We start from the raw sequence: 72089 nt of genomic DNA, 5'->3' as shown, positions 1-72089 counted from the left end.
TGGCATCCGTTGTCCATTGTTGTCGTCAATTAACTTTGTTAAATCTTCTTAGAACTCAGAAATTCCAGTTTAAAATTAATTCAGACTTGGTCATATAGAGGTATCTAAACTACAAAAATGTGTCAGATGACCCAGCATGTCAACCATGATGGCCAGCATAGGTAGAAATGGAATTTATGGGGTGAAATGCAAGCTTTGTCTATTATCTTGAAATTTGATATGAAGAGAAATAATCTGACAGTGGCAGGAATGTTCAACTCAACCAACTGTTCATTTACATCATTACGGTCAGACAATTTCTTATAGGAGTAATTGCCCTTAATTTTATATTAAATCATGTTTTTTCATTTTTGTCTAAATTTTTAAACTTCCAAAGATACAGAGAAATTTAGACTAGGTAAAATGATTAGCAAGACCAGATTAACTTATTACTCTGCCTGGCTGAAATCATCAGATGTCTACTAATGGAGTACTTGTTCTTTAAGGTAGTTCAAGGGTATAGAAAAAAATGACAGCATTTTCTTCTACTTTGCCAAAATGGAAGATTTTACTATGTTTTTTTTTCTTCTAAAAAATGATAAAAAGTAGGGGTCATCACGCTAGTTTTCAAGGTACGAGTCGTTCAAAATTGCCAAAATTTGCTTAGATTGTTCATGCAAAAACACATTTTTGTACATAAAAAGAAATCTATGCGACAGAATTTTGAAATAAAATATGAGAAGATAGGTTTTATGATATATTTTCAGGTCAAGGAACAATAATTGGACTATGTCGTAGACCCTATCTTTATTTTGCACCGTTAAAACGGAAATTTATGTATCAACAACAACATAGTTTTTTAAGAAAAATCTATGGAGTAGAATTAGAGATTAGATGATTTGAAGACAAATTTTAGAAGGTTTTTAGCCGATTGTATGTGCTTTCTATACAAATGTTCACTCATTTTGAAAGAATTCAATCTGTATATTTCGAATGATAAATTAGATAAATGCATCATTTTTTCGATTTCAGTTGTGATTCATCGAGCCAAAGTTGTATGCAAAATTTTTCTGAAACCTGTGACTAGCCCATGTACTGTAACTTGACCTTAAGAAAATAAAAATAAAAAATGGTGTCACCGAACTTGTTTTCTTACTTCAAGTATAAAATGAAAATTCCCCCACATGTCCAGTATAAAATTGTACTAAAGTGTTATCTCCCCTTAAATGGCTTATTTGAAAAATTAATCCTAAAAGCACAAATATTTGGTATTTGTTAAAACATTTTCGATAATACAATGAATAACAAAGTTTTCTATATATAAATTAACAGTGTAACCAATAAATTGCAAATCTGTCTCCAAATTTGCAGATTTTGACGAAGAACTAGACCGATTATTTACTCTGATTATACAATTCAAGATGGCGGTATACCCCTAAACTACCTGTTTAGCTCACCGCGTCCGAAGGGCCAAGTGAGCTTTTCTCATCACTTGGCAAAACTTTTACAAAAATCTTCTCCACTACTAGGCCAAATTTAACCAAACTTGGCCACAATCATCATTGGGGTATCTAGTTTAAAAAACATGTTCGATGACCCAGCCAACCAACCAAGATGACCGCCATGGCTAAAAATGGAACATAGGGGGTAAATGTAGATTTTGGCTTATATCTCTGTAACAAAAGTATTTAGAGCAAATATGACGGGGTAAAATTGTTTATCAGGTCAAGATCTATCTGCCCTGACATTTTCAGATTAATCGGACAACCCGTTGTTGGGTTGCTGCCCCTGAATTGATAATTTTAAGGAAATTTTGCCGTTTTTGGTTATTATCTTGATTATTATTAGATAGAGATAAACTGTAAACAGCAATAATGTTCAGCAAAGTAAGATCTACAAATAAGTCAACATGACCAAAATGGTCAGTTGACCCCTTAAGGAGTTATTGCCCTTTATAGTCAATTTTTAACAATTTTTCGTAAATGTTTACAAAAATCTTCTCTGAAACTACCAAGACAAATTTAACCTAACTTGTCCATAATTATCATTAGGGTATGTAGTTTAAAAAATGTGTCCTATGGCCCTGCTCGTGAACCAAGATAGCCGACATGGCTTAAAATAGTACATAGTGTAAAATGCAGTTTTTGACTCATATATCTGAAACCAAAGCATTTTGAGCAAATCTGACTGGATCAAAATGGTCAATTATCCTCTTAAGGAGTTATTGCCCTTTATAGTAAATTTTTAACAATTTTCATAAATTTTGTATATTTTGGTAAATTTTTACAAAATATTTTCCACTGTAACTACTGGGCCAATTTCATTATAGATAGAAAAATTGTAAGCAGCGAGAATGTTCAGTAAGTTAAAATCTACAAACACATCACCATCACCAAAACACAATTTTGTCATGAATCTGTCTGTGTCTTTTGTTTAATATGCACATAGACCAAGGTGAGCGACACAGGCTCTTTACAGCCTCTAGTTGTGTTTTGTAGTATATGTTAGAAACTATAATAGACAGAAAAAAATTTGAAAGCCAAATAATCAACAAGTCAACATCTACAAATAAGTCAACTTGACCAAAAACTTTTGTTGACTCCTTATTAAATTTATTGCCCTATGCTGCCATTTTGCTACTTCTTTTTTTTTTGCCATTTTTGATTTTTATATTGCAAAATGTAATAAAAAATTGATCAGAAAGATAACATTTAAATATATGTCAGCATGACTGAAATTGTCACTTAACTCTTTAAAGAGTTGTTGCCGTTTATTGGTGATTTTTATGAACAAATGACTATTGTTGAGGATACAGCTAAGTGTCACAGGCTCTTTAGAGCCTCTAGCTTATCTCTGCCAGATAAGTAATAGTCAGAGAACTTTGTACAGTAAGCTCTAATACTTGCCAGTAGAATTGTTTAACATCTGACATGAATAGTGGATTGTATATTATGTTCAGTCATATTAATTCCACTATATTTGCAAATAGGTAAATTGAAGCAATGAGAAATTATGAAGTTGCACAACAGAACCATAGGCTACATTGTAAACAAAATTTCCTAGTCATTATAAATTTCATGTTTATATTCTTGCTAACATGTACTCTTAAATTTTACATGTCACAATGCATTTGTTTTTTCTCTCTCACAGACAGATCTCAGCTTAAAAAAATTGTAACTAAAATGCAGACAAGAAAGGTGATTTGTTTACCTAGTTCTTTGTTTTATTTTATTAAAATTGAATTAGATGAATGTTTTAGTCAAAAAGTTTCTAGGTTTTAATTGTTTGTTCTAGAACATAAATCAAATTGGTGTTTATCCATCATTTGGAGACTTCTTTCTAATGGAATCAAATGAGGTATAATAATTCTTTTTTGAACCTAGCTACAAAGAAATTTGACTGTAATTTCCCTAGCAAATTGCAAAAATTGTGATGTGTTTGATGAATGTTTCAGGTATTTGTGGTTTAATTTAATTGCTTACAAGGCATTGTGATAGAATAAAATGTGACACATGCCAGTAAGGTGCTTTGTAGATTCGAATGTAGTCATGTGGGATGGAACAAAAGTTATTTATGAAAATAATACAGGTGATTTAATTGGGATTTATGTTCTTGGATATTTTATATGTGTTTAAATATCATGAATCATATGGTCTGTTGGAATACCATACTATACATGAAGAAAGAAAAGGAAAACATATTTATATATTATTTGAACAATGCATGGATTACAATTTTTGTTTTCATATTATTATTAATACTATTACTTTACCTCTACAAGTGTTGGTTCTTAACATAGAAAGTATGTTTTCTGAATATGTTCTGTATACAGACAGATATTCAGTACTGAGATTTATGAGTTTTACTTGGACATGCATCTTATTATACCTTCACCTTATTTACCATTATCTTATTAAGTCATACCTTAAACATTTGCTAGATATGAAATAATCATCTTCTTTCATGATAATGTAACAATCAGAGTTTCTTTTAATGACGTCACAACCTAATTTGATTTTTCTTGAAATTCAATGAAACAGGTTTTTCCATTTGTTTATAGAACAGGAAATATGCAGTGCATACATTGATAAAAAAGATTGACATTATGTTTGTTCAAACAATAATATGATAAAGAGCAGAGGATATGTATAAGTTACAAATTTCAATTACTTTCATATATACATGTATGTTTTCAGGGGAACCACAAATTCAAATATTCAACATCTTCCAGAAGATTAGAAGACATTTGTCTGACTGATACAATGAATCAATATTTCTCTTTTAAATTCTTTTAACCTTTCTGGACCTGTTGTTTCAAGACACAATTAATCAACCTATGCTTACTGATGATTTCAATAGATAATATAAAAAGATGAATGAACATTTTTTAAGAAATTTACAACTTCATAAAAACTTTACTATGTTGAAACCTTCAGACATTGTAGTCTTTTATTGATATTTGATTCCATTTATATAGTAAATGAATTGTTTGAACATCAATTTCATAAGTAGAAGATGTATTTCATGAATGTTGAGAAACTCCCAGGTGATTTTGGTTTATCAAATATGAAAAATTTATTGATAATCATTATATAAACACATTATTACATAAATGTGCTCGAGGCTCTGACTTTGAAATTCAATAATTTAACTTTCTTGATTCACTAGATGCAATAATCCATGAATTAATAACAATGTAAGAACCTTTACAAATAATTTTTCATTTTATATCCCATATTTGTATTTGGACATCAAAATTTTACAAATTCATTGAAAAACATAAAAAAAAATAGCTTCAGTTTGTGACATAGTCATTAATATTTAGATATGAGCAAAACTTTTAGACACAAATTTAATTTATATTGAAATGTGTTTTATAAAGATGTTAATTTGTGTTAAACATCTATTTGTGTAAGGCCTTTGTTGATATTCATTTTTTAAAAGATTTATATTATTGTAAAATTTGTCCAATTCAACATGTTTACAAAATGATAGTGATATCACATGTGACCTTTCTGCATTAAAATAATTAGATTAGATAAAGGTTGCACTTCTGTAAATATAGACAATGCAATTTCACATAGGAACTCCCATTACATCTAAAACTTAAACTAGGAAGTTTCATAAAAAAGTTCTCTAATTCTAACAGGATTTATCCTTTTCCTGACGTGACATATTTCTATTTATTAACAATTTGTGTTTTTGTTGATCTCAGTTCTTCATTGGTCAAACTTTCTTGCTTTCCTCTAAAATTCCTATTGTGACATCATGAAAAAAAGGCGACCATGACTGATGATGTCACATAGAGAGAACATATGATTTTGTCAGATCTTTGGAAAAAATGATTAAGTTTGTATGCATATCTTCCAGAAATCATTAGAGAAACAAATTCCTCCACCAATTCCCAGGTCAAAGAGGACAGCAGTTCTTAAGCAGTTTATTAGCATTCACAGTTCTTACTTGACAGCTGTTCTTTAGCAGTTCATTAGCATTCACAGTTGCCAAATTCAAGGCAATGGTTAATTTGCATATAGGCATTCCAATAGCATTCCTTAGCAGTTTCTTAGCAGTTTATTTAGCCTTTACAGTTATTTAGCAGTTATTTTTGACGAAAAATTCAAATGAGATGCCCAAAAACTGCTATCTTCTCTGAATATTCATGAGGACTGCTGTAATAACAGCTATCAATAATGTATATTCATACAAACTGCTAGGTGGTACATCCTAATATGGTTTCCAAAACTGCTAATAACTGCTATGGAATGCTATTGGATCTGTCAAAAGTTGGAATACAAAGGTACATGAATATACAGGGTACAAGTTATGAATGCAGAAATATTTTACTGTAAGTCTTGTTGAAATTTCAAAAAGTTGTACTAACTTAAATTTGTAATTTGAGCAGACTAACTGCAATCAAATGACTCAATTTTAATCCAATAACAGACTTGTTAAGGGGGTGTAAATATGCTTTGTGAGAACTGTACCTGGCCTTAGATCCTTATTATTTATGTCAGTGGCAGAATAATGGGAACAGTAAAGATTCAAGTGCTTATAAAAAGTAACTAGTTCTAATTTAATCTAATTCTAAGAGTGTTTACTAGAGACTATGAATTACCTTGACTAAGTGATTTTCAGATTAAAAGTTATTTCTTTTCAATTATTATTTAATTACCAAATGTACTACTAATTTCTCTTTATATGTATAAATATTTTATGTGGACCAAAAGACAACAGTTATCTCCTCTTTCTGTTTTGATTTTAAATATTTTTCTTCCTACATGTTATATATTATGTTTCGACTTTCTGATACAAACTTAGGTTACATATATTAGCTTAATTAAATGGATTGTTTGGTCAATATTAAACAATTAGCTATTTACAGCCTAGATTTTGAAAATGATCAAATAATCTTCAACTAAAGGTTTACTATCAAGCTGAAAACACAGCCAGATCCAAGCATTTTTATAACAAAGATTAAAACCAAAACTGCTATCAAACTGCTATCGAACTGCTGTCATAACTGCTGACTAATTGACAAATTGACAGCAGTTTTAAGGTATCCAAACTGCTAAGGGTGAATGCTAAGAAATGGTGAAACAAAGCAGTTATTAAAACTGCTATTAGATGGCCTGCTAAGAACAGCTGAAAGACTGCTAAAAATATGAAGAACTGGTAAATAGCAGCTAAAACACAGCTAATAATAGCAGTTCAATTTGACTTGGAAAATCTTGTGCAATACAAGAATTTTCTACTCTCAGGAAATGATATCTGGGAATAGGCATGAAAATAAAACAAAATATCTATGAATATTATATATCTCCCCAAAAGAGGTGTGGTTTGTGAAACAGTTGTATTTACAAAGTGCAGCCTACATCACTATATCAATCTTCTCATTTTGCAATAAAATTAACCTAATTATTTAATTTTCATACAGCAAATAATGGGTCTTATCTTACATCTTCCTTTGTCATCATGAGTTCTATTCAATATCTGACCAACTAATAATTTCTTTATTAGTTTTTATTGACATCATAGAGATGGCCTCCTTACTCTTTCAGACTTATTTGGTTGTAGAGAGAGAGAGTTTACATATTTAATGCAATTACTCCAGGGTGGCCCATGACAGTTTACATGTATTTTTTTATTATTTATCTTTCTTAATAAGTTTTATGTCTTTAAGTACTCAATATATTGCGTGCAGTAGAAAAGGCCATAAAATCAATCTATAGGCAATAATCATTAAAGGTGAAAATCTTTCCCTAGCACCGCCCAAACATGCCATAGTGATATATTATAGTCAAACACACGCTAAGGGACCATGCTACATGCCTGAATCCTTACTATTTCTTAATTATGCGAACGTAAGCCAAAACAATTTTAATCGATCCCGACCCGCCATTCAGACAGCTTGACGATACCAACCCCGGATCTTTTTACCCTATGGACGGAACGGGTCATGTTATAGGTCCATACGAGTTGCCATTCGCATTGTAAAGACATTGGCTGACTTTAAGACGCATTTTCTAAATTAAGTAGGCCCGCTACATGACTAAATCCTTACTTATTCTAAATTATGCGAACGTTAGCCAAAACAATTTTAATCAACCCATACCCGCCATTCGGATAGCCAGACGCCAATATTGACCATACCAACCCCGGTTCTTTTTACCCTATGGACCGAGTGGGGCATTTTATAGGTCCTTACGAGGTGAAATTCGTATCGCAAAGGCCTAGGCTAACTATTAGACGCCTTTTCCGAATTAATTAGGCCCGTCCTAAAGCAGAAAACACGATAAACCAACCTAAAAGGTCAGAAAATCAACCTATAGCTAATAACGCATAAGAGGGAAAGTCTTCCCAAGCACCGCCTAGTCATGCCATAACGGTATATAATGCTCAAACGAACGCTAAGGATCAATGCTACATGCCTGAATCCCTACTTATTCCTAATTATGCGAACGTAAGCCAAAACCAGAATTTGCTAAAGCCGACAATGTAAGAATGTGGTGTTGTCTTATGGTTAGAAAAGAGACATCCACTAATCTGCTATCATATATTATATAATCACCTGCTATGACTAGTCAAGTTGATTGGACAGGCGAGTGTCATGAGCGAAGCAGGAACTTCTTACTAGTCTAGATCTCTCCCGATTTTTGGCGGTATTCGCCTTGCTAAAACTAAAATGTGTAGTGATTTGTTATATAAAGGCAACAGTAGTATACCGCTGTTATAGTTTGTTGTCTTTTCGTCCTCTTTTTTTCTGGTAATGGTATTGTCTGTTTTATTGTACTATTGAACCTGTATATAAAGGTCACACTTGGGTATATACATGCCACAATGGTTTCCTTTCAGCTTTGGTCAAAGATGACGTTGCAAAATGCATACGATGACCCATCAAGACTACCAAAAGAAAATGCCGAGCTGTCTATTAAACTCATGAAACAAAAATCTAAGTAAGTTTTCAGTTTACCAGTTCACATTTAACTATGACATGCATGAGAGAGAGAGAGAGAGAGAGAGAGAGAGAGAGAGAGAGAGAGAGAGAGAGAGATGCAAATGAAAAAAAAACATTTTATTTATATATATTTATAAAAAGTTAAATCACAAAAATACCGAACTCCGAGGAAAATTCAAAACAGAAAGTCCCTAATCAAATGGCAAAATCAAAAGCACAAACACATCAAACGAATGGACAATAACTGTCATATTCCTGACTTGGTACAGGCATTTTCTTATGTAGAAAATGGTGGATTGAACCTGGTTTTATAGCGCTAAACCTCTCACTTGTACGACAATCGCATCAAATTCCATTATATATATATATATCTATATATAAATATGTTAAAACGACTGCCGACAAAAACCATGTTAACATAATAATGTATGTTTTGTGATCTTGTTTACAAGTGTTGTATTTGTCGTAGTCCAAATCCCTTCCTTTATCCCAACTATGACATCATATTGCAACTTTCCATTGAATTTGCACTGGTTACTAGACATTTTGGTGTCATAACTATATATTATAATCTGAAACTTTTGTTGCTTTAAAGTCAAATGTCGTTCGAAAAAGGAGACCTCATTTTTATGTTTACAGCAGTGCATTTAACTTCTGTGCTAGAGTAGATATTCTTTATTTGGTCCTTTCCAATCCTAGATCAATTCCGTTTTGAGGTTTAAACACAGGAGTTTCGTATCTTAAATATAATAGTTTATTCTAAATGCTCATACCTCAGGGCGGAATAATTTTATACAATAACAAATATATATATTATAGAAATAAACAAGTTGACAAGTTTTGTTGAGAAGAACCACGACTCACTCCGTTTGATAGTTCAAAAGATGGAAATAAAGACAGAAGATGATCATATGGACGAGGGAGAAGTCATGACTAGAGATGAACTCCAGTGTAAAGCAGCTTGTAAGAATAATAAATGGAAGTCTGCAAACCTTCAGAAAAAATGTTAAACAAAGTATGGTTGTATCTAAATGGAAGCAGGTATCTACAGAGAAAAGAGATAATAATACAGACTGTTAAAGCTATGGTAATGTTTACAGGTTGAATCTTCTGCTTGACATGAAGTGAATCACAACAAGTACTAAGGTTGTTTTGCTTATGCTTTGAGTGACTTAAACACAATTTAGAACATTTTAAAGTGCTTTCTACCAATGAAATTGTTTGATTTTGTAGGTTTTTTTTATTGTGAAGAATTTTTTGTAAACAAATGTTCTAAGTTACAACTCTCCGAAACTTATCTGCAGCTTGACAGGGTTTGTCATTCAACTCGATTGTAAGTTGAATTTGGAAACAAATAAACAAAAATCAAAGTACGCTCTCCTTAATCATCTGGATAGTGTCAACATTAAACAAAACGGATTGAAGATACCAGAACAACAACTCATACTTTATGAAATAATAGAGACAGAAAGGAAAACGACGAAACGACAAATAGTCTACAAGCAAATAAAGATCACCATACGGCCATCAACAATGAGCAAAATCGATACTGAATAGTAAACAATACGTTTTTTAATTGTAAGCATGAATTTTAATCATTTTATTTTAAGACTTATTTTTTTATATACTGTTCAAAAATCAAAATTTCAAAAATTTTCATTCACGTCATTTGGTCTCTGGTGGACAGTTGTCTCAATGGAGATTCAACCTCATCTTCTGATTTTATATTTTACAGTACACAATTCATACCATTGCCTTGTCCTGTTATGTCATTTAATGTCTACATAATTTATTAAACTTTCCAAAATTGCGGAAATTTCCATGACCACTAAGACAAGTCCATAACCGAAAAGCTTAAAAAGAATGGCAATGAATAAATCTGTTCGTAATTCAAGATGTTAAAATTAAAGATATTTAAATACAACATGATTGGAAGATTGCCTGGATGAACGAATTCTTTCATAAACAGGTTACATTATTTTTTTATTAGTTGTTTTTTTAACAAGCTTTCAGTAACTGCGAGTACTCTCCGATCTGTACTTTTGTTTTTGTCAGGGTTTTTATGTGCTTTGTATTGATCTGATTAGTTAGGGGACCCTTTTTAACTGATTTTTATAGGTTATTCTTAAAATGTACTCTGAGGGGATGATTCTGGATACAGTGTATGGGGTATATTCCAAGGCACTTCAAATAATACTCAAATCAGCAAAACAAATAACAATTTAATGAAAAGAAAGTAAAGACATATTCAATTCAGCATTTAACACATCAAAACATCTTAATAACATTTAGACAGAAACCCTTCCAAACATTAATGCCAAAACCAGGTTAGCTTAGCCATCATGACGCCTAGAGGCTTGCATATATGCAGCTTAATTTCAGACAGGCAACCCGTCTGATCGTAGTTTGTTTTAATGTGCATCGCACTCAGACAGGCAACCCGTCTTTATGCAATTAGTCTTTATTCAAATATTCTAATTATTTCATTTAAATAACTTCTTTCAAAATGGTAAGCAAAAATAAATAACATTGCAAAATTATCGCAAACGCCAAATAAATAAAGGAACTCAAATGTCAGTCTTGCTCAATATATGAATAATAAATAGAATAAATCAAATGTAAATGAAATATATCAAGCAAATCAATTAACAGCCTGAAATAATTAAGTAATGAAAAGGGAAATAATCCATTCCTATTACAGTACTGTTACACCACTGTCCAAGGTGATGGTTTAGTACCAGCACATGTGTTAATCCCCGCCACATTCTGCATGTGCATTTCCTAAGTCAGGAGCCTGTAGTTCAGTTGTTTTTGTTTGTTGTTGTATTTCATATTTGTTTTTCGTTTGGTGATTTGTACATAAAATCACGCCGTTAGTCTTCTCGATTGAATTGTTTTACATTTGTCGTGGCCTTGTTAAGCTTAATATGCGGTTTGGGTTTAACTCATTGTTGAAGGCCGTACGGTTATCTATAGATGTTAAATTGTAATTAATTTGGTCTCTGATTGAGAGTTTGATTGACAATCATACCACATCTTCTTATGTTTTATATAGTTTCATTATTACATTTTTCAGTTTTTAAAATGTTTTATGAACATGTTTGTGATTGCTTCATGTAGCTGTAGTCAAAATCATGTTCTTTTACAAAACATTCCTTTACGCTATTTTATAACCTTGATAAGATTCTTCATAAAAACATAGTTCTACGACATGATGCATAATCAGCTTTAAAGCGATATATTTTACTGTCGATATGTGTCACAATGGTTTATCCTGTGTAAGCTTATAATAAGTCTTTAAGACATTTATAACTTTGACAAATGTAAAGGTTACAAAGATTTAATCTAAAAACTATTTCAAATGTAACACACAAATAATTTGTGCCTTGCTTAATGATGTAGCTTGTATACGCCAACTTATAAATGTATATTGTTTCGTTTTTGCTCCCTGATTGAAAAATAAAATATCTAAAAAATATATAAAATACCGCATACCTTCTTAAAAACTTAGTCAAAAGTATGTTTCTACTTTTATTATTGTTAAACAAAATGTTTGAAAAGTTTGTACCGACATATTTTAATGTATGTGTGCCTTCATTGTGTATGTTAATATATCAAGTCATTTTTCACAAGATTTGTTTGCTTGCAATGCCTTTCACATTTCCCAAACACTCCATTAAATAAAATTTTAAGGAGAGATTCCATTTTGCATTACAAACACATTTTTCCACAATTCACATGTTTTGCTTGTTGATGTCTCATTGATGTATGCGATATTTTACGCTGTTATGTTGCCATGTTGTAATAAATCTTCATTTGTTGTTATTATTGATTTACATCTATAAGCCCCGTCCACACATTATTAGTTTACATTTATAAGCCCCGTCCACACATTATTAGTTTACATCTATAAGCCCCGTCCACACATATTTGTTTACATCTATAAGTCCCGTCCACACATTATTAGTTTACATCTATAAGCCCCGTCCACACATTATTAGTTTACATCTATAAGCCCCGTCCACACATTATTAGTTTACATCTATAAGTCCCGTCCACACATTATTAGTTTACATCTATAAGTCCCGTCCACACATTATTAGTTTACATCTATAAGTCCCGTCCACACATTATTAGTTTACACCTATAAGCCCCGTCCACACATTATTTGTTTACATCTATAAGCCCCGTCCACACATTATTAGTTTACATCTATAAGCCCCGAACATACATTAGTAGTTTACATTTATAAGCCCCGTCCACACATTATTAGTTTACATCTATAAGTCCCGTCCACACATTATTAGTTTACATCTATAAGCCCCGTCCACACATTATTAGTTTACATCTATAAGTCCCGTCCACACATTATTAGTTTACATCTATAAGTCCCGTCCACACATTATTAGTTTACATCTATAAGCCCCGTCCACACATTATTAGTTTACATCTATAAGCCCCGTCCACACATTATTAGTTTACATCTATAAGTCCCGTCCACACATTATTAGTTTACATCTATAAGCCCCGTCCACACATTATTAGTTTACATCTATAAGTCCCGTCCACACATTATTAGTTTACATCTATAAGCCCCGTCCACACATTATTAGTTTACATCTATAAGCCCCGTCCACACATTATTAGTTTACATTTATAAGCCCCGAACATACATTATTAGTTTACATCCATAAGCCCCGTCCACACATTATTAGTTTACATCTATAAGTCCCGTCCACACATTATTAGTTTACATCTATAAGCCCCGTCCACACATTATTAGTTTACATCTATAAGCCCCGTCCACACAATATTAGTTTACATCTATAAGTCCCGTCCACACATTATTAGTTTACATCTATAAGTCCCGTCCACACATTATTAGTTTACATCTATAAGTCCCGTCCACACATTATTAGTTTACATCTATAAGCCCCGTCCACACATTATTAGTTTACATCTATAAGCCCCGTCCACACATTATTAGTTTACATCTATAAGCCCCGAACATACATTAGTAGTTTACATTTATAAGCCCCGTCCACACATTATAAGTTTACATCTATAAGTCCCGTCCACACATTATTAGTTTACATCTATAAGCCCCGTCCACACATTATTAGTTTACATCTATAAGTCCCGTCCACACATTATTAGTTTACATCTATAAGTCCCGTCCACACATTATTAGTTTACATCTATAAGCCCCGTCCACACATTATTAGTTTACATCTATAAGCCCCGTCCACACATTATTAGTTTACATCTATAAGTCCCGTCCACACATTATTAGTTTACATCTATAAGCCCCGTCCACACATTATTAGTTTACATCTATAAGTCCCGTCCACACATTATTAGTTTACATCTATAAGCCCCGTCCACACATTATTAGTTTACATCTATAAGTCCCGTCCACACATTATTAGTTTACATCTATAAGTCCCGTCCACATATTATTAGTTTACATTTATAAGTCCCGTCCACACATTATTAGTTTACATCTATAAGTCCCGTCCACACATTATTAGTTTATATCTATAAGCCCCGTCCACACATTATTGATTTACATCTATAAGCCCCGTCCACACATTATTAGTTTACATTTATAAGCCCCGAACATACATTATTGGCACAATATCACCGATAGACATAACCGGGAGAGTAGGAAAGTTAAAGGAGTAGGCCCAGTAAGACCCCTTTTTGGCCCCAAAATATAGCAGTTTTACAAAATTGTTAAAATGTAAATTTTTAGCTATTTTTTGGAAAGAAGAATACTTCTGTTACATAAATATGGGCTGTTTTTGACAATACAATGCACATGTATCGGCTACTAGCATCATTAAGTCATGCTAAATTACTGAAATCTTCGAAATTTAAGCATTTTGGTTAATTTTTAGACGGTTTCCGTCTGAAATGGAAGTGGCCGCATTTGTGTTCATTCTTAATATTTAAATGTTAGTTGTATTTGATGATAATACATAACATATATAAAGGTTGAAAATGAACACGGATGCGGCCACTTTCATTTTTGACAAAAACCATCTGAAAAGTGACATATTATGGCATATTTGATAGATTTTTCATATTGAAGCTTGAATTTGAGCGTCTTTAATGACTAAATCAGTTCAAATCTTTCACATTAACTAATTGAATCGACTGAAGTAGACACTTAAGTGTTTAAAAAGTGTCCAAAATCTTTCATCAGATGAACCTGAATTTTGAGGCCAAAATCGGCCCTTACCGGACCTACTCCTTTAAATGTTATTGAGTTGCTGTTTTTCTCGTTGGCGTATACCTCGCATTACCTTGTGTTCCATTGTAAAAGTGTTTCTGATATAAACTATCTGATGTATCACGACACGTGTTTTTGCTATAAACCATCAGTTGCGCCTAGACAAACCTTCCTGAAATAGATCAAAAGATTCACCACAACATGTGGTTCTGAAAATAAACCATTAGGTAAGCCAAGACAAATGTTTCGGAAATAACCATTAAGCTCGCATCACCATGTTTCGGAAATAACCATCAGTACCGCAACGACAAGTGTTTATAAACAAAACTATCAGGTGAGTCACGACAAATGTTTCTTAAATAAATCATCGGGAGCAAAACTACATGTGTTTCTTAAATAAACCATCAGCCGCACCACGACACGTGTATCTGAAATAAATCACCAGTTGCACCACGACACGTTTTTTGAACAAAAACATCAGATGAGCTGCGAAAATGTTTCTGAAGTGACCATCAGGTGCACCACGCAAAATGTTTCTAAAATAAATCATCGGATGCAAAACGATTCGTGTTTCTGAAATATACCACCAGTTGTACCATGACACGTGTTTATGAACAAATCAATAGGTGAGCGGCGAAATTTTTCTGATTTAAACCATCAGTTACGCCACGACAAGTGTTCCTTAACAAAACCATCAGGTGAGCCCCGACAAATGTTTCTGAAATAAATTATCAGTTGCACCACGACACGTGTTTCTAAAAATAACCAATTAGGTGAGCCACAAAAAAGTTCTCTGTAATAACTAATATCCCTTCGCCTCGCCACGACAAATTTTCAACTTCTGCCCTGTAAGTAACGATGGAACATATCATCTACCGTCATGTAATGTACCACTTGGAAAAACACAACATACTAGTGGACTACCAACACGGTTTCAGACAACATCGCTCCTGTGAAACTCAACTGGTGAACACCATAGAATCAGTAGCACGATCTTTAGATATGAGAGAACAAGTATATATGCTTGTCCTAGATTCCTCAAAGGCATTTGACACAGTCCCACACCAGCGGCTTTTACAGAAAATGAGTGACTACGGTATCCGAGGAGATGTTCTCAGCTGGATAAGCGCTTGGCTTACAAAACAAAATCAACGAGTGTGTGTAGATGGTGAAATGAGTGAGATGAAAGCAGTACATACCGGTGTACCTCAGGGGACGTTCCTTGGACCACTGTGTTTCCTGCTGTACATCAACGGCATAGGCGATTCTATATCGCCATGTACCAGTATTCGACTGTTTGCTGACGACTCCCTCTTGTACAGAAGCGTCCACAACTCAGAGACATGCCAGCAGCTGCAACAAGACCTTACACAACTAGTAGAATGGGCAAGACGCATGCAGATGACATTCCATCCAGCAAAATGTTTCATCCTTAGGGTGACCAGAAAACGCAACCCTGTTATTCACAACTACCATATGATGGGGCATTACCTGGAAACTGTCTAGCACTACCTATACCTCGGTTTAGAACTGTCAGAGGATATGAATTGGGACCACCATATTTCCAAAGCAACATCAAAAGCTAATCGGACACTTGGATTTTTAAGAAGGAATTTAAACAAGTGTCCAAAAGATATAAAAGAGAGCGCATACAAAACATCAGTCCGATCTCACCTTGAGTATGCATCTGCAGTATGAGACCCATACAAAAAGTGCCACATTAACCAAATCGAGATGGTACAACGAAGAGCTGCCCGATTGTAACAATAACTAATTCTCGGGAACCTGGAACTGTTACCAACATCCTACAGACACTTGGCTGGCTAACCCTAGCAACACGCAGAAAAGGAGCCAGGCTCATACTCCTGTATAAAATCTTACATGGAGAAGCTTCAGTCATCATTCCAGAATACATCAAGAGACCAACCGTAACAACCAGACAATATCACAGAGACAGGTTTTCCAGAGTCAGCACGTCAACGGATACCCATAAATACAGTTTCATCCCCAGAACAATTGTTGACTGGAACCAACTACCTGAAAATGCCATCCAAGCCCCCACAACAGACGCCTTCCGGGTCTGTGTGTGAGAGTTTCTGACGTAACTATTGATACCTGATTTTAAACCTGTACAGTTGTTGCAAACATCACAAAATTTTATTTGTTATTGTTCCTGTAAATACATGATAGTTTCTGTTTATTTTTAACTTGGCGTGTACTGGTTGACACACGCGCACAATATATCTGCGTTATGGAAATTTCGACTGCAGGTTAACCACATAGTAGGAGAAGTAGAAGTAAAAACACACATCAGTTGCACCACGACACGTCTTTCTGTACGAAACCACCTAGTGAGCAACAACAAATGTTTCACAACGCGTATTTCGAAAAAAAAAACAACCTGCCGATGTGCTCCAAAGTGCTTCAGGTTTGGGAAGCCAAATACATAAAAAACATCAAAATGAAAGAAGTCCTATGAATCAAGGGTGGGGGAAGATGCTAGCTCTTGTCTTTGAATTTTGACCTAAAAAATATGAATAAGACTTTACAAATAGTAGCATGGACTTTCAAAATCCAATTTTCCGAAAAGAAGGCAAATCATGCATGATTATACCACCAAACTTTAGAGAGTTGATTTCAATCCCTGCTACACCTCTTATGATTTGATTTACGGGAAATCTACAGTCATGTTGAGTTTACAGAAAAGATCGCGTTTCTATAGTAAGACATTGGAAATTGCTTTCATTTTCTTGAAATAAGCGTGTAAATTGTAGACACAAAAGACTAGAATAGTGTAACGTACTTGGTACGTGGCACTTCTACATATTCTGATCAAATGAATATTGATGTACGGTGATCTTTAAATTAGTTAATATTTGATGCGAATGTGTTTTCAAACTTATAGTTTAACTGTAATGACTTTATATTAAGGAAATGATTACTGCAATCGTTTTTTTAATACATCTAACTCAAAGGTCCAAGTGAGCTTTTCTCAACGCTTGTCGTGCGTCGTCGTCCGTTTACTTTTACAAAAATCTTTTCCACTGACACTACTGGGTCAAAGTTAACCAAACCTAGCCGACATGGCTACAAATAGAAAATGGAGTAAAATGCTAGTATTATCTATTATCTTGAAAACCGCTCTAAATAGAGAAAATCTGACAGAGCAGAATTTTGAGAATGTTGAAATCTACCATTTACATGAAAACTGTCATACGTCTAATTATAGGAGTTATTCCCTTTGATGCCGAAATTAACTAAATTTTTTTCCGTTTTGCGTAATTTATCTTGAAAACTATATTAGATAGATAGAAACTTTAAATAGAAAAAGTAATCAGCAAGACAAGATCTACAAATAAGACCAATTTTGATGAAATCGATAGTAGACTCTTTATAGGAGTGAAAGACAATTTTACCTTTGTTGTACATGTTTTAGGCAAAAACTAATGATGATAGATAGAAACTGTAACTAGAAAAATTATCGGCAAAGCAAGACAAAGACAAATTTGTTTAGTTGTTGTCATGAATTATATTCTAGTCTACAATGTTGGAGTGTGTACATTGTTGAAGATGCACATGGACCTAGGTTAGCGACACACACACTAAGTTTGGTCTTATGTGACGTTTAAACTGTTTTATTGCTATGAAAACTGTTCTTATAATTTAAATGTGTATGTTTTGATTTACTGTGACAGTTTTATTACGAGAATTATCAGCAAGGGCTTCCAGTGGCTCCCCTGAATATGTCTTGTTGAAAATTCAATTTGTAAAGATTGGAATGCAAATAAATACTTAAGTTATTTTTGATAAAACATGCCTTCAAAAATTAATTTAAAGCACGATACTGGACCTTTTCACGCACGGAGCCAAACTTGAAGTAGTTATTCTACCCACAAGTACTAATGAAATTTAATTTGTATAACGATTCTGTATAGAACCTGATAATAAATGTTTATAAAACATTTTTTCAGATGTGTAATCAAGTGCAAAAACAATAACAATAAAGGAAGAAGTAATTGATATTAAACGGCATCAGATATATTCATTACTTCTCCATTTGATATGAGTAATATTTGTCCGTCTTGGTATTAGCAATGATGAAGTCCGAGCACGGAATTCTGTTCCTTCTACCTCCAGGTGCCCGTTAAGTCCGTGTCGAAATGGTGGTGAATGTCTGTAAGATTCGTCCAGTGAATAGTTACTACCACTTAAACTACTAATGTCGGAGTTGGAACTTTGAAATTCGTACATACATCTTAATTGCACGATTGTTGAGCAAAGGTCTATAAATTGTTTCATGAGGGACCGGTCTAGTTCCTTCATCTGAAGCTGAAATATAAAACAGAAGAAAAATAAATAATCGATCTTGTCCTTTGTTCTGAAGTTAAAGTACAAAATAGAAAAAAAACACGGCCTTGATCCTTCATCTGAAATTAAGTGTATAGAATTGAAGAAACATTTAAGGTGGTACCCAACACCTTGACTAATATTAATTTGGCTCGTTTAATATTCCTAAAATTTTGACAAAATGTTTACTTTGACCCTTTGACAAAAATATAATTTTTTTTAAATAATTTGAACCAAACACTTTATCAGAAAAATTTCACTGGTTATATAGCAGTTTGACAAACACTAATTTTGATCATTGAGAAGCTTAATATTTCCTTAACAATACAACGTGATTAAAACGTTAAGTTGATTTTTACAGAGTTATCTCCCTGTAGTGTTAGGTACCACCTTAAGTGTTGGGTCTTGTTTGTTAAACTGAAGCTGTAGTATTTCAACAGAACAAAAGATTAGCCAGCGGCCTTGTTTCTTAGTCTGGAGTATAGATAAAAAGCAACGATAGTGAGTTCTTTGCTTACGGACTATGTGACGAAATATTGCAAACAGATAGAAATATTGGTTCTTACGTATTTAATTGAAAATCAATGTATTTATGGGTTGGTTTAAAATGAATATAAAAGAACACTCGTCTATACAGGGAGTTTCCAATGTACCTTATAAGTCGTACTTGAAGTAGTGCTTCAACATATATTTTAACTAACTTTTAATAAGTTTTAAGAGTACTATAACTATTACAATAAAGAAAATTGAATGTATATATAAAAGAGAAGATATGGTATGATTGCCAATGAGACAACTCTCCACAAATGACCAAATGACACAGAAATTAACAACTATAGGTCACCTTACAGCCTTCAACAATGAGCAAAACCCATACCGCACAGTCAGCTATAAAAGGCCCCGAATTGACAATGTAAAACAATTCAAACAAGAAAACTAACGGCATAATTTATGTACAAAAAATGAACGAAAAACAAATATGTAATACATAAACAAACGACAACCACTGAATTACAGGCTCCTGACTTAGGACAGGCACATACATACAGAATGTGGCGGGGTTAAACATGTAAGCGGGATCCCAACCCTCCCCTAACCTGGGACAGTGGTGTAACAGTACAACATAAGAACGAACTATAAAATTCAGTTGAAAGAGGCTTAACTCATCAGATGGATAAAAATACAAAGACCATTTTATTTATTCTGGCGATTTATTGAATTAAAAAAGTCCATTAATTGCTGATGTCAAGTCTTAGATCGAGTGAAATTCGACATAATATGCTAACCGTATTGTTCTTTAAGTTTTAGAAAGGATAAAACACTCCGTTTCGTTTTACGTAACCTATTCTTAAAGACGAGTATTTATATCAATATTTTAACATTTAAAGACCTTTGCATCATAAATTTGTTATATGATACGGATATCAATGTCAAATAAATACTATAAATAACTTACACAAAGTCAACACGTCATTTTAATATTAAATACTGCATATTAGGTTTTTAGGAAAAAGGTTTGATTTGCTTCATGCACCGTATAATTGTATCTCATTCACACCGTCCTTATAATAATTCATTTTTATTATATGTAGAATAGAAACAAATTACTTTATCCATGGTTTACAACATAATAATATGAAAATGAACAGAAATATTTATTTTAAAACATATCTTTGAAAGTCCTTGTTAATTAATTAAAGGGGCACTAGCTGTAAAATTAATGTTCACCGATTTGACTCAAATTCTTATATTTGATTTATAACAATGTAAAACATTTATCCAAATTATAAAAAGTCTAAAATAAACAATTTACAGGGCATGGGCTCGAGAATATGTAGCTTCGTTTCGTGTGTATTTTAGTCTAGACGCCATCTAATTAACTATCGAGTTGATCTCCGAATACCTCCGATGACCATATAAGTGATATTAACATAAATAAAGATATAAATAGATAAAGCGAACTCGTGCAATTGGGGTTTTCTAGGTCTGTTTAATTTCATCTTATAGATTAAAAATATATGTTAATCATTGTTTTTACCTGTATAAAAATGATTTTTTGTGGATCGAAGTAGTCAATTAAATGATTTACCTATGTTTCACTTTCAATGTTGAGGGGCCTCGGTGGCCGAGTGGTCTAAGTAGTTACTACTGTAATCACTATAGCCAGTCAGCACTGAGGTTGTGAGTTCGAACCCCGCTCGTGCGGGTGCACTCGACTCCAATCTTAATTGACTAGGATTGTCAGTTTTCCTATCGAAGGTCGGTGGTTTTCTCCGGGCACTACGGCTTCCTCCACCAAGAAAAACTGGCCGCCACAAAATAGCCCAAAAGCGGTGCTTAAAAGTGGCGTTAAACATCAAAAATCAAAATCAAATCAATGTTGACATTCTTTTCCTTTAAATAACTATACACACACAATCCATGCGTTATCTATCTCTAGCTAAGGGGTTAAATTGAAGTTCACATGAATACGGATTTAGTGGGGTCGAATTATTCACTTGCAAGTGAATAATACATTATCAATGTTTCTTCGCTTATTTTGACAAAATAAAACCATACTGGCTGCTAAAAGCGAATTATTTTTTTCACTATTTCACTTTCATTAATGATTAAATAAAAAAAAATCCTATTTTTGATTTTTTATATATCTCGTAGCTAGTGCCCCTTTAACTTAACTACAACTTTTGTAGAGTTCGATATTTACAGATGTGCTGTGACATAGACTAACCGTCCTTTGTAGAATGTTGTGTGCTGATCTCTCGATGTCTGTTAAACCTGTTATGTCGTTGGGTTACTGTCATTCCTCACATATTCTTTATATTTTATTTAACAGATTTTATCAGATTTTGTATATAGAAGAGTGAAAATATTATTCAGAACAATTTAACAATATAACTGAAACTCAACTCTTTCTTTTCATCACACAATTTTCGAACTCTCCACCTATTCAAACCAGCATTACGGATTGTTGTACCAAGGTACAACCGAGGAATAAAGCACAAAGGTTTTATTGTATCTCATGTTCTCTTTAAACGTATGCAATGCAATGTGCAACATCGATACATCGATGTTTTAAACTGAGTCCCATAACATATCATTGTTGATGAAATTTAATCCCAGTGCAGTTACATAGGTGGTATATTTAAATAAATTCTTGTTGCTGAGCCCTAAGAATATTGTGTATTCAGTTCCAGTATTTGTCAATGAAAAAATAGTTTAATGAATACATAAAAATCCCTGCTTTCATAATGAAAAAAAATATTCTATAAAACATTTGAAAAGAAGAAATGTGCTGTTCTGAAAGAAAATTGTATCGAATTAATTGGTACTGGAAAAATTATCTGCAAAAGAACTGCAGTCTTAAAACTCAACGAATTAACTCATTTTCTACTCAAAATACTTCAAGATATAATAATTAAAATTAACTGACAATTATCTGTTTGATCCACTTCAAAGCGGTGCTTAAATCTTTTCCCTAGAGACCAAATCGTTTTCAAAATGTCCATTTGTCATCTCGCTACTCTCGCTCGATTTTCTAAGTTTATTTGCATATCTGTCTGGAAGGCAGACTAAATCATTTTGTTTGACAACATTGGACATAGTCTCCACAGTAGATTCACGTAAACATTGAGGAATTTCTATAGTATCATATTCTTCATCCTCTGCAGTGACGCTGATTTCAATATCACATTTCATTTTGTAAGAAATCCATACAAGGAGATTGACACACATACACTTCAACCTCGGCTTTCTATATTCTTATAAAATACTAACAATATTCGAAAACGTTCCTGACTAATTCTTCTTAACAGCATTTTTGATAATTTACACACAAAAGAAGACGAATATAACAGATGTTTAAGTTCCTTATTATCTGCATTTAAATCTTCACTTTCATCAACCGTCAGTTTTAAATCCCTTCAAATAAATGACATTAAGTATTTATCTATAAAGTAGTTCCCTGACGTGCGAAAAAGACCCATTTAATTAAAAAGACTAAGACTAAATAATTTGAACCGATCATCTTCGATACCTTTTATTCGTCTGTTCATTTATGTGGAACGCCTTTTGACACAAAGAATGAAGTAACTATTCTGATTACATCAAAGTCTATTAAAATGTACACAAATAAGATGTTTTGTTACTAAAATGGACACAATTTTTGTGCTACCTTGTGTCAAGTTATTTCAACATTGTATTTTTAGTTTTACTAAGTAATTTGTAATTGTCCAATATTTACTTTATACGTAAAGTGACATAACTTATGACTAGTTATTACACGGTGTATCTCAACTGAATAGGTACGTCAAGGTAGATAGCTACCTGCAGTTTATAGGTGCATGGAAACTTTGTTATTTGTAAATATCAAAGACATGCTGACAATTAAAATAATAGCACACATATTAAACGTTTTTTTTTTATTGGTTTATTTACACTTTTACTTCCTTTAAAATTTGCGACACAAGTCGTTAGTGAGGATACAATATCATTCACTTTTCTATAATAATATGTATATTTATGCTTCTCATAATATTCTTTTTTTTTTGTTTTATCATATTTGGTTTATACAGTTATAATGACATGTGTTTGAAAGAAGTAGATGTTATAAATAACATATAAGATATGACTGTACAATCACAAAAGAATTGTATATTAATTCCTAGAACTTGTATATTTATTTCTTGGAATGATGTACTCTTGGTGCAATGTATGTTGTTATCAAGTCGTTTGATGTGTTTGAGCTTTTGATTTTGCCGTTTGATTAGGAACTTTCCGTTTTGAATTTTCCTCGGAGTTCAGTATTTTTGTGAATTTACTTTTTGCTTATTGAAATTGATATATAAAACCTCGATCATTATTCGACTGAGATAGACGTACAATTTACGTTTATTCGGTATCAATAGCAACAAAAAATTCCACTTAGAACCTTGCAGGGACTGGTGATTTGCAACCTGAAAAGGGGTGTGGTGCGATGGGAGGAGATTAAGAGGGGGAACTTGACAACTTTTTGGGAATGGAAAGGAGGTATTTTTGCAGTATTAGGTCATAATTTTAAGCTTCAAGCTTCATTTCAATGTTAAATATTTTATTCACGGTAGTCATGGCCATATTATGTTTGTATGTTGGACGTGAAGAATGACAATACAGTAGGAAACAGCGATTTGATGTCTCAGTTTTTGCAGATTTATTGCGAAGGTTTTCCATATAATAAAGACATTGATTATATTAAAAGTTGTTTCCTAGTAGAAAAAAGGGATATGGGGTATCCATCCATGACACAAAGTTAGTACATTTCCTAACATGATAAATCGCAAAACTAACGATTAAGCATATATTACAATGGTTCAAGATGGTATCTAGGATTCAAGTGCGGCATTTTATATTTTGATATATCTAAACACGAAATACTCTCCATTTATGACCTGGAGATATGGAGTCGGGCTACAAACTCCCCACACCTCCCCTTACAATAAAGAAATTATTTTTTTTGGCAGGAAATGCATACAGTTGTTTGCATCGCTCTTCTCTGCTCAATTGTTTAGGTTTCAACATGTTCTTCCAGAAAAAAATATTTTTGTCCGATGTTAATTTAGTAACTTCTTTAAGGAATGGTAGGAACAATGTGCTGAAATTGAAATTTATTTTCCTTCTTCAAGGTGGGACTTGAAAAACAATGAAGTTGCAATGTTTCCTCCCAGCCATGACCCAATAACTATACTCCATACCAGATCGAGTTTGAAAATAAATAGAATAAAAAATTTAAACTCTCTAATACATAAAAAAAATACATTACTACTACATGTATATTTCGTTTCTGAAAATGCAATTTATCTCTTATTTCAAAACAAGTTCTAATAAACCTTGGCACTGACATATTTGAATATACAGACTCACAGGATATCAATCAAATAAACTGTTCATTCTTTCCAATATAAGGGAAGTTTTTATATAGGCTTCATTAAGAATAAAATTCCTTTCCTTTTCGTATGCAGTGCATTCCATTAAAAAATGAAACTCTTCTCAATATGTCATATATATATTATAAGTATTCAGCAGTAAACGACAACCATGCACTGAAGGCCCCTGACTTTGAAGTGTACGTTTTTGTTGTCCGCTGAAAAACATTTTTTCATAGGGATGAGAGTAAATTATTTGATCCGAGTCAGGAACATCGTCAATTGCAGTCCTATTTGTGTGTTATATATCTTATTTTCTAGTATTGTTTTTTTTTTTCGTTTTCCACAACTAGTGTTATATTTCAATAAAAGGGGGGCATCGGTGGCCAAGTGGTCTAAGTAGTTCTACTACTGTAATCACTAGCCAGTCAACACTGAGGTTGTGAGTTCGAAACCCGCCCGCGTGGGTGCACTCGACTCCAATCTTAATTGACTAGGATTGTCAGTTTTCTAATCGAAGGTCGGTGGTTTTCTCCGGGCACGCCGGCTTCCTACACCAATAAAAACTGGCCGCCACGAAATAGCCCAAATGTGACGCTTAAAAGTGGCGTTACAACACCAACAATCCATCAATCAATTAATAAAAGGATTGGATATCCTGCACTTTTATGCTTTTCTATGATAAAGATCAAATTGCTGGATAGACACTGCTAAATAGTTCTTTTTTTAACATTTTTGATCTGGACATACAACTAAACAGCCAGACCGCTTGAATATCAATTTCCAATCTTCATTCAAATCCTATAAAAGTGTGCACTGAACGAGCAAGAAGAAACTTAGAAAAATTACCCTTAAATCAGGATAAGTTCATTCAAACAACGAGCGGCCAGACCACCGTTCAACTTCTTAAACCAATCAGAAAACTTTCTATCCACTAACATATTCATTCATATTAATTTACAAATTCTTAAATTAAATACTTAATATATGACCTTGGGATGTCACATATTGACAATAATTGTCTTAAAGGTATAATCAGTTACATCAAAGGTCAGACAGACTAAATAGTGATTTTGGTAACTGATACTCTGTTTACTCCAAAGATCAGACGAAAATAACAATAGATTTTCGGAACACCTCGTCAAAACGTGGGTATGTGATGAAGTATTATCTGTCATCTCTGGTCTCTCGTTTGGCTTTGAGACAAAATTTAAATATAAGGTCACAACTTTTATAATTACTTTGTATCAAATATCTCTATTAATGAGTCATTTGAGAAGGAAGAAGATAACTGTTTAGATACGTATTCTGGTATTATGTGATTTTCAATGGTTTTTAATATACACAGATGTTCATGTATCACTGTACGTAATATTGACCTTAACTTAATTATTTTGCTTGTTTTAAAATAAAGATAAATTGATAGTTAGTTGCTGTTATAATAAACTTTTGCATCTTGCTTTATTTCAGAATCTGCCATTGAAAGAAACTAGTTTGAAGAAGAAAAAAAAAGATGAAGAAATTGACTTACTTTTGTTACAATATATTTGAAATGTTACATACATTTTATTATACACTTTACAAATTTTAAAAATATATTCTGCTACCACAGACAAGAATTTTTTTGATTAATTATGCAATTTCAAGAAAAACATGCATGCATAGAAATTGGTTTGAACTTACGCTGACAGGATTGTTAAGGTGTTCTCAACTAAATAGTTTAATTTGTAAGTGCTCTTCAAAAAATCTTAAAAAAACAGAGGGTCAAAGTGCAAACTGTATAGCTGTAGATTCGTTATTGATTGAAACATCTGCACTCAGATAAAATGCTTATATGGTGCAATAGAATTGATACCATGAAAGTTTTATTTCAAACGCATAATTCACATAATGACTTATGTTTTGTTCAAGTATCCTACATGATATTTCTCAAACATATGTTAGACCACCTCGGTTAGTCTGAGAGTGCTTCAGTTGCCTTGAGTGCAGGAGGTTATTATAGGTTCAAACAGGGGCTTAGTCAATGCAGAGACTTGCAAACTGGTATTAGCTGCTTCTCCGCTAGGCAAGCAGCATTAAGAAGTAAGAGCAAAGACTTAATCCACCTGTAGTCTGAATAATGTTTCCAGGAAGGGGGACATGTCTTCCTGCGTTTTGTTACTTTGTGAGTTAGCACGTTTAAAATCTGTCTCAGCACTGTAAATCTAAGTGTTAATAAATAGAACACTGCTTGAACGCTTTTTTGTAACACTTTTTGAACGTGTAATGGTGTTCCAAATGTTTACACTAGTGTTCATCAATTGAACGTGTGGTGTTCAGTTTTTAATGCCTTTGTGTTTCATTTTTGAACACTTGATGTTAGAGTTCTTAACACTAAGTGGTCAACGATTTAACGTGTCCGAATGTTCAAAATCGTAATACGTCGACGCGTTCAACAGCCATGTAACACTTTTTGAACACATAGAACATGTTTAAAGCCAAAGTGTTAAGATTCAGAACACCAGACGTTAACTTTCAGAACAGTTGACATAAGTGTTCAAAGTAATGGTGTTCAAATGTGGAACATGTTCTATTTTCAAGCGTATATAATTTTCCATAAGTACTCAACTTAATAAACTGTTATAAAAACTATATTCAATCAGGCAAAATATAACAATAAAACATATTTTAACAAGTAATTCTTTATGTAAATAAATGATCATATTATATGTAAGAAAAGTACACCAGATACCTTATGATATCACAAGTAACAGTCAGTGAAATCACATACATAAAAAGTAAAATCCCAAAAATACTGAACTCCGAGGAAAATTCAAGCGGAAAGTCCCTAATCACATGGCAAAATCAAATGACAAAACACATCAAACGAATGGACAACAACTGTCATATTCCTGACTTGGTACAGGCATTTTCAAATGTAGAAAATGGTGGATTGAACCTGGTTTTATAGCGCTAAACCTCTCACTTGTACGACAGTCTTATCAAATTCCATTATATTTACAACGATGCTTGAACAAAACAGACATTATAAATAAAATAGTCAAAATATGGGTACAGCAGTCATCACTGTGTTACAATTTCAAAACAAACAATTATTTACAAAAAAGCACAAAAGCATAATGTTTTTAAACTGACTTAACATATATCACAAATAATGATTTTCCCCTACATGACTAGATAGTTGCAACATCATTTGTATCCTAACCAAAAAAGCATGTCAATGTGATAATTAGATAGTTTATGATATAGGTATTTGTCACAATGAAAGTTTAAAAGTTTGCAAATTCCAACAGTTCTTGTACGATCACATACAATGTACGATCCACGCACTTTTCAGTGCATCTTCACTTAAAGCTATCAACTGGGTGGCATTTTATGTGTTGTTATCAACTTCCAATGTCAAAATCCTCCACAACAAGGAATGTCTATGAGCCTATATATCCTGCAAAATAGAATTAAAAATTAATAGAAGAGAGTTTTTCATAAAGCATCAAATTATGCAATGCTTGTTATGCTTTAATGTCGATATATATACTAGTGTACAAATTGATATTCTATAGCAATGAAATGCAAGTTTTGACATTATAAATTACAAAAGTCGATTTCTTGACCTAAGGTGAACAGATAGAAATGATACACTCACATAAGCTATTAATATACATATATCGTCATACCTTTTTTCGACATCTTTCTTTTTTTCCAACACTTTATAGCATGCAGAAATGACCTTTTTGGGATTATTGGCTACCGGTTCCTAATTCAAACATTTTAATCTAACGATTCCTGCAAATAAAAAAACAAATGCATTTTCTAAGTCAAAAATGGTGTTCCAAATGTTTGCACTAGTGTTCATCAATTGAATGTGTGGTGTTCAGTTTTTAATGCCTATGTGTTTCATTTTTGAACACTTGATGTTAGAGTTCTTAACACTTAGTGTTCATCAATTGAATGTGTGGTGTTCAGTTTTTAATGCCTTTGTGTTTCATTTTTGAACACTTGATGTTAGAGTTCTTAACACTTAGTTTTCATCATATGAATGTGTGGTGTTCAGTTTTTAATGCCTTTGTGTTTCATTTTTTAACACTTGATGTTAGAGTTCTTAACACTTAGTGTTCAGCTAATGTATGTGGATGTCGAAAATCATCATTTATTCTGTATAACAGACAGACTGTTTATTCATCAGTTTAGGAAATCATCAGAACACAGCTGACAGTTATTTACATTTATATCTAAAGCCCGTTTTTTAATTCGTCTCTTATGTTGAATATTGAAAATTTTGATATAACAGTTATGAATATTTGACAAGTATATATCTGGCATGAGAAAATAACAAGGAAGCCATCGAACTACCTATGGAGATTATTCTAACTTGTTACTTACTTCTTTCGTGTTCATATGGGATAGAAGTCCCTTCTCCAGTTCTCTTTCTTGTGTGTATCCATTCTTCGTTTAACCGCCTAAATCGCCAGCCGATATCTGTTTCCGGTATTTAGTATCCTGGTATATTTTTTTTAACACGAGGTGTTCAAAATTTCGAGCGATTTGAACACTGATTGAACATGTAATGTTAATAAAATGAACGGATCATGAAATAAGATAAACATCGACATATTTTTATTACGATATTATCATAACAGGCCTCATTGATATGCATAATTATGTCACTTATAAGTAAAACTAGTATATATAAATAAATAATAAAATAAATTCATAAACTATACATAGATGCCAGCTTGGAAGTTTAATATTTCACAATTACTAAAATATTAGCCAAAAATTCACAAGATCATCATCCTGCGTATACATTCATATTTTTTATAGAATTTCTTTTTGAATTTGCCAATTGGAAGGATAGAAAATCGGACAAACGACTAACTTCTTTTTTAGATCAGAATATTTGAACACCGGTGTTAACTGCGTCTGAACACACATGTTGATATTTTTAACACAAACGTTAAAACTTTGAACACGTCTCTAAGCATGAACATATGACGTTAAAATATTGAAATTCGGTGTACAAATTTTGAACGCGTCCGGACGCGTCAGGCGTCAGGTATATTTACAGTGAGGTGTCATTCTAATACAAAGCAGACTTAGTGCGCTTTTCTACATCACCATCTCATAACCTAAATATTCATCTGACCTGCCACTGGAAGTAAAGCAACCACCATCCAAACATGTGTTTACCATACGGTTTCTTAACATGTGTTTACTATATGTTCTCAGACATATGGTTACCATGAACATGCGTTTACCATGTGTTTTCAAACGCATGTAAACTATACGTTCCCCAAACATGCGTTTTACGTACTGTGCTCCAAACATGCGTTCCTGACATGTTTAGAAGCGTACGGTAAATTCATGGTAAACATGCGTTTACATGCGTTGCATTTTTTGCTGTGTACATATCTACGGAGATCTGTTGGTCGCATATACATATAAAGGGTTGTGGTTTCAAAGTCTACCGCTGGAATGTTAAATCAAGTACTGTAGATGCAAAGCCTCCCGCTGAAACTATACAGTTTAGCGCTGTACATATACCTCAAATATAGCACTTGGTATTTAAAATCTAGCATTGGAGATATAAAGTTGAGTGTTGTAAAAGTAAAGCTAAGCACTGTAGATATAAAGTCAAGTGATGGAGATATAAAGTTCAGCACTGTCTGGAGATGTAAAATCCAGCAATGTAGATCTAATGCTCAATTATAGCGTAAGATGTAAAGCCAAGCGTTATAGATAGAAAATGCAGCACTAGAGATGTAAAGTCATACACTGTATATATATATAATGCAGCACTAGTGATGCAAAGTCCAGCGTTGAAGATGTAAGGTCCATAGCTGAATTCCAGCGATACAAATGTATATGTATTAATGTTAGGTCGCCGTAAGTATATTAAAAATATAGCGCTGGAGGTATAAAGTCTCGAGTTGGAGATGTAAAGTCAAGCGCAGTAGAATGACTTTGCACCTCCAGCACTACACTTTAGATATACAGCGCTGGTCTTTATATCTCCAGGACTTTGCATCTTTTGCGCTGAATTTTGAAGTTACAGCACTTAATTTTAAATCTACAGCGCTAGGTTTAACATCTCCAGCACTTGACTTTAGATACCACAACTCCTTATCCGTATGAAATAAACAGGGATCAGAACAAATCTATCAAATATCATCGTTCAGCTGTTTACAAATATCAATTTGTCTGACAGATATTAATATTTCTACATATGTCTTACACATTTACCTTAGGGCTTTAAATGATAAAATGATATTTTCTTAATTGAAATGTCAATACTTAAACATGTAAACTATGCAAAATATTCAAAGTCAATGAACCACGAATGAAGGTGCATGGACCAATAACCCCTGGGGAAATTAAAAATGCAAATGCTGTTAAACTACAAACCGAATACCATTGACTTTAGGTTAACATGGTCTGCTAATATAAACGTTCATTCGAAAAAAACATAAATACTATAACACCTGACAAGTACAAGTAAGTTTTGTTGTGGATATAGTGATTACTATAATACACAAATCTTATGTTCTTATTCTATATATTTGCAGTCACATTATAGTTTAATATACTTATGGTGAATACAAATGTCCATCTACTGTGTGTTCATCACGTTACAAAATAATAGTAATTTTACAAACCACACAGTATGTGCGTGTGTGTGGTGGTTTTGGGGGAAGGGGTGTTACACTTCTTAGTTTTACATATAGGATGGTTAAAATTGAGCTTATGAATGGTTTATTATACGGAATTGGTATAATTTAAATATTACAACACTCAAGCAATTGCTTTAAATTCGGTAAGTTTCAGTCATTTTTCAATTCTGAAAATTTCTGTCATTTTACTGTACTGAAAATTTCAGGCATTTTTAAGTACTGTAAATTTCAGTCATTTTTCAGTACTGAAAAGTTCAGTCATTTTACAATACTGAAAATTTCAGTCATTTTTAAATACTGAAAGTTGTAGTCATATTCAAGACCTAATTAAAAAGTTCTCGGTTCTCAAGTATCATAAGATGGTTTTGGATAAATACAAGTGTTTTCTTTTAAAACTCCATTGCTGTATGTATTCTTTCATTCATTGGAGATTCTTTTGATGAATTATATGGCCACATTCTTTATGTGCCTGTTTCAAGCCAGGACTTTTAATTTTTGATTGTCGTTGTTTGTTGTCTGTCATAAATGGTGTTATTCAATGTTTTTGACGTAGATCAGGACGTGTATTTTTTTTCTTACGATTAGTTTCACTAGTTATCAAGTAGACTTTTATAGCTTTCCATGCGCTATGATTCTTTCATTGTTGATTTGTGTGAAAAACGGAAAAGGATCAGTCATGAAGACAGTCAAATTCAGTCACATAAGCAACAAATACAAAACCAACATACAGAGGTCACCATTACAGTTCTTCAATGTTTAGCAGTCCGACCCATACAAGAAGCTCTGAATGGCTCCGACAAGAAAAATAAGAAAGGAATACTATCTAGCTGTACAGCACAATGTCAGAATATTGTTTAGTAAACTAAATATAAACTACACAAAGACATATCTATGACATGACTTTGTCCGACTTGGGACAGAGGTGCATATAAATGTGGCGGGGTTACACCGGTTTTGTCGACGTCTAACGTTAGACATTATGGTTATACCTTGTATCCTTGTTCAGTTGTTGATTGTTGGCAAGCATACCACATCTCCTTGTTTTTATAAAACAATTAAAACTATAGCTTATATATGCAGTCGTCCATATTAAAACTGTTACTGTATAAGCAACAATGCGGGGTCATAGCTATTTTTGACTAGGTACTTTTTGGACCACTTAAATTGCAATGAAGTCTGTAATATAGTTCACATGTTTCTCCTATAGATAGAAAGCTTTCTTCTGATACCACGACACTTTGTTATCGGTAATAATTTCAAAGTAATTCTAAAGAAAGTGCACACATTTCAAGATCTTTTTATAACATAAATCTTGGCTTAGTTTAATCAAGTCAGGAGCCTGTAGTTCAATGGTTGTCGTTGGTTCATTTCGGTCATATTTGTTTTTTGTAAATTGTTTTGTTATAAATTAGGCAGTTAGTTTTCTCATATGACCTTTTATAGCCGACTTTACGGTATGGATTTTTCTCATTGTTGAAGGCTGTACAGATGCCTATAATTGCTTACATCCACTTATTTGAACTTTGGTAGATACTTGTCTCATTGGCAATTATAACCACATCTCCTTATTTTTAAATTCTAATACTCCAATTTGGGAGTTTTAACTTCTTTGAATAAAAAATTCAAATACAATGCTTAAGATTACTTTGTATTTCAGAGAGCTCGCTATCGGTTTAAACAAGAAACCAGCAATATCAACAATGATATTTTTTATTCAACGGCAGGAAATTAGAACCTGAACTTTGGTGTGCTTCTTTTTGTTCTTTGTGTGGTTTTAGTATTGCATAACAATTTTGACTGAAAAGCTGAACTAATTTTTAGGGTAGTATGGCAGAATCCAGTTAAAATACATAATTTGAATAAAAGGAAATATCAGTTAAATGCCCATGAAACAGTAACCCTTCTACCCAGGATATTTAAGTCTATTACTACATATAGTCTAATTCGGTTTCTTCATCTTTAACGTCACTACTAAAAGTAAAAAAAAATCATGTGAAATTAAGTTGAATCGAGCTTTCACATGAAAAAAATTCATGTGAACTTAACACGAATCGAGCTTTCACATGAATTTACAGGACTGACTATTATTATTGAGGACCAAGAAATTTGAACAACAAGAAAGAAATATAGAATGGTAGTATGAACACATGCTCACTACCAAAAAGAAGACATATCTATTTTCTAAATTTATATATTATAAAAGAGAGAAGGTATACTAGATGAGCATTAACATTATCTAAAATATGTTCAGTTACTGTTAAATTCATGTGAAAGCTCGATTCGTGTTAAGTTCACATGAATGTTTTCATGTGAAAGCTCGATTCAACTTAATTTCACTCCAACCAAAAAAGTCTCAAATGCAACATATAAGCTGCAACAAGAATGCACACGCTGAAATGTCTCGCCTGCTTTACTATTCATGAATTATTTTATGTTGATAGTCCTAAGGATAAAGTTTTAGCACAAGTGTCATATAAACCTAGCATTATCAATGATCCATTACAATGTAGTCAAGGTCAGAAAAACCAAGCCAGAAAGACATGTATAGCTGACAATCATTACATACACCTAATACAGTTTTGCTATTGCTTATATTATACAAGAAACAGATAAAACCATGAAAATTTAATTTTGACCAATGAACCACGAAAAAATGAGGTCAAGGTGACTGGTCTGATGAACCCTGCCAGACAGACATGTACACCTTAAAATCATTTCATACACCAGATATAGTTGACCTATTGCCTATAGTAACAGACCAAAACAAAAAACTCAACATTGACCAATGAACTGTGCAAATGAGGTCAAGGTCAGATGAAACCTGTCAGACGAATATGTACACCTTACAATCATTCCATACACCAAAATATAGTTGACCTACTGCTTAAAGTATCTGAGAAATGAACCTTAAATCAGGTTTAAAATTTTATAATAGCTCGAATCCCCATATGGAATTTACTGACCCCATATATACCGTATTACGTCACAAGCACACTATGTAAGAATTTATCTTACCGACTATCTTAACGTGTGAAATTTAGACTAGTCACCTATCAACATGAGCAAGTCTTCAATACCGTTAGCATTAAAAAACTACTTCCATTGATCCTACAAAAACAAAAGCCGACAATAACAACTTGTTACGTTTAAATGTGTTTTATGAATTTATTTCAATCTTTCATCATCAATTTCTTCGTCTGTTGAAACCTTTAAGATTTTTCTCAGTACCGTTTTGTTTTTATAAAGGGACGTAACACCACTACTAACCGTGTATGAAATAAGCCCCGCCTCCCTACTAACCTAATATGGAATATACATGTACGGTCTCCACGCGGACGCTTTTAACCAATCATATTCCTAGAAATGTATAGGAGGTAAGATAAATAGATGATGTTCTCTCACTAAATAACAAAAATTTGGTGACTATGTTGAACGAATCTATCCCATCGAACTAGAGATAAAGGATACTACAAATACAGTTAAGTCTGCCTCATATCTTGACTTACATCTATAAATTGACAATGAGGGTCGGTTGAAAACAAAACTTTACGACAAAAGAGATGATTTCAGCTTCCCAATTGAGGACTTTCCATTTCTATGTAGCAACATTCCAGCAGCGCCTGCATACGGAGTATATATCTCCCAATTGATACGATATTCCCGGGCTTGTATTTCCTATCATGATTTCCTTGATAGAGGATTGCTGCTCACAAGGAAGCTATTAAACCAAGAGTTCCAAATGGTGAAGTTGAAATCATCCCTTCGTAAATTTTAACTGACGCCATCACGAGTTGGTTGACCGTTATGGAATTACCGTTTCACAGATGATATCGGATATGTTCCTTATGTCGTAACTACAATACCCTTCCCTTTTCACGAATGTGACCTACCGAATTAGACTATTTACCGGATTTGTAATAACATAAGCAACACGACGGGTGCCACATGTGGAGCAGGATCTGCTTTCCCTTCCGGAGCACCTGAGATCTACCCCAGTTTTTGGTGCTTAGACTTTAGTTTTCTATGTTGTGTCATCTGTACTATTATTTGTCTGTTTGGCTTTTTGTTTTTGGCCATGGCGTTGTCAGTTTGTTTTCGATCTGTGAGTTTGAATGTCCCTCTGGTATCTTTCGTCCCTCTTTTCCAAAGATTTTCCAATAAATTTCCAGTGGAATATTATTGTTTATATTTCAGTGGAGTTTTGATTTAATGCAAATATTCCATTGTAATTTTGGACTTAGAAATTTTAAGGAATACTTCTAATCAAAAATTTTCAAATAAGTGCATGATTATAATATAAAGGATTTAATTTGTGAATATATAATTTGCTGGCCTGATAAGAAATTAAAAAATTAAATATTATAATATATGGGATGTAATGAATATTTCATAAACCTACATATATACATGTATATGAAACATTTGTTGAAAAAAGTTACATGGTTAAATGTAATATGAAATCACTTGCCTAGCAACAAATGAAAATAATCATTTGGTCTGAAAAGACCCCCCCCCCCCCCCTCCCCATAAAATAAGTAAAAAGGTATAGCTCCTCAGATGTAGGGTGAATATAATGCATCACCATATAGCCTATGCCACATTGAAAGGATGCATTTTAACTACTAAGAAATCAAATTACATGTGCAATAATATAAATAAAATTTATTCTGTTTTGAAATAAATATTTTCTATCAAATTGGTTAAGATTCTGTTTGATTTAATGGACAAAAACAATTAAGATTCTTTTTGAAAAATGTGCATTGCCCTTAAAAGGACCGTTTTTAAACAGATATGTTGCTGAAATTATCTTCAGTCTGTACGAATTGTTAAGATAACTCCGTGTTTTTCTGCAAGTGACCGTACTGGCTGCCCTGCACTACAGTCTACATGTATACAATAATATAATTATTTCTCCTTTGACTTCATCATGTCCATGTTCTGTTACTGGTCTGCTGTTCTTTTGAAAAAAATAAAGTGAACGGCTTTCATTTTCCACATTATTCTATAAACTGTTTTGGTATCTTAACCTTGTCGGTGTGATGAATTTTTCATCATTTTCACGTCCTGAACTCAGGTCACAGTTGCCGTCGATGATGACAAAACTAGAAGTTAATCTATATAGAAACATTTCACATATTATCCAGTCCAATCAATTGTACGCCTAATGTCAGTGTTTCGGCATAATTTGAGCAGAAAATTCGTGAAACTGTAGTCTATAATGTTGTTTTTCAACACACATGTTTACATCCATGGAGGCTGCCATTTTTTTCTATCAGACTATAAATATAACCGCTGATTTGATTGGATAACTCAATTTCCGGTATTTCCGATCGGCCAATCAGATCTTCGTTATTATTAATACACGGAATGTGTTCAAATTTGAAACTAAAAATATTGTACGAGTATGTATCCTGTCCGGCTGTTACATTAATCATGTAAATAATTATTAATACCCCAGAAACATTGAAAAATAAAGAAATCGACATTGAGGGCATGACATTAGCTGTTGAACCAAGAATTTACGACGAGACGATGTGCTGATATAATGCAGACAGCAGATACAGGTAATCTTTATGAGATTTTACTTTTGACTTGTTTTGGATCATGAATATTTTTAATTAAAATTAAAAAAAAGTTTTACACCCCCTTTAGTTTCATTCATGGGCTATGTCAGTTCACTCTCTGAGGATGACCATTTTGTGTTCTGAAAAGGGGGAGGTGGAAATGTGTAATAATATAATATTATTCAATATTCAATTACATTGTGTGCCTTCACAATCAAGGAAAGATGTTTACTACACAATGTCCAGCACTTTCAACTTAATTTTGTCATGTTCTATTTTGGATGGACATGCGACACAAAACAGCCATATACACATTAAGCATGGCTAAGGTTGTGCGTTAGAAGCTTTATACTTTTAAAATGAAAGAAGTTTCTTAATTATATATGTTCATTGTATGATAAATATCGGTAATATATGATGCATACATGTCATGACCACAATTAATAAAATGTTTTTACAATTTTTTTTTAGGTTGTCCATATATTAAAAGGGATTGATCATGGTGAAGGTTTGAATATCATCAACACTATAATGATACAAAGCTGCAAAAATGACGACTGTGCATCGATCAATATCCACTCTAATAATATGACATATGCAACTATTCCAGTCATAGTTACGTTCGATAACTCTGCATGTTACTGGTTTAATAAGAATTATGTCAAATTTACTGGTTACCCGTGTGATGATTAGAAAATTGAAAAATATAGATATTTCACCTCGGTTACCATCCATTCGAGGTTTTCTTTTATTGATATGAAATAATAGCATACAATAATTTCATTAAGAATCGAACAATATTAATCTACATGTACACAGGTCTTGTCAAAACTTACATCGTGATTAGGTGCCATGTTTGTTTTCTTTGATCACGTTGATGACTTAATATCTCCTCAAGTTAATCTAGCTATGTCCTTAGGTATTCTTAAAGTGACAATAACGTGTCATACTTAATTGCAATATCAACAGTGAAATCAAATTGAATTATTTGCATTGGTAAAATTAGTGTTGAACATCGTCTACGTTTCAAAATTATTTGGTCGCCATTTTTTACGAAATTTTATCAAAAAAAAAACAGCATGTATCCACTTTAACAAAGAGAAAACATGTTTGATTCTATGCTGCTTTAAGGTAAGACAATTACTGAAAACGCATGCATCCAACATTTATTCGATTTTCATCGGCCCAAGCTGTCAATGTAAACTGCATGGTTAATGCATATAAATCTTTATTTTGAGTGCGAGAGATTATTTCTAATAAATATATGAAAGAAAAGGTGAAATAAGAAATTTCTTAAATACAATAAGACACACTTCAATATATATTTGAAATATTTCTTTTTGATTAATAACTAAATGAATATACATGTCGTGTCGTTGTTTACTTCCAACAGCGGCCGCCATTTTTAAAATATTGCTAACAAATGCCAAAATGTGAACTTTTCAATCAAATTTTGAAGCAAAAAGTTTGATACCTAAACTGATATGGTTTTCGATTTCATTTAAATGCATTTGAATATGTTGTCGATCTTTTTAGGGGTTGGGAGGATATTAGTAACATTAAATAAGTTGAGAAAATTGATTATATAAGAAGGTCCCATTGCAATTTTATCGAGTTTTAACGAAGAAGTCAACGGAGGCTGTGTGGTTATGTCACCCCAATTTTAAAACTTATTTTGAAGCAAGAAATCATATATCTGAACTGAAACTTAAAACATTTTTAATTGTAAAAATGGATATATTGTAAAACGCGGGGTTGGGAGGTAAATACACAATGTAACAAAAAAGTTATGACCGTTTAATCTATGTACCCCGTTCATTTTCATTGATAATCAATCGACCATTAATGATATACAATTGAAGTGTAAAAGTCTCGTGATGACCGCAATAGTTGGATATGAAACACGATGAACACAAACGAACCAGCAGCAGAAAAGTAATTTGAGTATAAGATTACTGAAAGGTACTTATTGAATTATTTGTTCATCCTTCCCACACTTGAAATAAAAACACATTAATCATTCACATCTACAAGCTGTAAACACATCTCAAAAACATTGATCTGATCATCATGTACAATGGCTAATCATGGCTATTGTGTGAATAAAATGAAGTGTCTGGTATGCTTCAACCAGATGGCAAACCAACAACAAACACAACACAAAAAGAAAAGATAATATGAGGCCAAATAAAAAATATATGCATGGTTCCAGTTACCCTACCTACCCTACTTTTTAGTCTTAACAATAGCCTTTCCTAAAGATTTTTTTGTCATTTTTCATTAAGCACTGTTAAAGTCAGAATGTTGCTTCCATAGACTCAATGTAAAAAAAACCCCCATTAAATAAAAAATAATCCCTACCTACCTACCCTAATGTTTTTTAGATGTAAATGGAACCACACATACTATTTTATTGGACCTGAGAGAAACACCTGATCCATAAATTATAAAAGTATATTTTGATAAAAGGAGATGTGTACGTGTTGTAAGTCTAAGAGACAGCAACCCAACAACTATAGCCAAAGATATATAGAGAACACATAGTCTTCAACAATAGACATACATGTGTCTAAATTGCCCTGAGTGTATAAATGTTGTGGCTAAATTAAACAAACACTAAAAAAATATGCCAGTAACATATATTCTTGAATAATTGCAGACCATGCAGACTGAAGCATGGTATTGTAATGTTATTTTAATTCAAAATTCTATGCATGTATGATTTTTTTTCTTTCAGATTAATCAATGAAGAATTAATGGAACAGGATTGGAATGCAGAAACTTTGGACTTAATTCATGAATTATATCAATGCATGATGAAGGAAACTGACAAAGTATTTCATATGCATGTAAACTGGACATTTTTGTTTGTGTAATGCAAGAAAAAAAAATAGAAAATTTAAACCATTTGTGAAAGATTTCAAGAGGACCAAACGTTACCATGGACTTATGAATGATTTAACCGGAAAAATGATTTACATGTACAATTAAGTAAATACATCTTTGGCTAAAAATGATAAGTTATCAACATTTATATTTCAAAGAGGTTGATCTTTTCGTTTAAAAGGTCTTAAATGTGGATAATGTATAAACTGTTGTAATTTCTTTAATTGCTGACTTGCATTAAAATGGTTATTGTATTATTTCAAGTTTTCTTATTAATTCATTCAAAAATAAGCAGTGCATGCAAAATGATATCTAACATTTCAGTGGAGTTGTCAATTTCCGTTGAAATATCACTGGTTTTCTTTGGTTGATTGTTACAATTTCCAATGGAATTACCACTGGTATCCCATTTGAAAACAATAAATGTCCAATGGGAAAACAATGGTATTCCAACGACGTTTTCACTGGTATTCCAATGGAATTTCCACTGTATTCCACTCGAGTATTCACCGGAATCCCACTGGATATTCCTTTGATATCCCAATGGAAAACAATGAGTGTCCAATGAAAATCCCGACCAAATTTCCCAGAGGTAATACAGTGGTATTCCAATGGAACTCCGATGAAACTCCACTGGTATTTTCAGTGAAATCCCATTTTACATTTTCAGAAGTGGAAGCACTTTCGTAATACACTTAGACAAAGAGCTCAATCCAGTGATATACTTTGTACTACAGGTCCTTCATGAACATCCATCGACCAAAACCATATCTCAATAACATGCCATACTACATGGTTGGATCAGAAGTCCTGAAAAAGACATGAATTTTATTATCGTATTTACCGGTTAAAACTTTCACAAATTTGTGGTAAAAACATTCAGTATCTAGCAACTATTAATCGCTTCATGCACAAATTGATATAGGTTGAGTGCCCCTGTGTCGTAAATAAGAACATACCTCCACCTAATTTTAGTTAACTGATCAAGAAACATTCATAACTATAAAATGTTATCCAAGACTTGTCAGTGTCTATTTACCATCACCACTGAATCAATAATATATGTATACATATATAAGAGTAAAATTGACATACATATATAACACTAAAACTGACATTCGGTCTTTACTCCACCTTCATTCCTCAAGTCGATGTTCAAATCTGACTTCATGATAAAATAAGATTCCATATCTACAACCAATGAAACACCCCTCTAATAGACTATAGCCGCAATGAAATCACAGTTTTCTAAAATGGTAGGTGGAACCTAAAACTCAAAATATTTTAAATGATATATTTTAAATATTGCTAATATATACATTTCATAATAATTCTTCTAAAAAAATCGCTATATTTTTCCTTATTTTGTCTTTTGTTTGAGACTATATATTGACCTCTAGATGTCTTTCAATTACATCCAGGTTGGCGTGGATTGAAGTCTGATTGTTGTACATGTAATATATCGACGTGGGATTTGTTAATATAAATAACAACAATTCCCTAAAATTCAAATAAAATGGATGGAAGAAATTGAAGGCAACCGTATGCATATCACCTTCAATAAACAGCTGCGCCATGAGCGCATGATACCCTCGTCACATTTACAAAGAATAAGGTTCAATTACTTCTCAATGTCATATTAGATTGAAATTTATGAAAATCAAAAAGGGAGCTTACATCAATAGATATAAACAATTCACCAAAGTTTAATGAGAATTGCTGAAAACATTATCCGAAACTAGGAAATCCCCCCTTTTTAATATATAAAACCCCATAACTTGAAAATGTGAAATTTATAAAATTCTAAAGGCAGCAGCTTACATCACTAGATATAAACAGTTCACCAATGTTTCATGAGAACTGCTGAAAGATTTTTGAGTTATAGTCTGAAAACTGAAAAATCCCCCTTTTTTAAGAATAAACTCGGAAACGTAAAATCTAAAATGTATAAAAAAAAGAAAGGGAGCTCACGTCAATAGACATAAACAATTCACCAAAGTTTTAAGCAATTTTATTAAAGCGTTTTTAAGTTAATGTCTGACATATTGACAACGGACAGACAGACAGGCGGACAATGGTATACACTACAAACCAGTAAAAGTCTGAAATGGCCTATATCTGTACTCGACTGTACTGATTTTTACTCGACTAGTCTGAATTGGTCCGAATTTTACTCGAAATTACTCGACCCCAGTCTTAACCATACTCGACTGTACTGATTTGTACTTGACCCTTATCTTTGCCATTGAAAATAGTCTGAACTATTACTCGACCAGTCTGAAACAGTCTTAACCCATTCTCGACCTGTACTCGACCTATTTTTTTTCAGTCTAAACCATACTCGACCAAAGGTCTGAACAATACTCGACCAGTCTGAATCATACTTGACCAAATAACCTCTACTTTTTCTAAATTTTAACTGTTAAAATAAATTTCTTTTTAACTGATATGACAACAGCCACAATAAAATAAAGATATATTATAAAAACAGATTTTTACATGATTACATGATTCTCAGATTTATCGAATAGAGATAATTAAATCAAATTATCTTATATAATAATTTAATTATATTAATTTTAAAGTTTTAGAGTTTTGTTAAAATAAGATTTTCTTTTACCTAAAAACCACACTTATACTGAGGGTAATTTAACCTTATTAAGGTGCTTCTTGTTTGGCATGTGTTTTTTTTTTTAAATTAATTTTCCTAAATTCCTAAATAAAAACTACATAGGTTTCATGATTACATACAAAAAATGTACAATAGTTATATAATTATCTTTTTAATGAGGTAACAACAGCCAGCAAAATCACTGAAATTGTTTAACCTTATTTTAGAAATATATCTATTATTATTATTTTGGGATATATTATATACAATATATATCAAAAAGGGATAAAAATTAAAGAAATTAATAAAATTGTTCTTCTGATTAGTGGTGAAGTATAAAGTGATACCTCCTGCTTGGGGCAAACTCATGAAAAAGATCACACCTGGTCAGAGAGTATTAAATTCAAAATAACATTCATTCAAAATTGCAACATCCTGTGAAACTTAAATCGCAAGGCCTTTTGAAATCACTAGATAAGTAATACACGAGTTTAAGAAAAATAGGGCTTTCTTTTTACCTGTAAAGCACACATGTACTGAGGTAATTAAACCTTATTAAAGTGCTTCTTGTATGCCATGTCTTTAATTTTGACAAAAATTATTTAAATTTAATTGAAATAAATTTTTACTGTAACTTTGGAACACATTTCCTTTTTTAAAAGTTTATCACAGGATTACTATGGAAGTTCTATTATCATGATTATATTAAATTCTTGGTTTAACAAAACAAAGGTGTCATTTTTTAAATTTATTAAGTTGCTTTATATGCCATTTTAATATATATTTCAATAAAAAAAATGTTCACTGCATTATTAACTAAACTCAACTGACACCATAAATCTTAAGTTAATGGTAAAAATTGTCCAGTAACCATACAATATATCTGAAATATTCAAAAAATTTTGAATAACATTGAAAATATTAGTCACAATTCAGTTTTGAGATTATTTGATCAGCTTGTTTTATTTTTATTTTAAAGGTGATATATATGTATGTATATAAGTGTTGATGAATATGGTGATGAAGTTATATTATGTTTATTGTGAAATTTTGGTTTCAATGCTATATTGAATACATTTTTAATTTCAAATTGTTGTTCAAATTTCTAAGCCAGGGGGAAATAGCTGTTGTTAAAAACAGTTCCTAAATTGATGAAATACAATAGACAGATACAAAAAAATAGGTCGGGGTTGGTTAAGACTTGGTCGAGTATGGTTCAGACTAGGTCAAGTATGGTTCAGACTAGGTCGAGTATGGTTCAGACTAGGTCGGGCATGGTTCAGACGCGTATAAAATGGTTAAGTACTGGTCGAGTACAAGTTCAGACTTTTAAGTATGGTTCAGACTACAGTCGAGTATTATCAAGTATATTTCAGACCAATTCAGACTGGTCGAGTAAAAATCAGTACAGTCGAGTACAGATATAGGCCATTTCAGACTTTACTGGTTTGTAGTGATACCAGTATACATCCCGTAAACAGGTGTATAAAAATGAAAAAAACCCATACTGTATATTCTGCTGTAAAAGAGCCCAACATGTTTATATTGGGATTTAGTTTATATTGATATAAAGATTCAAGATTTATTAAAAAAAAAACCTTTCATGACATCATAATTATTTGCATTTGTTCTGTTGATTGATAGTGGTACATGTATGAGGACTGGGATGAAATCAATTATATATAGTGCTGATCAACAGTTTCATGGTAAGTAAGTTGTAGTAGGTTGTTTGAAGTTTGCAGTATATTCAACTTTGAACATCTTTTTCAGGTCTGCAATCCATATAAAAATCAGTATATGTCATATGCCAATGAGACAACTAATATATATGATTGCCAATGAGCATGATAAGACAACTATCCACAGAGGTTCAAATGACATAGCAATTATAGGCAACCATGCATACAGCCTTCAAAAATGAGGAAAACTGTCCCAACATGAAAAGTATGCATCAATACAATTGAGGAGTAATGGCCTGATTCACAATTCCACTAATAAACAGGTTGGGAACATCCCCCCCCCCCCCCAAAAAAAAAAATTTAAATGAGGGATATTTTGCGGTTTAATAAAAAGGAAAAACAGATGTACATGCAGCCTTTTTAACTTATAAAGGGGGGATTCATTACCATAGGAACAACTTTTCTAAAAGATGATTCCACTTATTTTCAATAAATAATAAATAGTGAAATGTATCTCAGGCATCTGGGAACAGACTCAACAGTACAGCTATACATGTATTAATATATTCCAAATTGAGGAGGCATTTGGGAACTGACTCAACAGTATTTCTATACATGTATTAATATATTCCAAAATGTGGACAAACCCGACATCAAATGTTCTACTTGAATGACTTTAGTGGATGAGATCAAATTAAAAAGAGCCAGTGGTGATATACTCCAATGGCAGTCTTTCCTGCTAAAATGTCATGTGTAGAACGTGATACCATTTTTAGGACTATATACTTTCCTTTATATTTAGGTCATTTTGACATAGCAAATTATAAAGAAAACGTTAACTATCGGGGAATTGAGTTCTTTTTCACAAAATAAACCCACTATAACTCAACTTGAATGCAAAAGACCCTTAAATGGCTAACAGATATTGGTATAAAGAATAGTCCATGAGGATTCTTTTTAAGAGTTCATGAAATATAAACAGATTACGTCAGTTGAACGGACTAGAATGAGATTAGATATGTAACACTCCCAAACGTGTCCTTCCCCCCAAACGTGTCTATTCCCCCCCAAACGTGTCCGTAATATTCAATGTTGCCCAAACGTGTCCGATTTCATAACCCCCAAACGTGTCCGATAATTGTTATTCGCCAAAACGTGTCCACTGTTAAACGCCAGAACGTCTCACGTCTTTTAGCGCTAATACATATATGTCCTAAATGAAATCAATAACGTTTACGGCAATTCTATGATGGGGGGAAACAGTTGATGAGGTAGTAATTTATTAGCATTAGTTTGTTCAATACCGGTTGTTAATGATTATCATAATTGCAAATTTAATATGTAACATATAAATTAACTTTTGACTGAATTTGCTTATTGTCCAGTTGCAAGTATTTCATGCTCATTTAGAGCGAACATACAAATAATTCTAGTGCAATTGAATTAATCATTTACTATGTAAATTATGTGTTACTAATAAACTCCGATGGTGCCTTTTATAAATCCGACGGCGGGCTTTCAGAAGAATTGACTTCCCTTTTTTCAATAGTTCTGATATTTTAAAAGCTCTTCAAATCATAAACTGGTTTTCAGGTTTTTTAATAAATTTTAGGTTCCGAGCATCACTAAAGACGCACGAACAAGAGAAATAACGTCCAGTGCCAAATATTTCATGCATTATTTGAACGACATCATGTTAACAATAAATACTGTATATAGGTTCTATTATCATACCGGGAATTTAGGATTGGTCCTAAATTTTGACGGTTATTTGGGATCAATATTAGTTGGGATTTTAATTTTAAAAAATAAGAGCAAGTGAAGACCGATTTTTTTATGACTTCAGTAAGAAACTACTGCAATCTCCGTTATGTAATAGAGGCCGTTTTAAATAAAAGTTGCAGAAATTTAAAAAAAAAAATGTTGCCTTCCAAAATACAACTGATGGCACCATGAAAGAGTGAATTGCTACAAAGGTTTTAATGCGCAGAGAATGGGACATTCTCCCTACACGAGGTATCTGATTTAATATCTACAATTTAACTGAGCATGGCTGCTTAAATTTACATCCAACATAGCCGAACGGACGCCCCCACTTTTAACCAGGTTATACTGCCGGTTTAAAAAAGACCTAAAGTAATTTATTTCTATTTTTAATGAAATAATAAAATCAGTATACGTTAATGAAAAAACAATAACTAAAAATAACCTACGTACTTATAATATGGACATGAATGATAGTTCCAGTAAAAGAAAAAATTAAGCTTGATATGGACACGTTTGGGGGATTGGGCACGTTTGGGTGTTTATTGAAAAATGGACACGTTTGGGCGTTTATACAAATGACACGCTTTGGCGCCCTTTTATATTAAGACTTGTTTTGCAGTTCAGTGGCGTCATGTGGACACGCTTGGGGAATCGGACACGTTTGGGGGGAAGAACACGTTTCTGAGTGTTAACTGAGTTGTAAAATATACATTGCAGTAGTATATACATAAAGGTCTTTTCAACAGTTGTGGTGTAAATCAGTTATATTTTTAGGTTGACATATATATATATACTTCAAAATTCAAGAGTCTATCCTAAATTGAGATAAATTGTATGGCTTAACAAATACCGTTTCGATTCCTAACATCACTGAAGAGACATTAATTGTCGAAATCCGGATATGGTGTACAAAAACCTTTGCACCTTTTGTTTGCGGTATACCATCGTTTCCGCAAGTTTATTGTTTTCTGTTTAGTATTAAATTTATAATTAAGATCCATTTATTACATCGGTGATCCGTTTTTTTTGGCAATCGCCAATGGCAGTCAGCAGGGTTTAAGAACATTTGTTGTTCGACCTTAGTCAAATGTGTTTTGTTAAAATATACTTTTTCACTTTTCTTTTGGAAAATGTTGTTTATGCTGTATTTAGACCCATCTAACAAGAAATTTGTTTTGCATGCACACGCATAAAAATTGCGGTTTTTTATCCAACGCAATCATAGGTTTGAACGTTGTTTTCAATTTAGACTTACGTATATATATGTAACCAGTCTAAAAGGGTACAACATCACCAAAAAATGACAATAAACGAACAAATGTAACTATAAATATTTCGGATAACAGATATCCTTCATCAGTATGAGCACGATGTAAAATGAATCAGATCAATCTATTCTGATTATAAAACTATAGCAATCTTGAATTCTATACAATAAAAAAAGTGAAACAGTTTCACCCGAACATCATATGTAGAGACGCTAATAACTTTTTAAAAATATCCAAAAAACGACTCAAAGACATGCCTAAAATGAAAATAGTAATTAGAGATATGAACTGGCACAACTCTAAAATTCCAAAATGACGTATACATTCCCAAAAAAAAGCACTGATCAATATAATCTGGTAAAATATGTCAAACAGAGGCTGCGTATTTATCATCCCAAATAAATAGCAGTTTTATAATGAAAAGAAAAAAATAATAGTGAATTTGGGCTAAGGTTAAAAATTGGACGTGGATGCGTACTTGTACATCCCTACCATATGAAAAGAACCCTGGTATTTAAACTAGTAAAATTCAAAAAATTCCAAAAGAATCCTTAAAACTGTAAGAGTCAAGTAAGGAAGCCGGAGTAACTGGAAACAAGTGATGTCAGGAAAATGAGTGATGGTAGGGAAAATGAGTGACTCATTCTATGTTTTTTCATTTATGCCCTCTGGGGAAACTGTCCTTAGCTTTCTTATCCAAAACCTTTCCCGAGCAAGTCTTTCGGCCCTTGACCAACCCTCGTTGTGGTCTATGATTGTGATTAAAAGGTTTTTGAGATCAGTTTGGGCGTGCCCAGGTGATCTCAAAAGACGACTTACGGGGAGGTCGGGCTTGCAGGTGTAGTCATTTCGATGACCATTCATGCGTTTGTTGAATGGCTGTTCTGTCTCGCCAATATACTGCATGACATATCGACACTGACGAAGGTATACAACATTCTGTGTTTTGCAAGTTATATCACAAAATAGTGTACACAAACCCAGTGGAGTGGCAAGTAAATGATTGAGTATTCAGTATTTGCAAGTCAGACATCGTCTGAAGAGGCGCAGCAAAATAGTTCCGTTTGTTTTAACATACAATCCCGCCTTTACTAACCTTTCACGTTTGATCCGTGCCAATTGGCAAACTATTGCCAAGCACCTAAAATTGTCCAAGATCTTTCCCAATCCTCCTGTCTTAGCTTTTCGGAGACCAGCAAGTCTGAAAGACTTATTTGTGAGAGCTGACGTCTCTTCTAATAAATGCTGTTCAACTGCAGGATGGTGCAATTCGTGTGGTAACATAAGATGTCTGACTTGCCAACAAATACTCCCCGTAAGTCGTCTTTTGAGATCACCTGGGCACGCCCAAGCTGATCTCAAAAACCTTACAATCACAATCATAGACCACAACGAGGGTTGGTCAAGGGCCGAAAGACTTGCTCGGGAAAGGTTTTGGATAAGAAAGCTAAGGACAAATTCCCCAGAGGGCATAAATGAAAAAACATAGAATGAGTCACTCATTTTCCCTACCATCACTCATTTTCCTGACATCATTTGTTTCCAGTTACTCCGGCTTCCTTACTTGACTCTTACAGTTTTAAGGATTCTTTTGGGATTTTTTGAATTTTACTAGTTTAAATACCAGGGTTCTTTTCATATGGTAGGGATGTACAAGTACGCATCCACGTCCAACTTTTTAACCTTAGCCCAAATTCACTACTATTTGTTCTTTTCATTATAAAACTGCTATTTATTTGGGATGATGAATACGCAGCCTCTGTTTGACATATTTTACCAGCTTATATCGATCAGTGCTGTTTTTTGGGAATGTATTTACACGCAGTTGTTGTAACATCTTAACTGACGTCATTTTGGAATTTTAGAGTTGTGCCAGTTCAAATCTCTAATTACTATTTTCATTTTAGGCATGTCTTTGAGTCGTTTTTTGGTAATTTTTAAAAAGTTATTAGCGTCTCTACATATGATGTTCGGGTGAAACTGTTTAACTTTTTTTATTTTATAGAATTTAAGATTGCTATAGTTTAATAACCAGAATAGATTGATCTGATTCATTTTACATCGTGCTCATACTGATGAAGGATATCTGTTATCCGAAACATTTATAGTTACATTTGTTCGTTTATTGTCATTTTTTGGTGATGTTGTACCCTTTTAGACTGGTTAAATGTTATATTTTGTAGTGTACTGTATCATATTTATATGATCCATCGCCCCGTAAGATTTATCGTTGGCTATTATTCAGTCATTTAATATATATATATATATATATATAACTATTCATCAGCTAAAGTTAGAGGAGGGGATAAGGTGTCTGCGCAATGCTAGGCGGTGTTGTCGTAGAAGTATGAAGTGAAAAGTACAGGTTCCAGCCTCGGACGGGGAGGAAGTAAAGAATCAAATCTACTCTTACATTGTTAGGTTGATTTTCTAGGCACTTTATATATATATATATATATAAACAAAAGTCAAATAGAATCCGTATGCTGGTAACATATAAGAAAAATAATATAAGATAATGACGGTTTCAATTCATCACTTTTACTAGCGCTTTCACTGCTTTCACAGATCTTCAGGTAATGTGACTTGTATACATAAATGTTATAAAACAATTGATTGACGTTAACAATAGTATGACGTTAACAAATACAAGGGAGACTACTTATGTCATTTTAAAATTAGAGTAAAGTCTTTAAAATGTTTCGTAAAAATTAAAATATTATTTATCATTTAATCCCGGGTTGAGAATGTTTATGAATAATTCTTCTTTCTTCTTCCGGAGAAAATCATTTTGACGATTGACCATATACAACCGAAATATTTTAAATCGTCCATTAGAACAACGATGGAAATGGTCGTTAGCCCTGATGATTGTTAAGAGTCATTCTCTGTAAGCATCAAAGAATTACAAAGAAAATGAGAAATGCATACTCCAGGATTTCCTTTATTTTTACATCAGAGGTTTGTTATGGTGCACTAACAACAAAAATAACTTTCATTCAGAGAGTTGAAGTGTTGGTTGCCATGGAAACAAGAAACTCCGAATTTGCTTGAAAAACGTCAAATATGCTCAATGAAAAGTCAATATTTTCATGTTTTTACCACTTTTATTGCAACAAAATCTGAAAACATATTGCCATTGTTTCTTTTTCTATTCAATAACATATATAAATGTTACAAAATAACATTTGAATGTTTGGAAAATTGTTTCAACTTATATAAAAATTTTCAATTTAAAAATCTGAGGTTTTTACAGAAATCATGATTAGCAAAAATTCACAAAAAAACTCATCTTTATGGTTTAAAAAATTTTTATTCCGGATTTTGTGGCATAAACTGATATATACACTTTGTAATATTGCATCTGGTGCATTCTTGACAAAAATATCCCAGAGGGTATATTTTTTGTTTTTTTTTAAATTTTGATTGAAAAAAGGTCATTTTTGATTTTTTTTTTTTTTTTTTTTTAATCCTTAAATACATTTCCAAACATATACAGGTCAATTTTGTAATTTTTTCATATCAAATGATCATCTTTGTTCAAGAAATGAAAATAAAATAATAAACACACATTGAATGCTTCAATAAGTCAATAATAATTAAATATAAATATGAAAAATGGTGATTTTATCCTTCAAATGACCTTAATCTTTCGACCTTTTCCTTACATTTTCTAATTAACCAAACAGACATATATTGTAAATGCAAGGGGTTGGAAATTGATTGAAATTGAATGGTGAATATCAAACTTAATATTAAGCTTTCAAAAAATTGCCTTTTATTCTCAAATTGCAATCTGCCAATCTGAAAATTCTTTATTATTAATTTTCATTAATGAAAAGCCTACTGTTTTAAAGATACGCTATTGGCCAATGACCTTTCTCCAATATTGCATACCAACCAAACAGTATTCTAGGCTTTAATTCAACATAGTAACATTAAGAACTTGTAGTTTAGATTTAAAAACATAATTTTTCAATTCTTCAAATCTCATTTACAGCAGTAGTTACAACTTTATTTATAATAAAATAAGAAACAAATATTTCCATCCATAAAACAAAAATTATGAATTGGATTGGTTTTATAATTATTCTTAGATTAATAGTTTGTATGAAACAAATTTGATATGACTGTATTATAATTATGTTGTTGAAGAATATCAAAGGCAACACCCTAACTCGATTAAATCATGAAGAAATTTGTTGTTCATTTATAATTTTTTGGCAGTAGGGTTGATGGTTTGGTTCACACAATTTTTGTAAAGATCATAAAATTCTATACATGCAAATTGTTAATTCAATAAATTAAAAAGATATAACGCATATTATACAATGTTTTTCTTTTAAGAAAAAAAACCAAGACAATAGATTTAATTAAGGTTAATAATGGGAGTAATAATAACTACATCAATGATTGATTGTTGAAGCTTACATTCAAATCAATATTTTTCAATAATTTTGAATCATATATTCCAAAAGTTTGACAATTGTCATTTGAATTTGAAATTATTACATGTGTATTATGCAGAATATGAATTAAAAAATAAATTCCTTGAGTTAAGTTAACCTTGAATATTTTGTCATCAAGAAGAAGTGTTCTTTGTTACATATTGTAAATTTTGCAACTATAAATTTGTGAAGGCATGGATAATTATCTTATTTCTAAGCAAGTTTCAATAGCTAATGCTAATCATGATAATGTTTGGTTACAATTATTGTGGGCATAACTTATTTCTTTTCAAAGTATTTGCAGATATTTATTATAATTGTACAACTGCTTGTTAGGATCATCTATTTTCTACAAACCAAAAATCAGATATTTTGCATATTTTGCATAATGAAACAGCCATAGTAAATGTTAATTAAGATTGTTATTGGAAACTTTGCTGTAGTTCCGAAATAACCAGCTCCCTTGCAGCATCACTTTTTCTTGCATGCCGTGAAAAAAAGCTCATTATCTGTTGAGGGGTAAGAAATTCCTCCATTCTAAGCATTTTACTTCCATCTGGGTTTGTAGAAAATTTCATTGCTTCTGATACATTTTCAGGATCTTCTTTGTGACCACATACTATTCCGTTGTTAAATTTGTCAATAAGGAATTGCTTTTGCTTATCATTAAATCTCACATTTTTTCTTCCTTCCTTCAAAGACCAGCCCATCTGCAATACATTGGGAGAAACAGATAGTGATGTTGTTGAGGCAATTTCTATGTTATTCAAATTAAAATGGGATTTATTTAATTTTTCAACGTAAAGACTAACTGCTTCAACTTTTATTTTTTTCTCATTTTGATTTTTTTGTGTACATAAATCAGGCCCTTCATTTTCTTATTAGACTAATTTAACATTTATCATTTAGGGCCCTTTAAAGCTAACTATATGTGATTTGGGTTTTGCTTCTTGTTGAAGGCCATAGAGTGACCTATTGTTGTTAACTTCTTTGTCTTTTGGTCTCTAGTGTAGAGTTTTCCCATTGGCAATCATACAACATTTTCTTAATTTCATATAAAACACAATATGACCTACTTTCTTCATTTGTGATGCAGTCACAACATCATGACCCTGGTTAAGGAAACGTCTTATTCCAGACTTTAGTGTAGCAGCAGTGCGATCACAAGCACCTTTACCATCCTGTGCTTCACAAAAGTTATATGAGGTAACTTCTCCGCTATGGAACAGTGCACTGATTGTTTCAGTGCTTTTATAACATCCTGCATTGTCAGACCATAAATGCAATCCATCTATCTGTGGATACTTTTCCTTCACACTTCTGATAGTGTCTAAGATGACAGCACTGGTAGTACGGGAATCCTGCGATATTTGATTTTGAAATATGTGGACAAATCCAAGACTTTCTAAATCATTTTCTGTTTTGTGAAATACTATACTAATGTGCCAATTAATACCCCTCTTGGCAAACCAGTTGCTTTGATCCTCTCGGTACCTTCTGGGTAGATATTTCATTGCCCAATCAAATACTATGAACACCTCTGAAGCTGACATATTTTCTAACAGTTTAGATTTTGCACCATCTAGATTTCGAGATCTTACAATGTGTTGCTTCCAGCTGTTGATGCTGATGACTGCCTGATTGATTTTGTATCTGTATATATCTTGATCATCTATAGTTTCTTCTTCAATCAAATGTTGGACAGAACTAAGAAACTCGCTGATTTGTTCACAATTCTGGCAAACACTGTCATGTTCTGGCAAACATTTTGAATTGAAATTCTGGTCTTTATGATCTGATAATGCAAATACTTTGCAGTGGTCTGGTACTGTAGACTGACTAGATATATGAACCTGTAATATCAAAGAACCCTTTTTAAGTAAATAAACACAGAGATAAGTATTGCCTTTTTATTATTTAATGCAAATGCAAAAGATGAAATTATTTGAATAGCAATACTTGTAATTTATGCAAATATTCAAAGTCAATAAACCATGACTGAAGGTACAAGGCTAAACATCTCCATGGAAATGAGATGTGCTCAAACTTGCCGTGAGGCTAGATTTGTTTTTGCTCCGTGTTTAAGGCCTCATTGTGACTGAGATAAAGAACGACAATGTGAGCGTGTTTCCTTGCTTTTTGTGCGCTTTTTTGCTGTGCATGTACTGATTTTGTATCATGGATGGATAAAATATCCCTTGTTTTACTATAATGCTAATACAACTGAATATCAAATACTGAAACATACATTCATGTATAATAAACTTTAGTTTCAAGTTAAAACAAACTACCCTAAACAAATACTTTACTCTTCCTTACACAACAATTGGTGTTTTGCCTGTTCCCACAAATCCAAGAAAATTGGTATCCAACAAATAATAATGAATTTGCAGTACATTTAAATTGGACAGAAAATATAAATAGGCTATATATCAAGTTATTTCTAATTTCTATGAAAAGGCTTGAATTTAAATTCAGTTTGATATATATGTGAATAAAATACTTGAAATAAAAAAGAAAACAGAACCCTATAGAACATTCAAAATTGCAGTGTTTAATTATCAAATCTTGATATTTTAATTAAAACACTGAAATTACCTTGTAATCAGTTTTCAGGTATCTTTTGCACTCAAGAAGGACATCCATATGGCGCTTGAATACTTCTGCTGATAAATCTCCAGTTCGTCTCAGTTCCTCTAAAAATATCTGTATGTCCTGAAAAGCCCTAACGCCCTCAGCAATGTAATAGTCCAGACCTTCCAAGGATTTCCTCACTGTTGCAGCACATTCAGACAGAATTTTGAACATGGTACTATCTCCTATACAAAAATAATTTCACTAAAATTAATTTCTTTGAAATGATCGTAAAGGATGTGATAAATGTAATGTTTGCCACTGACCTCTGATATGAAACTTTATGTATGCAATGCAGGTAAACTTTATCAAAATACTTTTAGTGATATAAGGAACAAACCCTAGTTGGTTTTTAAAAATAAATATTTTGCAACATTGTATCATATAACAGCTTTTTTTATAAACATGATAAGAGACATTTAAACTACATTTTTACAACGCTCTGTTTGATTCTGTATGCAATAAATGTTCATTTGACTGCACTTATTTAAACAAAAAAAACTCTCTTCAATGTAAAAGTGTTTTTAATTGATTAAGTGATTATATAAAAGATTTTATAGGGTTCATTTTGGACGTTGGTTTAGTGTATGCATGTGATAACAAATTTGTAATAATTCTATTCATAGGAGTATTTTTGTTCAAAGTTTTGACACAACTTTGGCTTCTTTTGTAATTTTTTACCTAATGGCGTTACTTCATTCTCACTACAGTACTGCTTAAACTGGTCAATAATTGCTGCTGGTGCCATGCATCGGATAACATTTGGTGTATCAACTGATCTTCCATCAGCTAGCTTCAGTTTCCTCTCTCCGAAAGGAAGATCCTTTATAATATGAGACGATGTGATAAAATCCAAGAAATTATCCAACTTGGATGGATCCATTCTCTGTCTGCCTTTGTTGCCCTGTTCTGGTGGTAATGCACAACCTTGTACACTTGCATGTTTTTTAGCTGTATAATATCGGTATTCTGTCAAACCATCTATAAGTTCACATGTGTTTTTAAAACTCAGTTTTTGACAAATAACTGATAGAATCTGTCTTCTCACTTGCCAGGAATCTGTAACTTTGTAAGATTCAACCAAAGCTTGACATAACTCAACATCAGAATTCACATCAGTTTCCTTATCAATCACTTCAGAAGCCTTCAGAATTTCTTTAAGAATTTCATCACTTTCATTTGGAAACATTGTTTCAGTGACAGCAGTGAAACATGAAAACAGTTTATGTACAAATGATTTCTTTGTTTTCTGACTATATGTTCCCCAGGCATGTTGTGGTAAAACTAATGGCTGAATTCCTTTGGTCTTTAAAAAATCATTAAGCTTAGTGAGACTATCTGTTTGCAAATAAGTTTGCTGACTACTGAAGGGAGATTCCTAAAATTAGAAAGTGTATATGAAAATGTATAGTCTAATATTTATCAATTATGGACTTTTGACAAGGTCAATACATTATATATGGACCTGTTCAGATTATATTGACCGAATCAATATAATCTAACAGGTCCATATATAACACATTGACTGAGTGAAAGTCCTTAATTTATATATTACATGTGTAAATAATGTATAAGAAAAATGGTGTTCAGTGTTCATTCGGTGTAATTTTAAAATATATTTTGCAATAATTTTAACATGTTATTGAAAATATCAATATTTTTTTAACAACTTCGAATCATAGCTTGTTGCATTATATTCTAATCCTACTTTTGTATAACATAAAACTTTATTAGCATTAGCATCCCAAGTAAATGCATTATCCAAATGATTATGACAACATGGAAGATGACAGACCTGCACCATTTTTTATCACTTATTTGCATGGTTGTATTATAAAAGATGCATACATATTTATATATGATGATGTAGGAATATATAAAACAAGAAATGATTGTAACAGGATGCTGTTACGAAGTCTCCCAAACGAAGCGCCAATAATTCATAATTTCCAGGGTTGCCTGACAGTGAAAATTGGTTTGGTCCAGTAAAGTTATATGCATGAGTGATGCCTGGGGACTAACCCTGTATATCATTCAAATCATCTTGACATGACAAACCAGAATATATATGGTTTAGGGGTGGGGATCTCGACCATTTACAAGATACTAGAACATTGGGGGTGGGGGGACTGACCCTATACGTCATTCAAATGTTTGAGACATGACGAACAGAAATATATATGGTTTAGGGGTGGGGATCTCAACCATTTACAAGATATTAGAACATTGGGGGTGGAGGGAACCCCTGGGGACTGACAGTATACATCATTCAAATGTTCAAGACATGACGAACAGGAATATATATGGTTTAGGGGTGGGGATCTCGACCATTTACAAGATATTAGAACTTTCTCAAATGGCAGGGGGTCGGGATGACCCCTGGGGACTAACCCTGTATATCATTCAAACCATCTTCGCTTGACAAACCAGAATATATATATGGTTTAGGGGTGGGGATCTTGACCACTTACAAGATATTAGAACTTTCTTAAATGGCATGGGGTGGGGGTGACCCCTGGGGACTAACCCTGTATTTCATTTGATGTACTTTATCGTGACAAACCAGAATATATATGGTTTAGGGGTGGGGATCTCGACCATTTACAAGATATTAGAACTTTCTCAAATGGCATGGGGTCGGGATGACCCCTGGGGACTAACCCTGTATATCATTCAAACCATCTTCGCTTGACAAACCAGAATATATATGGTTTAGGGGTGGGGATTTTGACCACTTACAAGATATTAGAACTTTCTTAAATGGCATGGGGTGGGGGTGACCCCTGGGGACTAACCCTGTATTTCATTTGATGTACTTTATCATGACAAACCAGAATATATATGGTTTAGGGGTGGGGATCTCGACCATTTACAAGATATTAGAACTTTCTCAAATGGCAGGGGGTCGGATGACCCCTGGGGACTAACCCTGTATTTCATTTCATGTGTTTTATCATGACAAACCAGAATATATATGGTTTAGGGGTGGTGATCTTGACCACTTACAAGGTATTAGAACTTTCTTAAATGGCAGGGGGTGGGGTGACCCCTTGGGACTAACCCTGTATTTCATTTAATGGGCTTTATCATTTAGAACATTTTCAATTAAAAAGATTGTGTCTATCACAAACGGTTTTCAATTTATAATCATTTGAAAATTTAAAAAAATAAAATCTGATAGGGTTCTATAGTTAAACCCTCTTTTCTTTTTGCCCCTCAAAGTACCCCTTTATAAACCCCATTGCACAAACAAAACCCTGATTGCACCACTAGACATGTTAGTCTAACATATTGTGAAACCGTAGGTTAATCTGACAAGTGGTTTTGGAGAACGGGTGTGGACAAGTTCAAATTTAAAAGCGGCGGAAGAAGAAGAAGAAGAAGAAGAATAATAATAAGAACTGAGCAAAAACAATAAGTCTTCCCAAACTTCGTTTGGGAGACTTAATTAAGAAGCTACCAACTCTACTTACATGTGACTCTAAACTTTGAGAGAAGTTGATATGGTCTGTACTTTCAATATCAATGACATCATGAAGGACCTGTAAAGAGCATTGAAAAATAAAACAAAAAATATTGATTTAACATTTGGTCAGTGGGCATGTTTTATTTCAATTCATGATAAGCAGTGGTGCTATCTCTCTTTATAAAAACAAAACAAGTAAGTAGTAGAGTTATGTTCCTTGAAAACACACTGCTTTACGCACCAAAGATTTAATTTTGAAAGTCTTCAAGATATAGGTTTAAGTATTAGAAATACATAATACAATAGTTCTGTATACAAAATATTAGTGACCTGTTGCTTATTGAAAAAAACATCCCAGACAAACACACAAAAATATTAACATTGACCACTGAACCATGAAAATGAGGTCATTATAAGTCAGTTGATACCTGCCTGACATATATATAAGAACCTTACAATCATTCCATACACCAAATATGGTTTACCTACTGCTTATAGTATTCGAAAAACTTAACAATGACCAATCATGAACATAAGGTCAAGGTAAGATGTAGCTTGCCAGACTGACATGTACCCTTTATCATTATTTTATACACCACACATAGTTGACCTACTGCTTCTATACAAAGAATATCACCTAATCACATAACTTGAACTTTGATTAATAATCCATGAAATGAGGTCATGGTCAGGTGAACTAATCGACATGTTGTTGTTGCAAGGAACTCACTAACCACATATAGTTATCCTATTACTCATAATAAGTAAAAAATTCACATCACAAAAACACAATTGTATTTTTTCAAGCAGATGCTGAATCATGACAGACTGAAAGCACCGCACAGTTTTCCTTATGTCTCGTGTACTGCAATTTTCATCACAGGCGAGACAAAAAACAGTGTTGTTCTATCTGTGAATGAGCAAAGTGCTAGCCAAATGTTAGTCCGTTAATTAGGATGCCCAAATCAAATTTTCTTCATTACTTTCCAATTTCTAGAAAATTATTCATCAGACTTGATAGGCCATCCAAGCACCCTAAAATTTGGGTAGGAAACAAAACTTACAATTTTTGGTTTATTTTCTCTAAGGTAATAATGAAAATCTTCTGAACTTGTGTGGTCTCTTTTCTGTGAAAGTTCAGTCACCTGGAATAAATAAATGCATGATACATACAAATTGCTTACAGTGACGTTACCGACATATATCACAACTGTTTTTAAAGTTCTATATTTTAATCTACTATTCTTATAAGAAACAATAATTCTCTTGCAACAAAGGGAGTTAAAATTTCAACTTTTTTTTTTTTTTTAACATTGATCATTGTGGTTAAATTCATATCAACTGAAGTTAATCAATTTTTTACTGTGGTAATGACATGAAATTGTTAATCTGATCAGATGAACAATTACAACACAAATGTTGACAGACTTATAATTTCTTATTCTTCACCTGTTGTCATTAGTTATTATTGTTTTTGCTTACACAAATACCACAAATTATGTACATATATCATTCTGCTGTGTAAGGTTCAATTCAATGCCCGTTCTGAACATGCATGAACTATTTGTCACTGGATGCAACTAACAATCAATCATCCAAATAATTAAATGCAGACTATATCTTTATATATATTTTCATGTGTACAGATGTTAATGTAATGTCTTTAGATGGCAACAGTCTTTGATTGTTTGCCTCTTGAAACTTTAAGGTTAATACTCCTTTTGCCCTTCAAAATAGTATGTGATGCCGGGAATTATACATTTGTTTTTAATAATGTAACTAAAACAATTGATATCACAAGGAAAACTAACTGATAATAGACCACAACTATGACATTATAAGAATCTTCAACAATTACCAATAACTTATGGCAGTCACATAAATCATAATAAATTGCAAACATCACCATGAAAAGGGACATAACTCCAATCTTCAAAAATTCTTGTTTACTTACAAATTTAAAATTTTAAAACATTTTTTACACTTAATTCTTTTATTACCTGCTGTTGCATTCTTCTAGACATGGTATCTTCTATAACAGGTATCCTGTCTTCAAATTCAGAATCCTGCATCTTCAAAAAATGTATTAATTAATTATATATACATAATAATATAATCTTCTAAATTAATGAACAAACTTTTTCCTTTAAACTGCTTTCATAATCTAATAAACAAACAGCCCATTTATACATTTAACCTTCATGTGTAACTGCAGTAAAAGTATTCTTTTAATTACTGTTTTGAAAATAACTGACAGGAAATATTTTAAGTGATGCCTGACATAGCTAATGTTTTACACCAGATATGTAATAGAGGATTTAAAATTGTTGATAAAAGTAATAAAAATACAATATGAACATTCTCAATGTGCCTGTCCCAAGTCAGAAGTCTGAAATTCAGTGGTAACTGTATATATATATGTACATCATATTTGTTTTTTGTTCATTGTTTGAACATAAATCAGTTTTCTTGTTTGAATTGATTAACATTTCTCATTTTAAGGCCTTTTATATCTGACTTATGTGGTATGGGTTTGTTCATTGTTGAAGCCCATACAATGACCTATAGTTGTTAACTTCTAAGTCATCAGGTCTCTGGTGGAGAGTTGTCTCATTGACAATCAAACCATAGCTTCTTACTGAGTATTCGAGATATGGATTATAAAATAAAATAAAATACATGTAAGATTGGAAGAAAAACAATAATAAATACCTTCAAATGCTGATCAACAAACGACGGCATCTCATCCATATCTTTGATTTTGACTTTACATGATACACAGGAAGCTGAAAGAAAGAAAAAAATAAATATTTTTTTACAGTACATGAAGTAAAAAATGTTCATGTACATAGTAATTTCAATAACATTTGCATCAACTATTGATTGATAATCAATTATGCTGAGGATAAATACAAAAATATAACATTGTCATTGAATCAGAAACAACAAATAGTTAAAATGCATAGAAAACTTACATGTAAAACTAGCTTTAATACATGTGTTTTGAATTGGCACACATGTAAATTTTTACAGAATTATTGCAAAAAGAGCTTACATTTTTAATGACATTATGCCAAGTGTAACATTGAAAGTGCCTGTTTTATTAAATACATTAGTATTTTGGATTGAATTGTTTCATATTTTTTATGTTGCGCCTCTTATAGCCAACAATGGGGGCATGAATTTTTCTCATTGTTGAAAGCCGTACCGTTGACTATAATTGCTTACATCTTCTTTATTTGAACTTTGGTTGATAGTTGTCTCAATGACACTCAATCATTCCACATCTCCTTTTATTTTTATGTATAGAATAAATACTTCTGTTATTTAAAAAACAAACAATACCATACAAGTGCCAGAACAACCTAGTAATTCAACAATGCATGTAGCGCAACAGTGAATAATGAATATTTTAAGTCAAAGTTGAGAATTGAGACAAGAAAACTCATCACTGACATCAGTGACTCTCAGATAAAAAAAGGTAAAGTGCAAAGTTTTAGAGCATTCAGGACCTGAAAGTTTTGTCAAATCTAAATGAGGTAATACAGAAAAACCTGAAAAATAACTAAAATTAAAAGAAAGAAAAAATAACAGGTTTTCAAAAAAAAAAGGGGGGAGGGTTAAAAAATATGGTCCTATCCTCAATTACATTAACCTCAATAACTTCATTTAATATTATTTACTTACGAGTTCCAACAGGTAAAATGATACCAAGGTTTTTTTGAATAACAACTATGTCTCTTTCTGCCAAGTATTTAGAGCTTTTTCTTTTTCCAATACTAGCTGCTCGACCCGACCCCTTCTCTGAATGGTCTACATCTGGGTGGGTACTTATAACCCTGGGCACCATACACAGAGCTCTCCTCTTCCGAACTTCATTTCGTTTAAGCAATTGATTAGAATGAGTGGAACATACGGAAAGTTCTGACTGTCTAAAGTTGTGTGGCAAAATACCGGCTTCAGTCAAAATAATTACAATATCTGATTCATGAAATGATTGTAATTTAAATAGTTCAGATGAGCAATTAGAATTATCAAAAATAGTCTTGTTTATGTTAAACAAATCACAATTCATGGTACAATTCATACTACTTTACAAAATATATTGTCATCATATTAAAGTTTGTTGACAGCAGACATACATAGAACATTTGTACTATCTTGTTTGGAGAGTAATTCAGGGGAAGCTACTCCTGCTACACAGAGGTAACTAAAAGGGATTTTTTTATTGCAATTTATAAATTCAACCCTTTTTTGACTTGATTTGATAAAAAAAAAAATTTTCAGAAAGCAGTGTAAAGAATTTCAAGACAAATAAAGCAGCTTTATCAATTTAAATAGTATATTGGTATTAAAATTTGAAACAGTTATTTCCAAAACCTTGGTTTCGAACAAATTGATTTGTGCAAAATTTTCAAATATACCCCTCCCAATTTTTTGTATTTTGCTTTTTCAATGGTTCAACTATTTAAAAATAAATTCAGCTATATCTGGAAAATCTGGGTTGAAAATTCTCAAAGCTTTCAAAACAGGGTAAAATGGGACTCCCAATATACAAGGAATTTGCCAATTTTTGGGGATAAGTTCTTGACAAAACTAATAAATAATATATTTTTCTTAATGCATTTTTTGAATATGTCATAACCATACTTAGTCATAACAACAAACATATTTTTCCTTTTTATTTTATGAAAGGCCATACACATTCAATTGTAATTGCATATTTTTAGCCTTTTTGACTTACAAAAATGGACCGAAAACTGTCCAAGCTGTTACCATAGCAACCACAAAATTTTATGCGGAACTTGATGTATATTTTGGCATATCTCAACGATTAGAACATTTTTACAAATTTTGAACCAATTCTGTGACATGTCATTTCCACATGATTTTGATGCTTACAGAGAATGACTCTTAAATCTTCATGGTTGGTTTGCTGTCTATGTACAGTCATTCTAGTCCGCAGTTCTGTTTTTGTCTCTCCAATATAGAATTCCTCACAATTTGCACATATGAGAGAATAAATGACGTTTGAACTTTTACAAGCCATATTTTGTTTAACTGTGAAATGCTTTCCATTTTTGAAATAAATTGAACTTTCTTCTATTAAATCTGGACATGTCATACATCGTTTATCGGTACATTTTCTAACAATAGGCAAAGTTTCATTAAAGTCGAATTTTGAAGATGTTAAATATCGTTTTAGACTTTTTGACTGTCTTTTACTGTTGATAATCTTCTTTTTTTGTAATACTTTGTCCATTTTTTCACTTTTGTGTAAATTATTTTCAATTTGTCGCATGAAACTAAATATATCATAATCTCGTGGGTTATATGTTGTGACAAACGGGATACTTTTGTCTAAACTGTTTGATGATTCTTCAGTTGTTTCGGATCGCCGTGATTCTGTAATGATTGGTCCTTTTATCAGTGCCTTTTGAATTCTGTAATCTATCACTTGTTCCGGATATTGCTGCTTTTTTAAATACACTTTTAATTTTTTTTCAATCTTTTATTTGCGTAATAGTTCTGTACTTGTAATGGTAATTATTCTTGACGCTAGATTAAAAGGTATATTTAATTTTACATGTTTTGGATGATTTGAGTAAAAATTTAAATACATATGTGTATCGGTGTCTTGAGATTGATTGATTGATTTTTGGTGTTTTAACGCCACTTTTAAGCACCGCTTTTGGGCTATTTTGTGGCGGCCAGTTTTTATTGGTGGAGGAAGCCGGAGCGCCCAGAGAAAACCACCGACCTTCGATAGGAAAACTGACAATCCTAGTCAATTAAGATTGGAGTCGAGTGCACCCGCACGAGCGGGGTTCGAACTCACAACCTCAGTGTTGACTGGCTAGTGATTACAGTAGTAACTACTTAGACCACTCGGCCACCGAGGCCCCGGTGTCTTGAGAAAAGATATCTGTGACAATTTCATTGTCTTCCGTTATAAGTACTAAAATATCCAAAAACGGCATTTTGTTGACATTTCTGTTAATTGTGAAACGAATATGTGGGTTTAAAGAATTTAAATCAGAATGAAAATCTGAGACAGATATATCCGAATTCCAAATTATAAAACAATCGTCAAGAAATCGTTTATATTGGTATATGTGTAACATACTGAATATTGCGATCGGGAACCAGTCTAACAATAATCCAAAGTAAAATTAAATAACGATGCCAATGAAATGAAATTCCCGCGCAAATGTCATGACTGGAATAGACTAATAAGAATTTTAGGTCTATGTATCATTCACATTCCGATCAATTTACTCAGTTAAATAAAATATATAATTTAACTATATTTATAATGGTTTTGAATTTAGTTAATCTATCAGAAAAATTATTTATTTCTAGCAGACAACCCTTAATACTATACACCAACTCGACACTGAAGCTAAAAACCCCTAAAACATCATTATAATGGTATATGGAATCGTCCAAACGGATTTCCTAATATTGATAAAGGTGAAATATGTAGATTTAGAATTGTGTACACAGAAATAAGATCAGAAATAAAGCCCTATGTAAGGTGAAAAAAAAAACCCAACGGTATAACATCATTGTTTATTAAATTTGCTTGCATAAGAAACGTGAAGTTAACATTTATAACGATTACATGTAGCCTGTCAATCGCTGAAAAAATAATAATGTCTTCTTGACTACTTTCGCGCGCGGTGGACAGTACAATTAATATTTTGTTAGATAGTATGTTAATCATACACAAATTTGATGTACATGTACTCCCAGAAACTACCAATTTCTTTGGTCTTATATGGATGGACTTTCATGTCAGACAAGTCCCTTTTCGTTCATGTCCTTTGAAAAAAACAATGTTAAAGACAGAATTAACAGAGATGTTAGTGATTACTTTTCATAGAAATAAGATGGTGTTCTAATATGAAATATGTAAGCAGCAAACAGGAAATAGATAAGTGACGGATCTTAAAAGTATTTCCATCTAAAAATATTACTGTCATATTAGATAAAATGTTTTACGTCACAAAAAAAAAGCAATGTGTGCATGATTGATGTCAATAGGTAAAGTGTAGCAAAATCTCAAATAGTGATAAGGGGACGACCATTGATTCTGAAAGGGACCGGGTGCTGGCAGATTTTGGAAATAAATATTCTGGCACCTACATGTATTAAGATGGAAAATAAATAAACTTGACTTGTCACACTTGAAAATATTTTAAAGAATTCTGACACAAAATAATGATATCATACAATCTTTTTTCACTCGATCTGCTCGCCAAATGTACAAAGCATGTACATGTATACAATAAATAAATATTGTCGGTGGCAGTTGACCGTAAAAAAAAGGGCTTAAAATCAAAAGTCAAATTTTCTTTGCCTATGTTCCTTCATAGCATTTTTCTTTTCACTGCACTAAACATAACAATTTGCATGTTAATTTGAGGAGAGACATGTAGTCTATGGTTAAGAACAGTATTAAAGAAGAAAAAAAAACAAACAAACTTAGATTTTTTTTAATTAATTTTTCACTTTTGTAAATGTTACATATTTGTAATGTTTATTGTATATTTGTGTTATTTTCAAACAGTCCAATTGTTTGGCTTTATACTTATAAATATCTTATATCATAAGACCCAAGACTCCCCACCCCCTGTTTGTTATGCTATTATATTTTCATGTATTTATTTTGAATATTTATACATAGCATTTTGAAAATAAATACACCACATCTCAAATTGTTTTTTTTTATGAATGAATTACAACGATTATATATGACGTCCTTGAAAAATCAGTGTTTTCTGTGATATAACAACATAAGCATTGTGACATAAGAATTATATGGGGAAATGTACTAATTCTAAAGTTGTCCATATCCTGGCCTGGTTGGTACACAGGGGGTCTCAACCTAAAAATTTGGGTGCAGACGTCCGGTTGGGGTTTGAAAAACACCTCCCGTTCATATATTGATTTATGTGAAAATCCCTACCCATTCACATATATATTTCATAAGAAAATCAAAACCCATTTATATACATGTATATTTCCAAGCTACCTGTTTAAATCAGGTAATCAAATAAGTTTATTTTCATTTTTTTTTAAATTTACTTTATTAAATTCTATTTCTACTCTCTGCTAAATGATATTTTGGTGCCCCCCCCTTCCCTCCCCGGTTGGCTGGTAAGAGCTGAAAGAAATTATTTTGCCCAAGGCAGGAGGAAAATTAATTTTCTGCAACTCAAAATACAGGAATTAAATATTGTACAAAGTAAAAATGAAACTTTGCTGCAGTAAAAACTAAGCATGCATAGCAACAGATCAAAATGAATAGTTCTATCCGTCAACCCCCCCCCCCCCCCCCCAAATATCAAATGGTTGTCCCTTAAAAACTAAACTAACCCTGACCGTGACCCTAAACTTACCATAACCATAAAAGAACCCTCACATGGTCCCCTGTAGTAAACTAAAAATGTCCTAAGTTTGAACACCATATTCAACTTCATGACCACCATACCATACTAACCAAATGAAATGTGAACTACTTTGGTTTAAGTCGTAACTCTTTACCTCTTTAACTAAAAATCTCCAGATTCCTTGATCTGTTGATAGTTCTCAGTTCATGAGTAGATTTTGAAGTTGTCGTCTCATTGCGGGCTTCCGTTGTCGTTGACTTCTGTGACAATAAAGCATGTGTGTGAGTTGCCGGTTTTATTTCATTGATTATTCGTTGATTCATATGCCATGGACTTTGTTTGTCAAGTTAAATCAACAAAACAACAAAAAGTATTGTTGACAATCTTCTGCCAACGTCTTTCTCGTCATCATAAATCTAATCATAAATCTACATCCCAGAAGCGTTTTAAAAACCGACTCCGGACGCAAGATTTACGGATAGCGTCACGATGAAGTCTATTCATTCTTGAAAACTATAAGATAATTATATATAGAAGTACTGAAAGATGACAAAACAATTTAGTACTGAAAAATGACAAAAAAAATCAATACTGAAAATGACTGAAATTTTCAGTACTGTAGAATGACTAAAATTTTCAGTACTGTAGAATGACTAAAATTTTCAGTACTGTAGAATGACTAAAATTTTCAGAACTGAAAACAACTTTTTCTCGACATTACTGAAAACATGCATATAATTATATGTACTGAAAAGGTAAGAAAAATGTACTGATTGATGATATTTTTTACCAGTACTGTATATGTAGTGGCATTTAAAGTACATGTAAACGCTATGTCAATTCCTGGTAGTGTATACTGCAACTTTTGGGCAAGCAAGTAACAATATACAAAATTGACACTCAAGCTTTGCCACGTACACGTTGCACAATGTGTTTCTGAATATAGCAGATTGACGAGAATGACGATACGATAGTGTGCTAGTGCATGAACTATCGTTAAATTAAATTATTGTACATATTGGAATGTTGTATAGCTTTATATCTTTTGCAAACTTTTGTAATTTGATCTGTTAACGTATACTTTGTTCACTGAATCTCTTGATATAGGAAAAAACAATGAATGAATGAATGAACTTGGTATGTTGTTATAAATCCATTTACTTCACAGCCGAGTAGTAAAATAGAATCGAATAGATCAAGCTGACTAATTGGCAAATTGTGATTACATACGTAATAGGTATCCCATTGTCAAATGCCGTTAGATAATTTCAAATGCATTTTCGTAGAATCTGGTAAACTTTAAGAAATAATTAAGGCAAACAATTTTTATCTGAAGAAAACGAATTTGTTTTGTCTGTTAGATGCGAAAAAATTATGCATTTCTATAAATCAGCTGCACAAAATTGTGTTCCAGTTCTACTAAAAATTCTGGAAATTTCACGTTCACAGAATATTTTTCTCAAAATCAGTCTCAAAAACAATATTTTCCAACATTCAAAAATTTTAATACACACGTCTTCATATGAAGCAACCTATGCACGTGTACATATGAAACCGAATATGCACGTCTTCAAATGAATCAAAATATGCACGTCTACAAATGAGTCCCAAAATGAACGTCTACAAATGAATCAGAATATGCACGTCTAAGCACGAATCAGAATATGCACGTCTACAAATTAATCAGAAAATGCACGTTCAGAAATGAACCAGAATATGCATGTCTACAAATGAATCAGAATATGCACGTTTTCAAACAAATCAAAATATGCACGTCTACAAATGAGTCAGAATATGCAGGTCTACGAACAAATCAAAACATGCACGTCTACGAAGGAATCAGAATATGCACGTCTACGAACGAATAAAAATATGCACATCTACAAATGAATCAGAATATGCACGTCTACAAACGAATCCCAATATGCAGGTCTACAAAAGTATCAGAATATGCACGTCTACGAAGGTATGAGAATGCATGTCTAAAAGTGAATTCTTATATGTTGTCTACAAATGAATCAGAATATGCACATATAGCAATGAACCAGAATATGCACGTCTACAAATGAAAAGGAATATGCAAGTTTATAAATGAATCATAATATGCTCGTCTTCAATGAATCAAAATATGCATGTCTTTAAAGGTATGAGAATATGCACGTCTTCAAACGAATCCCAATATGCAGGTCTACAAATGAAAAAGAATATGCACGTTTACAAATGAATCATAATATGCTCGTCTTCAATGAATCAAAATATGCATGTCTTTAAAGGTATGAGAATATGCACGTCTACAAATGAATCGTAATATATGCGTCTACAAATGAATCATATAATACACATATACAAATGAATCAGAATATGCACGTCTACAAATGAATAAGAATATGCACGTTTACAAATGAATCAGAATATGCACGTCTACGAACGAATCAGAATATGCACGTCTACAAATGAATAAGAATATGCACGTTTACAAATGAATCAGAATATGCACGTCTACGAACGAATCAGAATATGCACGTCTACAAATGAATCAGAATATGCTCGTCTACAAATGAATCAGAATATGCACGTCTACGAACGAATCAGAATATGCACGTCTACAAATGAATCAGAATATGCACGTTTACAAATGAATCAGAATATGCACGTCTACGAACGAATCAGAATATGCACGTCTACGAACGAATCAGAATATGCACGTCTACAAATGAATCAGAATATGCTCGTCTACAAATGAATCAGAATATGCTCGTCTACGAACGAATCAGAATATGCACGTCTACAAATGAATCAGAATATGCACGTCTACAAATGAATCAGAATATGCTCGTCTACAAATGAATCAGAATATGCACGTCTACGAACGAATCAGAATATGCACGTCTACAAATGAATAAGAATATGCACGTTTACAAATGAATCAGAATATGCACGTCTACGAACGAATCAGAATATGCACGTCTACAAATGAATCAGAATATGCTCGTCTACAAATGAATCAGAATATGCACGTCTACGAACGAATCAGAATATGCACGTCTACAAATGAATCAGAATATGCACGTTTACAAATGAATCAGAATATGCACGTCTACGAACGAATCAGAATATGCACGTCTACGAACGAATCAGAATATGCACGTCTACAAATGAATCAGAATATGCTCGTCTACAAATGAAACAGAATATGCACGTCTACGAACGAATCAGAATATGCACGTCTACAAATGAATCAGAATATGCACGTTTACAAATGAATCAGAATATGCACGTCTACGAACGAATCAGAATATGCACGTCTACAAATGAATCAGAATATGCTCGTCTACAAATGAATCAGAATATGCACGTCTACGAACGAATCAGAATATGCACGTCTACAAATGAATCAGAATATGCACGTTTACAAATGAATCAGAATATGCACGTCTACGAACGAATCAGAATATGCACGTTTACAAATGAATCATAATATGTACCTCTACAAATGAATCGAAATATGCACGTCTACGATCGAATCAGAATATGCACGTCTACGATCGAATCAGAATATGCACGTCTACGATCGAATCAGAATATGCACGTCTACTATCGAATCAGAATATGCACGTCTACGATCGAATCAGAATATGCACGTCTACTATCGAATCAGAATATGCACGTCTACGATCGAATCAGAATATGCACGTCTACTATCGAATCAGAATATGCACGTCTACAAACGAATCAGCATATGCACGTTCACATATGAAAAACTTTAAAAGCATGACTGTCTTTTAATAAAAAAAACATTTTTATCTTTTTTTTAGTCATAAGGGGGGTGAAACTTTCTACAGTTTCTCGTTCAGAAACCAATGACGATGTGTGTTAGAAAAGAAAATGGTAGTTTGCATAAATAATTAATCCATTACACCAATAATATAAATTCGATATATATATATATAAATTTTGCAATATCAAAGACATGAGAAAAGATTGAGCTCGTTCTTGCAGTCTTTATATAAATAACTTATTTTCGAATGTAGAAAGATGTTTACTTATGATAATATAACTTCTAGTTTAATTAATATTTTCATTGTTTGTTTACATCTTTAGTTTAAATGTGCATTCGGCTGTGTCTGCAAGCGCTATAGTAACGACAATTGGACATTTAAATTTGGTTTGTCTGAACTATCCATTGGTAATACTCATCCAATTGATCTCTAAGATATGTGGTCTTTTATCATTATATAATGTTTAACAGTTCGTCACAATTTAGTTACCGTTTTTCGATACGGAATAAAATGTCCATACTACTAAGGTTTGTAAAATAGTATTTAAAAATTTACCTTATATATATATGGTTAAATTACGTTACCAATTTCAGATTGTATTGTAAAAGTAACAAGATATACTACAATAACCAATGACAAATAGAACAACAGAGGGCAAATACAGCGGCTCTTTTCACAAAAAATCTTAAGAGTAAAAATACTCGTAAGTCATACACATTTCATAAGATTTCGTAAGATTTTATGTGAAAAGAATCGCAGGAATTTAAAAACTGCGAAGAAGAATTTGCAAATATGAAAAACCTCTCTGATGATACAAACATTTGTTGCTATTGGTTACTTTCTAATTCGAAAACGATCGGTTTCTAACGAAAGCATAGCGGACAATTCATGTCATTAATAAATGAATGATTCTGAGAAAACTATCTAAGTGTATTGCACGAAATGATAAGATTGTCTCGTTTTGAAAGTTATGTAAATAGTGTAGCATTTAAACACAAATTGTAAATTAAAATAAACCTTTTCGAAGAAAAAAAAACGGGTCTCTAAAAATATGCATTTTTTTCAATCATTGTTTTTATGCTCCTTTGTCTTAAATAAATAATCTGTAATGTCATATAAACAAATAAAAAAATTTCCACTCATTTCCGATTCCTTGGCCACTCTATGGCAGATCTCAATCGACTGACTATTGCCGTCATTGGCCACAACACTGCTTGGACTAGGGAGGAAAGAATCAATCGGGACAAATTTTGAAAGCGAAAATTAAAAACCTTGGCAGCAAATGCTATTACTGAAAAGATGTGGTTCTAATCGCGCAGTGCTATTCATTTTGGGAAGTAACTAAGCAGTCTCTGTTGTTACTCTTTTACTTTCGTAAATTTTCAATGTTTTACTACTGATGTTGACTTGTAAACTTTTTAGGCGTATATAAATTAATGTAATATAAATTGAATACGAATCATTGATGCAGACAAGAAATATATATAAAAACCCAAAATTTGCTAGTTAAATATGTATACCGGGCCATTTGGAAAACAGGTGGACCTAAAACTGTTAGATCACGACTGATTGTATTTGCAAGAAATTAAATATTCTATTTAAACAGTAGTTAAAATTAGAAATATTGATTTTCTGGAAATCGATTATTAAATATTTAAAACAATACACCTGTGTTTCCAGATAAAAGGACAAAGACAGTTGTAATAAAAAGATGAATATTTGAAATACATTCACCACTATTTTTCTTAGATTCTTCTAATAACAAACTAACACACACTCACACACACTGATTTAAGAAACTAATCCTGTTGTCTTACAACATGGACACCGAAGGGAAATAACTCCAACTCAAATTATATCAATGGAAAAATAATCTATTACTTAATCTTAGTCAACTTTAAAACCTAAGAATTATACAAGTTCAAATCGCACATTGCTGTTTATTTTGGATGCTTATAAAAGCTTTCTCTGGTATAAATACTTAACTTGCGTCAACTTAAAATTATAGAA

General features: G+C 32.5%; 1 protein-coding gene and 2 long non-coding RNA genes across 3 annotated transcripts; all 3 read right to left on the bottom strand.

Moving 5' to 3' along the window:
* Window positions 1-28059: 28059 nt before the first annotated feature.
* LOC127737014 (uncharacterized) lies at window positions 28060-29623 on the bottom strand. Its single transcript, XR_007999264.1, has 3 exons — window positions 29294-29623; window positions 28588-28696; window positions 28060-28355 (listed from the first exon to the last, which is right to left on the bottom strand). It is a non-coding gene; the product is annotated as an uncharacterized LOC127737014 (long non-coding RNA).
* Window positions 29624-37854: 8231 nt separating this feature from the next.
* Window positions 37855-66726, bottom strand: LOC127737032 (uncharacterized). Its single transcript, XR_007999274.1, has 2 exons — window positions 66455-66726; window positions 37855-40841 (listed from the first exon to the last, which is right to left on the bottom strand). It is a non-coding gene; the product is annotated as an uncharacterized LOC127737032 (long non-coding RNA).
* Window positions 50797-66239, bottom strand: LOC127736790 (uncharacterized). Its single transcript, XM_052247395.1, has 9 exons — window positions 61592-66239; window positions 60617-60690; window positions 59905-59976; window positions 58969-59049; window positions 57912-57980; window positions 55120-55816; window positions 54403-54623; window positions 52881-53657; window positions 50797-52514 (listed from the first exon to the last, which is right to left on the bottom strand). Exons 1-9 carry the CDS (start codon window positions 61989-61991, stop codon window positions 52227-52229), a joined length of 2679 nt encoding a protein of 892 aa, XP_052103355.1. The 5' UTR covers window positions 61992-66239; the 3' UTR covers window positions 50797-52226.
* Window positions 66727-72089: the final 5363 nt, after the last annotated feature.

Source organism: Mytilus californianus, unplaced genomic scaffold (genome assembly GCF_021869535.1).
Source record: "Mytilus californianus isolate M0D057914Y unplaced genomic scaffold, xbMytCali1.0.p SCAF_1, whole genome shotgun sequence".
Classification (NCBI taxonomy): Eukaryota; Metazoa; Mollusca; class Bivalvia; order Mytilida; family Mytilidae; genus Mytilus; species Mytilus californianus.
Note: the sequence above shows the minus strand (reverse complement) of the source record. Positions and strands in the feature narration are given on the sequence as shown.

Coding starts and splice junctions, on each gene's coding strand:
- LOC127736790 (XM_052247395.1), bottom strand. CDS start 61,991: ATGAATTGTACCATGAATTGTGATTTGTTTAACATAAACAAGACTATT. Junction 59,977..60,616: donor TTGTTGATCAGCATTTGAAG/GTATTTATTATT, acceptor CATTTTTTGAAG/ATGCAGGATTCTGAATTTGA. Junction 55,817..57,911: donor CTCAAAGTTTAGAGTCACAT/GTAAGTAGAGTT, acceptor TTCTAATTTTAG/GAATCTCCCTTCAGTAGTCA.